This window comes from Amblyomma americanum, chromosome 10 (genome assembly GCF_052857255.1).
Source record: "Amblyomma americanum isolate KBUSLIRL-KWMA chromosome 10, ASM5285725v1, whole genome shotgun sequence".
Lineage (NCBI taxonomy): Eukaryota > Metazoa > Arthropoda > Arachnida > Ixodida > Ixodidae > Amblyomma > Amblyomma americanum.
The window spans coordinates 53,871,178-53,922,094 of NC_135506.1; the positions used below are offsets into that span (position 1 = coordinate 53,871,178).

Genomic DNA, 50,917 nt, shown 5'->3' on the forward strand with positions numbered 1-50,917 from the left:
TTCAGCATAAAACTGAGAGGGTTGTGCTATCCACCACAGAGCGTGATTAAAGTGTGGCCAGTATATGCGCCACTTTTATGGAGCATAGCATGCAATGCATACAGCCCATCATCAAAAACCTTGCTCAGGGATGTCATGCGTGAAGCTCTAAATTCATTCTAGCAAAGAAAGATTTTCTTACTACCTCATGGGCACATTTGACAGCTGTCCGCTTAAAAATCATTATTCTCTCAAATACAAAGTGTTGCAGAGGGCCATTTAAATATAAGCCCCGTGCCAGCAAGCTGGACACAGGAAGCTTCCAGGGAGAGCCATGTACTAAAAATTTTCAGTTAGCTTTAGTTTAAAGGCAGTACTTTACATTGACATTACCTGGCATTGCTCGAACATGAGATCCACTGCCTCCATGGTTTCATTTTCCTACAATCTATGATTTCACTCTTGCACAGTTCCGTAAGAAACAAACTCCACAGCGACATGTAGTACAAAAGAATTTCTTTCACTTGAGGAAAAATACAGTACTTTAAGACCTTTTATATAGATGGCTCAAAAACAGGTATTTACTTTGGAAGCACAGTGATAAAAGAGAATTGGAATGAAATAGGCTTCCACAGTGCGCATCAATTTTCACTGCCGAATGTTACGCTGGCTGTGTAGCCATTGAACAAATAGTTTATGAGAACCTCACAAACAGTATTATTTACACAGACTCCTTAAGTTTACTTACTGCTCTCCACTCTAAAAATGCAATCACTGCTATGGTTGGTGACATCATACACAACACTGTAGCAGCCACAGCTCTAGGGCAAAACATAAAACTGTGCTGGGTCCTGAGTCATATCGGAAGAAAGGGCAACGAGAGAGCAGATTTGTGCGCTGCTCAATCTCGTGGCAAGGAAATAAAAAAGGTAAATATGACCTTTAAGGATTGCATTAGATGAGTACAAAGGGAATTAAGGAAAAAATGGCAGACAGCTTGGAGCAATGAAGTAAACAACAAACTGCACTTTGTAAAGCCAGTTCTAGGTGAACGGAAGTCATGTTTGCACCGGGAGCGCTTCATTGAAGTTATTTTTTGTCGTCTCCGTATAGGCCACATGCACATCACACACAATTTTCCATTGACAAGTGAAGAGAAGCCGATTTGTGAAAAATGCGGAGATAGCCTAACAGTTAATCATATTTCATACTCATGCACAAAACATGAAAAACTTAGGAAAAAATATTTTACTCAGTTTTGCAATGAACACATATTCCTTTACACCCAATGTTTCTTTTGTTTGAAGATGCAATTGCTGATACGACATGTGTTTTTAGCTTTTTAAGAGAAGCAGGTTTCCTCAGGAAACTCTAAATTTCTAACCATTGATTCACTTCATTTTTTTGTACACCTCAGCCACCTTCTCATTTCTGAGAGGGCTGTGGTTTTGTATTACTGGTTGGGAGGCTCAACTACCTTGCCCAGCCAAGGACGCCTGCTGAATACCCAACCTTTTTTAAAGCTTTTAATATTAGCCATTCATAAAATTTCTTTTTTCATTATTAGGTAATACAGTTAATGTTTTACACCCTGTACACCACCAATAATTAATATTGATAAAAAGTCCACAGAAAACAATTTTCCTTGCCTTGAGTTTGGTGCATGATGGCCTGGGTTGCCTATGTGCCATAAAACACAACACACTGTACTTTACACTGCATTAAGGTGGGGTAGTTGGTTTGGATTAAGTACCATGAAATACACAGCACGATCCAAGACACACTGAACAAAAAAGGAATGAAAGATGATACACGGCGCAAAGTAACTTCTATTTCAATGGCGCCATAGGTAACAGTTTATATCAGAAAAAAAAGAACACAAAGAAGCATGCTCTTCAAAGTGTACTATGCTAGATTAGGTTTTCTTTTCTTCTGCTAAATTCTGGCAGCAGCTGCATATTTACACACAATTGCAATGAAATAAAATTTTGTGCCCTTCACCTAATCTGGTGAAATTAACCTTTTATCCCTGCGATTAACACGGGACTAGGATGAACCGGTTGTAAGTAAACCAGTATATATATTTCGCCAAGTGCAGCCTGCAAGCAACATCCGCCGTCGCAAAACGACGCAGGCAAAAGCGGCAAAAGACACTCGAACCATGGTGGGCCACCGTAATAAGTGAAATTTCCTAGCCGTGCTTACCGCAGTTGCGATAAGTGCCTTCGCCGAATGCTACTTGATTATGGCCAAGCAAGGCCGGACTGTTTCGTTCGAACGAGAGAGCGGGGATGGTGCGGAGACGACGCGGCAAAGAGCAATTACTGGAAGCAGCCGAATGTCTCGCACGAACGCTTCCGACGTCTCCCGTACATGAACAACGGCCAGAAACCAAGCACCACTCGCACTGGAGTCTCTTCAGGCCGGCTCCTTCACGTGGTTTGAAACGCGCGCTGGAAAACGGAGACAAGAGCGCGGATAAAAATAAACAAAAGCGCGCTCGGACGATATGGCGCCGAGCTCGTTTCCGGCTTCAAAAATGTCAAGTGACGGCCTCTCCTTCTTTCATGCTGTTAATAGTAGGAAACCACGGTGTAAGAATAAAAAGGTGTACCAACGACGCCGTTTGTCCTGTGCCCCGAACGTTGCGCGAAGAGTCTCGCAGTTTCGCTGCCAGCCGACAGATAGCGGCACACAACAACGGGCCCTAGAGTGATTTTTCCAGTGACTCTAGCGGGCCCTCCCGCCGTTCGTGTCGTTCTCGTCTGCAGAAGGGTTGAAATGCGGGCCAGTTGGTTCATAGTAACTTGGAAAAAAAAAACAGTCACAAAAGACAAGGGACAAGAGAAGGAGTGTACACGCCACAACGACTGGACTGTCAACTGAGATTTATTAGACAAAAACAGTCCCAGCAAGGCCAGCAGAGCATGCGCAACAGCCGTATCACAACTAACAGCGCATAGGGCACACAAGATACACCTCTACCGTGACCGGCCTAAAAAAGCAAATTCCTTTTCGAGTAAGCGCACCGAAGTTGTGCTAATGCAATCTTGGCCTGACAAACTGATATGGTAAGCCTCCAAGATTTCTCGCTCTTGCTTACCCCTGCCTCTACCAAGAACCGTTACGTTGCTGAACAGTGGATAACACCCACATTCGTTGCAATGGCGAGGCAAGTTGGCCCCGTCATCGGACCCCAGTGAGGAGTGGTGCTCACGCAACCGGTCATTAATACATCGACCTGTTTGGCGTATGTATACCCTTTCGCATGTGAGGGGGAACTTGTACACGACCTGAGCAACACACGAAGTGAAGCGGTTCTCGTGCTGCGTTGTAAAAACGTAGTTCCTTTCCCTGCCTCGAAAAATGCGCGAGCACAGACCCGAAAGCTTGCAAGGGGCAGAAAACACCACACTCACTCCCTGCCTGGCCGCCACTTTTTTGATGCCGTGGCTCACTTTATGCACGTACGGCATGACCTCGAACTTTTGGCGTTCAGTTGCTCCACCATCAGCCGGCTTCGTCCGTTCTTTCTTGAGCTTCTGAAGCAGCGATTCAGCCACTGCTTTCAAAAGATTATTAGGGAACCCTGTGGCTTCCAAACGTTGGAACTGCATGGTTATCGAGGCTCTTTTTGATAGCGTGGTGACAGCTCTTTTCCAGTGCATTGCGGAAACAATTCATCACAATGCCTCTCTTTACAACCTTAGAGTGCGCAGAACTGAACGGTAACAGAGCGTTCTTGCTTCTAGGTAAAAACATCCAGCATAAATGGCCATCGTCAAAGAAGGTTATTTGCAGTTCTAGGAACCTGATGGAATGATTGTTAGGGAGTTCATGGGTGAAATTAAAAGCGCGTGAAGAAGCTTTAAAAGCACTCAAAACATCGTCTACTGCTGCAGGCAGAGTGTCATTAAGTAAAAGCTCCAAGAGTACTAAAAAATCGTCCACGTACCGAAAAACTTTGCACACACGCTTGTCCTGAAGATTGTGATGAAGTGTTCTGTCAAATTTTGCTAAAAATATCTGAGAAAGCACTGGAGCGACGCTAGAGCCAATACATATTCCACTTTTCTGAAGGAACAAGGAGCCTTTGAATTCAACAACGGTTGATGACAGGTAAAAGGATAACAACTCCAAAAAGGTATCAACCGACATGCCACATGCGTTTTGAAAGTTCACCGTACTGCAAAGATCAATAAGTTCACGCACAGCAACAAAGATCGACTTCATCGTGAGGAATGCTGTAAAAAAGGTCCTCAATGTCAACTGAAAAGGCCATGTTGGCACCAGGAATACCGATATTAAGAGTGTCCACAACCGCTGCCGAGCTGGCCACGCTTAAAGGGTCCTGCACATTGAGGGCCGTCAACTGTTGCTGAAGGAATTGGCTCACTACCTTCTGCCATGAACCAGCCTCCGTGATGATGGCTCTCAGAGGGCAACCCCCCTTATGTGTTTTTGCCGAAAAAAACACTCGCAGGCGGTCTCCCTTGCATTTTTTGACACTGTTCGAAAGTTTATCCGAATTGCTTTCCTTCAGTAGGTTCATGGCTTCAGTCTTTAACCTTGAGGGCTTCCGAATGGCAGGCACAAAGTTTTTCGCTACAGCAGCCATTGCCTTCTCTCCAAAAGAACTTGTCGGAAGTACCACATACGAAGCCACCTTCTTTGTCCGCTTGGAGTAGGGTCAGGTCATTTTCGATGAAGTGGTCAACAACACGGTTAAGTGCGCGATGGCTGCATACTGACTGCTTGCAATCAACCTTCAAAAGAACGTCAACCCCTTCAGACAAACAGCGCTGTTTTTCAACCTTGTGCGCTTTGTGACTGGTTTCTTTTTCTTTTTTCAAGTTGTCGTCTGCTTGCAATAAACGCGCCGTTGAACATAAGTTTCTTTCGGCACGGACTTCCAATTCGGTCTGTATTGTTGTTCTTTGACTGAAACATGACCGTATTGTGATTCTGGTGGTGCATGGTGCTGTCGCCGGTGCTTCGGTGCTTGGACAATGGGACGAAAGTGCTTTGTTTCGCGACGCACGACAGGCTACATGTCCTCAAAAGAAAAGTTATAATTGTCCCTATTTTCGGCATCAAAGGACGGAGAACGTTTGAAGGTATGGAGAGATGCCATCCCACGTAAGGACAGTTTGCTGCAGCCTTCAGACTATTTATGTGAGAAGCATTTCGAGCCCCATCTCTTGTCGAAAACGTGGGGCCGTGTACTCGTTCGTGCACCGCGGCGAGCGTGTCTTGCGAAAGACGTAGTGCCAGCAAGGTTTCTTGACTGCCCTGCACACGTGTCGAAAGTCAGGAATGAACAGAAAAGTCCTGCTGAGAGGCACGATATTATACGCAGCCAATTGTAAACGCTGTGTTCTTCACGAGCGGCTGGAGGGTCCTCAAGAGGATGCGGCGAATCAAGACATGTCTGCAGAGGAGGGCCCGCAGGAATCATCCTCCTCGGACACCACATCGCGCGGCTTCAACTACTTGTTTGAAGTGTCGCCGAACATTTTACCTTCTATAGCCCTTGGGAGCTGCCATCGACTCGAACTAGATGGTGTCAGAAGCATATACTTTTCGAAAGCTGAGCGCATCAAAATTGACCACTTGACAGCCCCACCAATCCCGTCTACTTCAGTCGTGTCGACAAGGATCGTGAACGTCACTCAGCCGAGCTCATTTTCTTTTGTGCGGTTGGGTTTCTGCAGCGCATTGCGCAGGAGCGCTGCGGCGAAGCGGAGTTGCCGTGCGTTCGGTGTCATCTTTTTTATCCTTATTCTTTTTTACGCATATTTGCTCCTCTCTTTTTTTTTTTTCAAGTGCCTTTTGACGGCTGACTAGCGCGTTGCATTGCTTCGGAGGAGATACATCGTCGTGCGCTGACGAAAGCTACAGTTTTTCCTTCCCTTAATTGCCCTGATCACAAGGAGACAATTATATGGCTCAGATTTTACGCTACTATGCGTCAGTGACGTTGCGTCAGTACTGCAAAGCAAAGAAATGGGCAACAGGACGCAAACACTGAGGAAACTGTGAAAGCTTTCCTAAGTATATATTATTGATTGCAGTACTGAAAAAAAAAACGTGATTTTAGCGAGAGAACCGAGGTCTAATTTCCGTGCTCCTTCGTGTAGGTCGTACATGTGCTCTTTTCGATCATCAGTGACACCGGTTTTAGAGGTTCTTACTTTCTTTGACAATAAAGCTAGTCATCTAAATGCCGAATGAGGTTACGAGTGCAATATATAAGCCCGTTAGTAGCATATGCGGTCTGATTCGTCATGCCTGAACTCTTTTGGCGGGTGTGTGATATTTTCACACTATGCCAAGAATTACAAATTTCAGTTATTTAATGTCTGTAGTACAGAAAATAGCAGCTATCAGGTTAATCTGCTCAAAGCGCAGTCCGCACCACTGCTCATTCTGCACGCCGTGTGTTGGACTAAATCCCCTGAATGTTTTTCGGTTGGCGGGTTGATGAATTACGGATGGCCGACCAATGCACGCATCCACTTTTTATCAGACTGGTGGCAAGCAAATTATTGGAAGTCCCAATGTTTCGCACACGCTAAATAACCTGAAGGCCACGAGAACGACTGGTAAACACTGTGATTTATCGGAAAATATGCGCCTCATTTTTTGGTTGTTTACTCATTTTGGCTAAGCTTTGTAATGAAACTAGTTGTTTTCATTGCCTCTCAATGTATGTATTTCCACAATATTGCAACATTTCCTTGCTGACGTCTATTCCTACCCCATTTACTTCGCTGTTTCGAATTTCAAAAGGAGGCGCAGTCGCGTGGCGCCATCTGGCCAAGAGCAGAGAACTGCGAGGGGTTCTGCGTGGCCTCCGCGATCAGCTCCGGCGGCGCGCCGTTGCTCCGGCCGTCCCATTCGCACGGAGATAGCGTAATGCGGTGTGACTGCTCCTATCGCCGCACCGTGGCGCGCGCAACCCAAAGCTCGCTAGGTTATGATCTGACATACACATTAGGCGGAAAGGTTGTTGAGCAACGACTACCGGGTTTAATGTATGCGGACGATATTGTACTGTTAGCAGATAGCCAGGAAGATTTGCAAACTTTGGCGAATTGCTGTGGAGACGAAGGAGACAGTCTAGGTTTCAGTTTTAGCGCAAATAAGTCAGGTGTGATGGTTTTCAACAGCACAATTAACTGATCAGGAGCTTACAGTACAAGGCCATTAAATACCCCGAGTGGCCGAATACAAATATCTCGTGGTATGGGTAAACAACGGGCATATGTACACGGAAAAGCACGAACAGTCTCTCATAGCAAAAGGGCGAAGAGATGCCGGGATAATGAAACATAGGACATTGTGGGGGTGCAACAGGTATGAAGTCCTCAGAGGTATTTGGAAAGGAATAATGGTGCCGGGGCTTACTTTCGGGAATGCGGTTCTATTCTTAAGGGCTGAAGTTCAGTCGCGATTAGAAGTAAATCAGAGAACTGTCGGAAGATTAGCACTAGGTGCCCGCGGGAAAACCACAAACGAGGCAGTGCAGGGGGATATGGGCTGGGCGATGTTCGAAGCACGAGAAAAGATAAAAATAGATAGATAAAGAGGAAAGCTCAGAGTAAAGTACTATACGAAGAACGCCTGAGGAAATTGGATGATAACCGGTGTGCAGCTAAGGTATTTAAATACCTGTACAGAAAGAGCGTTGACACACAGTGGCGGAAACGAACTAGAAAGCTGGCCAGTAAGTTTGCCAGAGACGAGGAAGGAGAAAGAAAGAGCATTAAACGACAGGTTAAAAACGTCGAAGGTAAAAATTGGATAGATTCAATGGAAAAGAAACATAGTGTAGAACTGTATCGATGCTTGAAAAGGCAGATCAGGAAGGAAACGTTTTATAATAAACCAAGAGGCAGTGCCCTCCTCTTTGAAGCTAGGTCAGGGTGTCTTAGAACGCGCAGCTACAGAAAAAAATTTGACGAAGAAGATGACACATGTGCTGTGTGTGGTAAATCTGTAGAAACAATAGAACACCTCATCCTAGCTAAAATGCGATGGTATCCATCCTGATGTCGATGCAGGCACAGTCACTCTTCCTGAGGCCTTAGGGTTTAGAGATAACAATAGTCATGTAAATAAATCTGCGGTGGAAATTAGTAGAATGCGATTGAAGGATTGGTGGTACAAGAGCAGAGAGGTGACATAAGTTTTCAAGTGTAGGAAGACGTTTTTTCAAAGGAAATGGCGAATTGTATTAACAACTTACGGCAGAGTAAACAAAAATGAAGGGAAAAAAACTGAGCATAGTGGCAACAACCACTGCCCCGTTTCAAAGGGGATGCTCCTACCTTCCATCCATCCACCCATCGCTTTCCCTGATGTGGACGGGCGCAGAAGACGAAAACGCAGTTTTCGCAGTCTGTGTGCGACGCGCACTAGAAAATTATCGCACAGCACAAGTAGCTGACTGGTGCAATTAGGCAATTGTTTTTTTTTTTTAAATATGACGCAGACTTAGGACCGGGATGAGGCAGATCGTCATGAGAGCGTTCGTTTCACAACACGCAGGCAATTTTCTTTATTTCTGTAGCCGTGCATGGTTTCGAAACACGGAACATTTTACACTTGAGCGGAGAGGATTATTTTAATTCTGCAGTTCTTTTACATATTAGTTTAGAACCTGAAATTACTTTTGATATATAGAGATCAAGGAGTTCTGTCAGTTTTCCTCTAGAAATGGTACAAATGTGATTTGTACTTACATGCGTGTAATATATTTAGCTTTCAATGCTTGCAGATGCCACTGAATGCATTGTCCCACTCAAATGTTGGGCTTCCTTTTTGTGGATGGCTCTTTTGTGACGTGTTCAAATGTATTATATTATGCCCAAATCCTGCTACAGCCTCGAAAGATGCTAGCAGTATCCCCAAATAAATAAAAGCCTGCAATGCATAAGGTTTTTTTTACGTGGTGTATGGTTGGAACTGAGGCGAATTTAGTCTCGTTTTTTTTTTCTTTCGTGCGCGGCAAGCAAAAAAGAGGGTTTAAAGCGCCGAAGCTACAGCTTGGCAGAAGGACAGATAAAACCATTTGAGGATAAATGACATTTTATTTACAAAGACAAAATCGGAGCCATATTGTTCGGCATCCGTTTTTACATTGTGTTTATTTTAAACACGGAGCACTTCCCTGTGCAGTGGCTTGCAGGCCAGCTTTTTGCGGTAAGGAGCCCAGTCTGTCACAGTAGCGCCGACGTTGGCTAAGAGTGGCCTCATGAACTTATCAAGCACTACAGATAGTGTGCTTGCGGCGTGGTCATCCCTTGCTGGGCAAACGAAAAGGGGGATGCTCTGTAGTCGAGGCAATAACAGTTGAGCCAGCTGCTGACGCACGTTGCTCTTTTTTATGTGTGGCAGGGCAATGTCAACAGCCTTCTTAACGGTCACAAGGACCGTGACAAATTCTGACTTTGGGAATGTTAGCCCACCCCTTGATTGCAGGTCAATAAGCCCCATCAGCACGGGACTATGTCCATCCGACTGTGCAGGGGAGGGCAGAAGCTGCATGTTCTCCGCTCCTCAACTGATCTCGCCACGAACCCTGCTATATAAGCGATGCTGGCATTTGCTATGCTTGATGGGGGCCGCTGCACTGAAATAGAACATACCCATATTAGTATATGGAGCTAGACATTCTGAAATGTATTCCCATTTGTGAGAGCACAAAAAAAAAACGGCTCTTGGCACTAACCTATAAAAAAGTTCCGCGGAACAAATTTTAGACAGCACGTAGAGACAAAGCTTGTGCATAAACCAAATATGACATTTATCATGTCGCCACGTCTCAACGTGCATTCCCTCAAAATGTTCAAATTTTGGGCATTGATACCACACAGTTGTTATAGCCTTGACATAATGCGAAATGATCGCTTTTTGGTGGCACTTCACATGGGTGGAGTAGGTGAACGAGTGTGCACTCGCGAGGCATCGCTTTCAGGAATGTGAAGAGCTCGTCAATGTGCATCACAAAATCTTCAGTTCCCGTTTACCTGAAACAAAAATATGCACACTATTCATATCAGCCAAATATATGTATTAGACAAATCGCTGTTGGCTGAAAAAGAACAGCACTAGTATTCCAGCGAGCCGGCCAAGCGTAAGCTCTTGAGAAACATTCGATGCAAGATATACCTGACTAAGGCAACTTGCGCTGTCTCGGTCGAATCATGCGTGGTTGCCTGTGCTGTTGCTTCAGCCGGAACATCAAGTACGGAGGACGTCACATTCAGGGAGGCACCATGCATACTGCAATACATATTAAAGTTGCCACCACTACTAAGCAGCAGCCACTTAAAAGCAAAAACTGCTTGTAACACATTGCCCATCGGCACAGCAGGATTTGCGTGCTCGTGTGTTCTGAACTGTAAAAAATTCCAGTCAGCAGGCAGGCTACAACACTAGTAGCTGCTTGCATCGTGAAATCTTAGTTGTGCAAGGGCCTGAAATGTGATAAGCTTTCTATTTTGAAACAAGAGGCAACCAGTTCACAACTATGAGCACTCGCCCGGAGCTCAAATAACATGCACCTACCTCAAAACAGTCTGTCTGTTTTCAACGTTTGAAGCTTGGGATGGGCACAGGCTGCCAGTCCGCAAGGTCCTCTCCAGGCTAAATGTCACGGCTCTTGCATCCAGACAGTCACTGCCGCCAGCCATTAGTCGCAAAGAACTGAAGAGGGGCTCGACGGAGTCGCTCGAGAAGCTCCTTGTTAAAACATAAAAGAAGCCGCTCTCGAGAAGGTACCTAATGCATAGTACCGTAGATTTGCTTGTCAGCAATTAAGTTAGCTTCGTAGGTTTCAACACTAAGAAACTTTTTCCCGCTCCTTTTACAAGCATTGTAGAGAGTTTCGAGGTAGTCTGGGAACTCCTTCTCCTGCCATTGTAGGCGTTCGTCGGTAACGCAGAAAAAAGTGCATTTGGTCAGGCTTTCTCATATGCGCATGCGCTGTTCGGTTGGCCACATTGTGGATGGCAAACCACTTCTGCATCATCTTCATGCATAAACAATATTGTTGCGTCTGCGTTCCTGAACTGTTCTGCCGGAGGGTGGTAACTGGGGTATTCTTTCAAAAAAGAAAGCGTCGAGATATTTTCATCTGAAAACAGCTGCACTGCTCTGCCCACAGGCGTCTTCTCAAAATTAGTTCGCTCTATGTGCTTCTGTGTCAGGAATCGAACTGATTTTACAATCTCGTTTTTTTGAAGGAAGAGCTGCTTCACAAACTCTCCAGTTATTGGCTGACTGATTGGCTTTCTGCCATCTGTCATTTCCCCGTCCAGAAGAAGGCTTCGCACGTTTTTTTTTATAACATGACACTGGTCAAAGGACAAGAATAGGCTTCTTTCTGGATCACATGGATGACTGACCACCGGCTTGAGGGAGCCATTGCCCAGGTGGTGCATCATTGTGACATTAATCTTGTGGTTATCCGTGACGATCCGGACGACGTTGAGGCCACACTTTTCAACTTCAGCGATCACTTCTTTTGTCAGCTGATACAGGAGCTTGACACTTAATCGGTTAGTGAAGAAAAAGCCGCAAGGAATTTTGTACGACGTGGACAGGTTTGTTGCAACGCAACACAGCACCAATTGTTGGCAAGCACGATGTTGTTTACATTCTCTCCTGTCCCAGCGTCTTCCCTCACAGTTTGCTGACCAAAAAAGCAGTCCATTTTACGATCGTAGATGTATTTGAAGCTTATAGCCATTTCATCCTCAATAATTGAGGAAAACCGCGCTTGCTCTTTCAGCTGCCCCACCTCTTGCTTTAGGCGTCCTTTCATTAATGGTGTGATCCCACTTTCACTGTTGGATTTGCCAACATAGTGAAGTAGCGTGTTTTTTGAAGGCAATTTCAACTGCCCTCAGTTGCGTAAGTAACGTCGCTATGCCTTAGGGGACAAGTAGTAGAAAACTACACATTCCCAAAAAAAGTCTGGAGACCACATGGGCCGTTGCCTTGACGCATTGGCGATCTGTTCCGCTAGGCAGTCTTCTAAGCAGAACTGGGCTCTGCCGAACTTGTCCAAGCACTTTCTCAACGCCGAATGAGAGTGTGGTTTTCAAAACCACTGAGCTTCTTATTTAGGCGGCTGTTTTCTCGCTGCAGTCACCCGATAGCATCTGCTTTCCTGAACAATTGCACTCTCATTCGGTTTACATTCCTTGAATCCGACTGCTTGCGCGGAAGAAGGTCATCGGTAGTTTGTTTTGCGCAATCAAGTACGTGCCTCACTAGACAGCTGTAATTAATTCCCCGACTGCATCTTCTGCACTTGGTTTCTCATATCATGCGCCTTTAGGACTTGCTTCTTCATCTCCTAACAAGGGTGCATGAATCAGCTAGGCTATCTTCATGCACTACAGGAAACGAGCAGGCAGAAGTTGCCGAATGGCCTGTGCTTTTTTCGCGACCACAGGCTGAACCAGCAGCTTCATCATGGACGCTCGATAAATTTGATGCCCTTTCTTGGTTTGGAGTAGAATTCTGCGTCAATCGCTCCCACTTACGTCTTTTTTGTGGCTGTTGTGGCCGCATGTAGCTTGGGTAACCCGCGAACACGCTCGGAACAGCATCCCGTTTCAGGCGCCGCAGCTTTAATTGTGGACCCCAAAGTATAATCTGCATCTAAAAAGTGAAGGCTGCAGACGACACTGCTAGCAGACTTGTCATTTCGGACAAAATCTTTTCTTGATATGGCCTTCAGCCATGCTTGGCGGCGATCATCATTCGCGGGAAATTCATGAAAACTTATTCCAAGATTTTTTTTTCTGTCAGAGTGGCAGAAAGGTACGCAGCAGTACATTTATCTGAAAAATACAGAAGCAGATAGGATTGTGGTGCGAAGCTCATGACAGAGAACCGATGCAGTTTTTATCACACAGCAAATAATTTAATTGCGGGATCACATTAGCTACACGAAACCACTCGCACCTACCAGGAACACATGCAACATAGCAAAACAAAGCCCAGCAAAAAGTTCTCGCTTCAAGAGCAGGAAAGCAAATCTCAGAACTTCTGACTCTCGTGGTGGCGTATAAACAATCCACGAGCGCTTATCATAATTAATTACGTTGTTCGAGCCAGAGAGAGTTTCGCTGTAAAGTTGCTACCCAGTACTTTAAAAATCGAGTGACAGGCACAAAAAGCATACCTGAGTTTTGTCATAGAGCGCGGCAACTTTTGCAACACAAAAAAAAAACCATTCAGCACGATGGCATGCAATCTGGACGAAATGTTGCGCGGTAAAAGCTTCGGTTGCCCCAGTCGGCTTTTAGACGACCACTAAAGCTGCATGCAAAAGCAATCCGTAACTGTTTAACAACGTACCTCGACTTCTTTGTAGCTGCAAGAAGGAGTCAAAAGAAATTGACTTCGTATTCACTGTTCTTCTGCGCGAAAACGTGCCAACAGGGTTGATGTCGCCGCTTAAATCGCAGGCAGTGCCGGCCAGGCGAGCGCCGCTTGAGCCTTGGGCTGAGGTCACCACCTCGCGGCGTGTTAAGGTGTTAGCATAATTACACTTCTCCGCTGCGCTACGCGCCGGATGGGACGGCCGGAGAAACGACGCGCCGCCGGAGCTGATCGCGCAGGCCACGCGTTCTGCGTCACCTGCCGAGCGCTCGTTAAGACACCTTACTATTTTATACCGTGTAAGAACCTCTATGCGTTTTATCTATAAAAAAAAAACGTTCCCTGGAGCACGGTGCCCTTGAGATTCCATTTAATTGATTGATTGATTGATTGATTGATTGATTGATTGATTGATTGATTGATTGATTGATTGATTGAACTACTTTTACTTCCATCAGAAAAGACGTTTCTCCCCGGCCCCGGCATGCAGCCCTGGGAGACGGGGAGTTGTGCGTCCGCGTTGAGAGGCTGGCTGGCATTCGGTTGGGGCAGAGTTCGGAAGACCGAGTGCAATTTTATACAACTTTTGTCCGTCAAGTTTCGAGACTGATTTATTTGCATCTCACCTAGAAATGATGCCCCAAAACACATGTTGGTGCATATGCGTAGCGCCATCTTTTCGTGCTAATCTGAGCTATTTAAGTTAGTTTCTATGACAACCGCTAGACAGCACTCCATGTAGAAAAATACGCTGTCATGAGTCGTCTGCATATTTTATGTGAGTGTGTCCTCTTCTCTGTCCCGTCTGTCGCGCTGTTATGGATCAGTGTAAGCACAAAATTATGTGTGAAGTTCGCCAAGACAGCCACAGAGACATATGGGCTCTTTCGTGACGCTTAGGCAACGAGGCATTATCGCGGGCGCGAGCTTTCGAGCAGCACAAGATGTTCGTTTCGGGGAGAACGTCAGTGGAAGACGAGTCAAGCCACAGGCGCCCTTTAACCTCATGGAATGAGAACAACGTGGTTCTGATCAGGGAAATCGTACAGCAAAATCGCACCATTACAGTCCGCATGCTATCACATGGTCCCGACATTGCTAAGGCAACATGGCACCAAATTTTGCGTGAGAACTTGGGGAAACGAAAGCTGAATGCCAGACTTGTGCCGCACTCCCCCACACAGGACCAGAAGGACACGCGGACATCAGTGAGCGCTGATTTGTCCTCTGAGGCAGAGAAGGATGCTGCATTCGTCCACAGCATCATTGCTGATGACGAAACGTGGTGTTTTAAATACGATCCTCAAACAAAGAGCCAGAGCTAGGGCCGATTGACGGTCCACAAGCTCTCCGCGGCGTCGAGAAATGTGCGGCGACAGAAGACCAGAACAAAGATGGTGCTGATAGTTTTTTTCGTTGCCGGAGGTGTCATACACCACGAGTTCGTCCCAGAAGGGCAGATGGTGAATCAGGAGTTTTATATCCTAGTGGTCCAACATATGCGTGCACTGCGACGCCGTCACCCTAACTTATGGGCATCTGGACAATGGAGCCTTCTCCACACTCCAACGTTTCCAACAACGCAAGCTAGGGAGAACGCAAGGCCGCACACTGCTCTCAGCATGACAAAAGTTCTCGCCAAGCACAGAATTGCTGTACTTCCCCATTCGCCATGCTCGCCTGACCTCTCCTCATGCGATTTTTTCCTGTTTCCTCGTAAGAAGAGATCCCTAAAAAGTCTCTGGATGGGGAGCGTGGAGGCCAATCAAGACGGTACGACAAAGGAGCTGATAGCCCTGCCAAAAGAAGAGTTTTCCAACTGTTTCCAAGACCTCAGGAAGCGTTGCAAGCGGTGTATGACTGCAAGGGAGACTATTTCGAAAGGGTGCTGCACAAATGAGTTGAATGTTAATTGCATTTTTTAGTGTAATCAGTCTCGGAACTTTACGGACAAATGTTGCTGATTTGGGCTTCTATTTTCTCCTCTTCCGTCCTGGTGGCATTGCGGAAGGGCAGGCCGTATGTCCACCGTGGAATGATGAGCGTTGTAACCACGGATCATCCGGCAGGTCTGGTCTGTGGTGCAGGTGATCCCTGTGATGATATACTGGCGTGTCCCACGGGTCTTGATCCACATGCTAAGGATCCGGATAGTCTGAACCACGGCCTAAGTGGTCTGGGCCTCTCGGAGTTCGCGGTCTTGCAGGTGGAGACTGATTTGCTCCTTTTTAAAGGGGCTTTTAATGGACGCGAATGTAGATCTCATTTTTCAGGGCCGCAGCTCGTCCTGCAGCGTCGGCAAAGTCCTCGATGGTGACCATGCATGGCTTGTTCGCTTCCTTGTCGCCTGCCGAGCCAGTGGTTGTCAAGACCGTGATGTCGTCGGCGTAGAGCGCATATGACGGATACCAAGCTGATCCGCGAGCATGTGTGCGAGGAGGATCATGGTAACTTTGAACAGCAGCGGCGACATCGTAACCTGCGGGGTGCCGTTGCGCAGGTGGTATTGCTTTGCGCGGGGAGGACCGTTCGTCAGTCTTGAGTTCCCCACGCTGATGGTGGCTATTCGGTCAGTGAAGAAATTTCGCACCTAGTATAACATTTTCTGTCCGCATCGGAGGCCTCCGAGGCTGGTGAGAATAGCCTCGTGACTGATGCTATCAAAAGCTCATTTGATGTCTGCGGCCAGAATAATTCCCTCATTTTTGGATGAGATGAGGTCCAGGATATCCTCCTTGAGTTGGAGCATGAGATCGGGCCGTCGCGAAGACTTCCGCCTCATTTCTGGGAGCGTCGAGCTGTGGGTTGTCTGGCCCCGAGTAATCCGGTAGGGGTACCAGGGGTGAAGTGGGGTCGCCCGCATATCGAGCCCATGCTCGGTCTACGATATCTGTGTCTGTGGCAGGTGCAGCGTGCAGGACCCGCTTGATTGTCCCGCCGTTCTCGCCTTTAGTGCAACCGTATACTCGATGAGGTATCGGATTAGGTTCCAGTTTCGGTCATTGCCGAGTTGGCCGTTGAGGTTGTCGCAAATCTGACGCCAGTTACTAATAGTGAGCTCATTAGCGTATACGCTTGAATTTTGTTGTTTAGCTGGGCTAGGCGGAGTTTCAGGCGGAGGTTATGCTTCTGGCGTTTCCAGCGTCTAGTAAGGCTCCATCAAACTTTCCATACATTCAGGAGGTCGCGGTCTGTCTACGGAGCCTCATCACTCGCCGTGATGTATTTAGTGCACGTGGAGGTCGTATTTCTCCTTCATGCAGCGAAACCATTCCTGATCGTCCTGAGTAGTTGAAGTGGTTTCCTTTTGCCTTAATGTATGCCAATCCGTGATTTTCGATTGCTTGAGATTTTGCTTGTTGATGCCTGTTCCGGTGGCGATTTCGCAGACGTTGTGGTCACTGCCGAAGCTCAGCCCTGTGTTGTACCAAGTCGCTTCCAGACCCTACGCATAGCGTACGCCAGATCGGGGAGAGTATCTCTGTTGACGCTGTTTCCCTGAAAAGTAGGGTGGCAGCAATCTGTGAGCAGGATCAGGTGGTTGTGCGCCGCTGCCACAATAAGTGAGGTGCCGTTGGCGGTGTTGCGTGGATACCTCCACATATGATGAGGTGCATTGAAGTCCGCTGCAATGAGCAGGTCATTTTCTCCTGCCCGAGACTTCGAATTCGCTTGGGGGGTTCGGAATTTGTGTTGCGGACGCGCAGGGGACTGTACATATTTGAGATGAATAGGCTGCTATGTCGTCATCGGCCGCGCGGAATAATTTCAGTGAGAATGTGCGCGATTGCAGTGATGGAAGTGGTGTGCTTGATTGCCATTACGAAGGGTTATCCGGTCGGAGTCACAGGTAAAACTGCTTATAAGAGCGGGAGCATACAATCAGGATAGATATATTCACGTGAGAAAGAGGAGAGGGAGTTAAGAGAGTTCAGAGCCCTCATGTAGCTGCCTACACGCTGAGACCGGGGAGCCCGGAGCCGCGGGAATGCGCGGTGATGAGGTGTTGAACGAAATACGGTGCTCGAGCCAGACAGTAGGCATTATACAACACGTTACTAATTTGCTTGTGTGGCCACCTTTTTGTTGCCATCCACATAGGTGATCGCTTTGGAGGGGGTTGTTTACCTCTTGGAGAAGAATGATTTCGGGTTTACTTTGAAGGTGGGTGACATGAACGCCGAAATCATATTTGTTACTAAATCTTTGTAATTCCACTGCTGCACACAGCATCCTATGGTGTCCACCGGGCGGGCGGATGGGTTACGGCCTGCCATGTTGGGGGTCCGTACCCACGGCTCACCGCCCGTTCCTGACGTTGCCCGGGTCGTGACAGCACCGCCACGTTTGTGGCGGTTGCAGTAGTCTTCGTCAAGCGTCTTGAACGTGGCATTAAGGTGGTCGACTTGAGTGCCGATCGAGTCGGTGGATGATAGCGATGTTCTGGTTGTATTTCTCGTTTTGATCTTCCATTCAGGATGTGAAAAGTTCAAACAAGTCGCGCCTCCTGCACAGCAGGATTTTCGGCGCCGGAGTCCTGAACCCGTGGAAGTTCCTCAACCCACGTTGGATGCAAGACCAAAACGAGAAATACAACCAGAACATCGCTATCATCCACCGACTCGATCGGCACTCAATTCGACCACCTTAATGACACGTTCAAGACGCTTGACGAAGACTACTGCAACCGCCGAAAACGTGGCCGCGCAGTCGTGACCCGGGAAACGTCAAGAACGGGCGGCGAGCCATGGGTACGGACACCTAACATGGCGGGCGGACGGGTCCTCGGACGCGTGTTAGGAACGTTGCGTGGATGAAGGAAGTTGCGTGGGAGCAGGAAAGAAACTTATTCGCCAGTTCCTCGCAGCTGTGTTTACGCGCGTCCTTTACCTCGGCGGATCATTTCCTTATATTGCTTGCTAAGTTGTTCAAACCTAGCGGTGAAGCTGGAAGTAGCCGCGGATACAGCCTGTTCGATCATGGCCGGCACAGCAGTGGGAGGCGAAGGAGGCCCACTTGCCCATGCAGGCGGCTTCTGTCGCGGGGCTGCTTCCTGGCTGGCCCGGCTCCGAGAGGTAGAGCAGCTCTGGCCCCTGGGTCTGGATTCAGAACTCGATCGGGCTTGGGAATTCGAGGATTTGGAGCGGCCACGCTCCTTGATGTTGGTCGGGGGTGAGTGGTTGTTCAGCAGAGGAGGGGGGGGGGTAATTTTCAGTGGTTACTTTGGGTGGCACGTGGCTCCGTGTTGGTGGTGAAACCCGCGGTTTCGCTCGTTCTTAGGTTTCCCAGGAGGCCGTGAGTATCGACTACGACAGTCCAGTCCCCCCGTGGGGTGGTCGTCGCTACAGAAGCTACAGATTTTGGCACACTCGTGGGCTCCTCCGAGTTCGTGTTGGCCGCAGTAGACATACGTCCGTGCACTGGTTTTGCAGTTCTTCGGCCACCGGTGCCATCCATGCCATGGGCCCTTTCGGTACCTGTGCGGAGCGCAAGGAAGCCCTCATCACTGCTCAAGAACGTCGGTTGTGCCACAGCTGTACAGGCATCAGGGCACTTCAACGGCTGGGACGTCACCCCCACACAGAATATGTTTACGCACCGCTGACCAGCTACCCTTGGCCACCCGCGGATAGTATCACGTCTTCCCAATTCCAACCAATTTGGACCCCATACGCCACGGTGCACGACGGAAGGCCCCAGCCAAGAAAAACATCATAAGGTCATATGTCGCAAAGCAGATATTCTTTTAACTGACGCCAGGCGCCCTACCAAGGTCGGGCGGCTGCGGTAGCAACCGTCACAATCAACCTCGATAGGGAATGAGATAGCTAGCGCCACGGTTCAAAGCAGAAACAGCACAGCGGACGCTGAGGAAGTCGCAATTAATCGCGCTTGCCAACAAGCACGCTCACACCACTGAGCAAATGACTACGATTATGAGCGACTCGCAGCAAGCCTGCGAGGCGTACCTCAATGGGAATTCTGCTAAGCGGCCACCCACATCATGAGGAATCGCACTCCCGGTACTCGCACCCGTCACAGTATTCTGTGAGTCCCTGCCCATCGAAGGCATGGGCAATGAGGCGGCTGAGAGGATAGCTCGAGGCCATACATTCCGAGCCCCGTCGCCATCCACCTCCGAACCTACGTCTCCTCCAACATGCGCTGAAACCACAGAGTACAACCGCCTTAACCGCAGGAGATACGCAGCCCCCCACAAAGACCTCACTCGTCAGGAAGTCACTATGGCGAAACATGCAAGCCCGCACACTACCAAACTTAGCTCGACACAATAATATTTTTCCAGCGCAATACCCAACAAAGGCATATATGCCCGGCCTGCGGAGAGATTTCAGACATGCTCCACAGGGTTTGGAACTGCCCCGAGCAACGCAAAAGCGCTCAGTTTATAGGAACTCAGCCATGAGCAGAGGGAGGCGAAGCTGGTTCACACGAATTGCCCTTCAGCGACAGCTGATCGGTCCAGCCTGAAGGACCGTATTTGCCAATGGTTCCTCGGACCTGGGTGAACCACGCGGAGATTATTTTATAGTAATAAAGTTTATTTTCTCTCTCTGGCTGGCATTCCTTGCAGTCCCACGGCCGGTCTGGAGAAGATCGCGGGCGCGCCGCCGCCGCTATACTCCAGCCCGGCCGTGGCAGTCCTTGATTGGTAGTGGCCTCTTCCGCCAGATGGATGCTGTTGCGCCGGAGCTTTGACTTTTGCTGCACACATGCGAGCCCCCTCTCGGCTCCATACTCGACAATGATGTCGGTTGTGGCCTGTAAGAACTCTTCCGTGTGTGCATCACTCCCTTGGTTGACCCAGAGATTGATATCGTCCCCGTATACAGGTTGAAATTTATCACCTGTAGCTCATTTAATCTGACCGGGAGGCTTCTCATTGCCGCGTTGCAAAGAAACAGCGACAAGACCGAGCCCTGCGGCGCGCCCCTGCTTCCCAGCTCAATCGGGGATGATTCTTAGCTTTGGAATATCATACAGGCTTTCCTGCCCAATAGGAAGCCCTTGATAGATCCGTAAGTCCTTTTACGAATCAGCCTTGTTTGCGCGACGTGCTCCATCAATTTCCGTACGCACGACGTAAGGAAAGTTGGACTTGCAGGGGGTTTGCCCAGCTTCGGTATGATTATAATGTTGGCTGTCTTCCAATGCTCGGGTAGCCTCCCTTTATTCCAAACTTCTCCGATATATTCTGTTAAGAGTCTAGGATCCATCGTCTACATTCCTGAGCATCTTATTCGTGATTCAGTCAGGTTGGCTTTGTTCTTTCTTTAGGAAAGCAAATGATGCAGTAACTGTGTCATATCTCGGTGGAGACCCGAACCGCGCCGTAGGGGAAGGAATAAATTTAAGGACGGAGTGAAATAAGAAAGGAAGGAAAAATGTGCAGTAGAAAAGGTCTCCGGAATAATTTCTACCATCTGGGGATCTTTAACGTGCACTGGCATCGCATAGCACAAAAGCGCCTTTTGTGTTTCGCCTCCATCGAAGCGGGGCCGCCGCGGTCGTGTTCGAACCCGGAAAGGGCATGGAGCCAATTTCATCTTTAGTCTCACAATTCCTGCCCTTATCTCCGCCACTTTGATGGGGATGTCTAGCGCCTCATTCGACACCCCACCATAGTTCGGGAGGGAGGAACGTTGTCCATCCCCAACGCACGTTTTCACCAATTTGTCCATGAACTCCGCGTCGACTCCCTCGAACGTGCGTCGGACTTTTCCTAATCTAATTCCTGACTGTGTTTGCAAGCTTGTCGGGTCCAGCAAGTGCCGGAGAACGCTCAGTCTTGGAGAGATTTATGTCTCCCTCCATTTCGTCGCGTCTGTTGCACCAATTCTATTTGCATAATTTGAATGCCGTAAAGCCTTAATATCCTTGTTGTCTCTCACGATCATTCTTCGGAGGTTGCGATTCCACTTTTACTTTTTAGCCGACTTTCCATACATTGCTTGGCATCGCACATGGGAAGCAAACAACTGTCCGCTATAGCCGGGGCATTATCCTCTTCTGCGTCTTTTTGAGGGCCTCCGTCCATTCTCCTATAGCTTCTCGATTCGCCCCAGTTCCGCGGCTCCTCTCAGTGCCCTGAAGTGATCCTATACCGTCACCGCCGGTTGTCGCGACCTGCGTGTTTTGACGCCTCTTTGAGGGCCGAAACGATAATGGAATGATCGCTTCTAAAGTTTAGCTCCAAGTTGTATGATTGTAGACCTCCTAGGTTTGCGACACAGACGCTATATATTCCCCACCCTTGTGGGCTCTCCGGGGTCCGTATGTGGGGTGAGCCCTAGCTCGTGCGCATCCTGCCACACTTGTCTGCCCGTTGGGTTTTGTTTCGCGTAGCCCCATTCTTGGTGCTGCGCGTTAAAATCCCCTACGATTATCAGGGGGCCATTGCCCGCTACCTTGATGGCTTTGCGTATCAAGGTCCTAAATCTAATTTTCTTATGCCTAGGTGATCTGTACACATTTAGTAAAAATAAGCTAGAAGGTCCTTCCTTCTGCCCGTCATTATTTCTAGAAACATAATTCCAATACCTCGCGAGTTTAAGTTGTGCTGTATGGCTGCAACGTTGCGTTTAACGAAGGTGGTTGCGGTTGATTTCATCCCTTTACCGCTATAGAACCCTTGGTAACCCGTTAATTTCGCGCACTTTCCAGCTTGATGAAGGGCAATCGCCGGGGCGTCGCATCTATTAGTGAGACACTGTTGCGGGAGCGCCCTTTTGTGCTGGAACCCACAGCAGTTCCACTGCCAAATTTGGTTTTCATTTGTGCGCATGGCCATTTTAAAGCTGCGAAAATGCCTGTAAAGTATTTTGCTGCCACGCAATGATGAATGGCTACCATTTCGTTCCTTAGTCTTTGACACTCTTCACCTTGCTTTTGCGCTGCACCTTGGTTTGCCTGGATTTGAGTATTTATGTGAATCATGAATTCATTTTTAAGTCCAATTTCATCACATTTTATACTTTTTTTTCCAATTCCTGAATTGGATATACGTCATTAATTTTGCGTTTCGCCGCGGGGAGGGGGGGGGACTCCTCAGTTACCATTTTTCCTTCCCTTCGCGTTATAGCGGCATCTATGGCCACGGTATGTTGCGATCGAGGGGGGGGGCTGCTATTGATGTTTCCGGTTGTTCAAATTTTGATTCTCGGATCTCAATGATTCGACAATCCCTTTTAACTTCTCAACTGTTTTCTTTAGATTATCAATTTCCTCGTCTTTCTTATCTTTGCTCTTAGCCCGGGAGACCCCGCCCTTGAAGCTTGCTCCTTTGCGGTCTTGGCTAGCAGGGATGGATGGATGGATGGATGGATGAATGGATGGATGGATGGATGGATGGATGGATGGATGGATGGATGGATGGACGGACGGACGGACGGACGGACGGACGGATGGATGGATGGACGGACGGACGGACGGACGGACGGACGGATGGATGGATGGATGGATGGATGGATGGATGGATGGACGGACGGACGGACGGACGGACGGACGGACGGACGGACGGACGGACGGACGGACGGACGGAAGGGAGGAAGGAAGGAGCGTCCCCTTTGAAACGGGGTGGCGGCAGTTGCCACCGGGCTCGGCTTTCTTTATTTCTGTTTAACGATGTTGTAAAATTATTAATATTCGCCATTTTCTTTAAATACCTTTTGCTACTTTTCTAACCTTATGTAACCTCTCTGCTTTGGAGCCACCAATCTTCTATTCTCTTTTTGTAACTTCTACCGCAAATTTACTTGCGTGAGCATTGTTATTCCTAAACCCTAGAGCTTCAAGAGGATTGACTGTGCTTGCAGCGACATCAAGATTGATACCGTCACACTCGAGTATGACGTATTGAACTGTTTCTACACAGTTACCACACACAGCACATGTGTCATCTTCCTTGTCAAATTTCTCTTTGCAGCTGCACCCTTATTAGACACCCTGACCTAGCTTCAAAGAGTGGAGCACTGCCTCTTGAGCTATCATAGATTGCTCCATTTCTGATCTGCATTTTCCAGTATTGATATAGTCCTACTCTATGTCTCTTTTCCATTCAATAAATCCAATTATTACCTTCGGAATCTTGAACCTGTCGTTTAATGCTCTTCTTTCTCCGTCCTCGTGTCCGGCATACTTACTGGTTAGTTTCCTGGTTCTTTTCCGCCATTGCGAGTCAACTCTCTGTATAAGTATTTAAATACCTTAGCTGCCCACCTCTTATTGTCCAATTTCCTCAGGCGTTCTTCGTATAGTATTCTACTCTCAGCTTCCCAAGCTTCTTAAGATGCCACTGCAGCCCATAACCCCTGTACAGCCTCATTTGTGGTTTTCCCGTGGGTACCTAGTGCTAATCTTCCAACAGCTCACTGATTTACTTCTAATCTCCACTGAACTCTTGCGTTTAAGCACAGAACCACATTCACGAAAGTAGGCCCCGACACCATTATTCCTTTCCAAATACCTCTCAGTACATCATATTTGTTGTACCGCCATAATGCTCTATTTCATTATACCGGCATCTTTTCGCCCTTTTGCCATAATAGACTGCTCGAGCTTCTCCACGTATATATGCCCTTTCTTTACCGATACTCCAAGATATTTGTATTCGGCCACTCGGGGTATTTCATGGCCCTTATTGTAAGCATCTGATCAGTTGTATCGTTGAAAATCACCACACCTGTCTTAGTTACGCTAAAACTGAAGCCTATAGCGTCTCCATCTCCACAGCAATTAACCAGAGTTTGCAAATCATCCTGGCTATCTGCTCACAGTAGAATATCGTCCATATAATTTAAAACTGGTAGTCGTTGCTCAACGACCTTTCTGCCTAATCTGTATGACAAATTATAACCTAGATTGCTTCCTTGTAGCCTTCGTTCCATATTTATCGTATAAAGCATCCACAGCAACGATGAAAGAAGGTAACCTTGTCTTAATCTAATGGTATGTTGACAGTTTTCGTACTTTTTATTCCTTCCCATGTAATTTTAGCTTTATTTTACCAATATGTTTCCTGTAGAAAATCAGTTACCTCATGAACGATACCTTCATCTTTTAATATATGTTCCACAGGAGTTCCCTGTTCACGGTGTCGTATGCAACGCTTATGTCCAGGAAGGCTAAATACAGAGATCTATTTTCTGCCTTAGCTATTCCTATACATTGGGTAAGCACGAACAGGCTATCTAAGCTCCTACCCCTTCTGAAACCGTTCTGAAGTTCTCCGAGTATCCGTTTACTTTCTACCAAAGACTGCATTTTTTTAATTTCACGGCCTGCATTGCTAGCATGTATATAACAGATGCTTTCCTAATCGCTCGGCAGGATTTTATGTTCATCTTATCTCCTTTCCCTTTGTAAATCAAATATTTTTTGTTCTGTCCCCAGCTGTTCGGAATTTGCTTATTTGTTATGACTGTCTCCAATGCTTTTATCATCACGTTTCTTTGCTTCCTGGGCCAAATTCATGAATCAGCTTGATTGGAATTTCTTCTATTCCTTGCGGATGTGCATTTAGGAATGTTTGCTTTTGCCTTTTTCCAGCTAAGATTAGTCAGTTCTAAGCTGTTTTCTATTGCGCTGTCCTCTGTTGCTTCCTTATTCGGGAAGACTACCTTATCGTCACACCTAAAAGACAGCAGCTATAACTGCTCTAATGTACTTCGCAGCATCGTCGCCCTCTAAAACTTTTCCCTCAGCATCTTGAATCTGCTCCTGTTTTCTTTGATTCATTTTACCCAGCCAGCTTATATGATTCCAGGATGTTCTTGGCCCCGCTTTTGTTGCATCGCGACCTTCAGCCACCCAGCTATCAGATGGCTGCTTTATTTTAGCCTGGACGAGGACCTGCACTTGCTGCTTCTTTTGTGGATAAGATTCCCATTTTTGGCCAATTTCCTTTTCAGATATGACTCCGCCCCCTTTGCTTCTCTGTGTTCCCTTGAAGCCAACCGTGTTTGTTCAGTGAACTTCCTAATTTTTTATTCCACCAGCTTCATAGTTTCCTCTTTCCTCTAGCGGGTTACTCCTTTTACTTGTTTGTTTTATTCTAATGAGCAGTTCTAATTGATTATATATCCCTTTTTCTAAGGGGCGTTTCTCCATTGCTTCCTCTATGCCGGCTGCTATTAGCACTATTTGTTCGTCGTTTAATTTTGCGTTCTCTTTTTGGCTTCTCTGCGTTTCTCTTTTGATCAGGGCTCCAAACTGTAGACTAATACGCTTATGATCACTTCCCAGGCAGTACTTCCCCTCTTCACCTATTTGCATTATTGCGAGCCTGCTATAGATCCCCTGCAAAATTAGGCACTGGTCAATGGTCATATACCTGTTACAGGGTTCTCACGTGACCTGACCCTCATATTTACTTTCTCTATTTACAATAACTAGGTTTTGTCACTCACAGAAGTCTGGCATTAACTTCCCGTTACAGTCTGTAAATCCATCCAGATCCTCTATGTGGCCATTCATGTCACCCAGGAGAATAATATCGGCATCGTCTCCAAACTGCTTTATATCGTCATTGAGACACTTAACTAGATCCTTGTTTTCTTGCATCCATATATATGTCCCCTGTCCCTACATTTATAAACTACCCCTAGCCATGTCCTTTTTCCGGCAATTGTGCCCGATACCAAGACATGTTCTTTGCAAGTTGATATTTTTCTTTGCCAATTTGCTCCTAGATGTATCAGCATACCTACCCCTTCTAGCTCCCTTCCTCTCAGTTGTTCTGTAGCTCTCCAGCCCAGACGTAGGGATCAATAAATGGTGGATCTTCTTGATCCTTGAGATGTGTCTCGCATAGCGCGTATACACCTACTACTTTTTCATTTAACTAATGTTCTATTTCTAACCATTTCACTTTCTACCCTCGGGTCCCTCGAGTTCGAGCACCCGATGGTCTGTAAACTTGAGCACCCCCTCGGCGGCGGCACAGTCTTCCCCCTCGCGGCGGATTCAAGCTTGGGAAAGGAGTCTTCTCTAACGCGGAAGTACTCCCGTTTATTCCTCTGGCGCCCCGTCCCTTGTGGCTTGCAGCTGTTGCCTCTTGCTGCGCAATCTTGCTCCCATTGCTGCTTCTTCACTTCGCATGGAGTCCTGCACATCTCTTGACATTTTCGCTCGCCCACTACATGCCCTTTGCCACATAGCTAGCATTTCACCACGCATTGGTGGTCTCGCGGTGGCTTCTCCATTCCGCGGTCTTTGCATATTAGTCGCTCGGGTCCGAGCAGATGGCTTCCCTGAAGCCGAGTCTGTCACAGGCATTGCAAACATCGTACTTTTTATGGTATACATGACATCTTGATTAGACACACCCGGTTCAGAACAATGTACCTTCGAACATCTGTCTCTTCTCCGAAGAGAATAAGCATGCTTCTCGATTACTTCCCGAGCCTGCGAACGCCCAAAATATTCGGGTTGCCGCGCCATTCCAGTCTGTACATAATTTTTCGATGGAATATACTCTAGTGGCATGTCCTCGATCACGCCCTTGCCGAAGTCTTCCGGAGTCGCCACGTAGGCTGTCGTTGCCATCTTCTCGTCGCCGAAAATGATGGCATAAGACTCGCATAATACAGCTTTCTCTCTGCGCTCGTAGTGACTGCAAGAATCGAGAGTTGCTTCATATTTGAGGAGACCACGTCATCCTCCTCCACATGTGGGCTGACACCCGCAACCCTCTTGATTGCGTCAATCAAATAGGCGGTGCCACATTAGACTAGGTGCAGCGGGCCGCCGCATGGCAGCAAAACGATCTTTTCGGCTCCATTCGGGATCCGCGTTATCTCCTTTATCGAATTTGCAGCCATCTTTCTGCCCGCTTGCTCTTCAGCAGCGCGTTGCTACGCAAAAAGCTGCGCGCTCTTCTCGAGTGGCACGTATTTCTTTCTTGCTAGCCTACCACTCGCCGGGCACTTCAAATTCCTCTGGTCCGCCCGGCGTCCCGTCTACCAGTTACATATTTCGAGCTTTGGTCGACATCTCAAGCTGAGTGTGGTCCCCTGAAGTGGTCGCCGCGACCCCTTGTCCGTTGCGGAATGCAGGACCACTTTTGGCCTAGCTTTGCCACGGGGTGCGCTGAACACCAAAACTGCAAAGAAATCAGAAAAAAAAGTCTCACATCGGACATTTTAATATCCCTGAGCTCTTTCGATGAGATCCGTGGTAATAAGCTAAGTGGTACTGGTAGCTAACAAGAAAACAAAAATTTCCTTTTCCAAAGACAAATGTCATCTCAGGTTAGTTTATTTCTTCCATTAAAAAAAAACTGAGGCACAGTTTACAGTTTTTGAATTGATGAAGGTGGCTACATCGAGACAATAAAGTTTTACAGGACACCACAGTTCCGGTTGCAGCAGGCACAAGCAAAGAGGACTTGAACGTGTTTGAAGGCCACAAAATTCCACTTTAGCCATATCACTAGCAAAATAGAAACACGGGATCCTGGCAGGATCAGAAGACAGGCCACATAACTGTGGAAGTGTCCGGTCACCACTCAGTGCCGGTAGAAACCACCGCGGCTTAGAAATGTCATCAGTACTCTTTCTCCAAAGGTGCTGGGGGAAAAGCATCACACAGACTGTTTTTTGTGGGTTCTTTGCACATGGCGCCTCAGGTTTATACTGGTTGCAAAAGCCATGGGGCATAGGTTGCATTGGTATGGCCTCTCGCCTGTGTGGATATGAACATGCTGTTTTAGGTGACTAATCTGAATGAAGGCCTTGTTGCAATGTTTACATCGGTATGGCCTCTCTCCTGTATGGATATGAACATGCTCTTTTAGGTGACTAGTCTGAATGAAGGCCTTGCTGCAATGTTTACATCGGTATGGCCTCTCGCCTGTGTGGATACGAAGATGCTGTTTCAGATTATGCTTGGCGGCAAAGCTCTTGTTGCAATGGGTGCACTGGAATGGGCGCTCTCCGGTGTGTGTCCTCTGGTGACCTTTGAAGTGAGAATTAATATCTGTAGTGTAGCCACACTCAATGCACAAGTAACGGGATCTTCCTGCTTCTGGCGTTTGTTGAGGCAGTAAGTTGCTCCTGCTCCAATTTCTGGTTGAGCCTGCACAATAGAAGAAAGCATACCTTACGTAAAAAGGAAGGGATATGTTTCAGGGCATGGGTGACTGCTGACCCACGTCTCAAGAGGATTAACATATTGTGACGACGCTTTCACAAAGATTGAGTTATGGTGTCAGAATATCTGCTGTCAAATTGAGTAAATAAGTAACACTTGAAGAAGACTTGATACACATATAGAAAACTTCATCTAATAACGTAGCATGCATCATTCTTCAGCATGAAAAGCCACCCCCATTTCATCACACAAAAACACAGTGAAATTCTAGGTAACTAAAAGCCTACAGACATTATAAGATACTAGCATGGGTTCCGACCACTGTTAGTAATAGAAGAAATGACAAAAAGCCACAAAACCAGCACTCTCTTTCACACCTTCATCTTGCCCACCAGTTTCACCTCATAAAAAAAGTCAGAACAGGATCAAGCACATCTCGAAAGAAATAGCTTTAAGGTGCAAAGTACCCATTCCAAATTAGCAGCCAATCTATGGGCTCTCAAGAAATCTAATTTATGATTCCTACGTTTGAGCCATCCATACATAAAACCATAGTCTCACATCATAGAAAGCTGCAACCACACACACAAAAAAACAATTCCCCTCACAACATGGCCTCAAGAATTAATTTTCATCTACAGTGAAGCCATGCATGGACAACTGTGCGATACACAATCTACCCAACCAATCTCAAGGAATAACAACAATATACGTCCCTCGTTAAAACACTCAGTGGTGGGGCCCAGTAAAAGCTGACTGGGAGCTCTCTGACTACACAACACAGGTTTAATCCCAGAAGCATGTACAAACATTTTTGATCGGAAACAATAATGTGTGCTAACGATTATAATTATTACATGCCATACCACATCAAGAAGCCTGCTTCGAGCTTACTCAAAAACAGCAACCCACAGTTCAAGAAGCCACTAGGAAAGAATGTTGGATACACCTTCTAGTCAACAATCCTTGTTACTCCTTAAATTGTGCATATGCACAATTTCAGAAGACATCAAACAAACACAAATACATCAAGGAAGGGATGGACACTCAAAACAAACACGTAACACAGTATTTGTAAATACAAAGTTCAGGGGATCTCCATCCCGCAGTTCGATTATTTTAGAATTGTCAATTAAAGTTTGTGATAATCAGTGTTGCCTGTAGCACCCATTACTAATTAGGTGGGCCTGATCTTTTAACAGGATTTTCAAGCAACTACAACTAATGTCATGGCAATGTCCACAGCTTCACTTCAGCAGTGCACCAAGGTGCACCTTCAATGTCACAAGGGAGATGAAGCATGAAAAGGCCACAAATTAATTGCCCATGAGAACAGAAAAGTGAAAATGTGCAAAGCAAATGTGTGTAAATATAGGAAAGTAGTAAAACATCCAAAACACACAATGTAGTAGGCATAGGATTCTTGCAATTGTCCTTGAACGTGAAGAGCATGCATGATCACAAACGCCACGACACTCCTGAGCAGACTGCACTGCGCCAAGAACAGAAGCCAAGGATCATATCTTGCCACAGAGTTATAACACGGATAGCTAAAGTGGAGACTTGGACTTCATCAACATTGTGAGATGGGCTTTCAACCTAAAAAATAAAGAAAAACAGAAGATAAATGTCCAGCCAGAAATTCCCGTCTGAACTTATACATTTTTTTCCAAGCATTTTTCTACACAAACTCATAATGAAAATTGGTGAAGGTGATCAGTGAAATTGCAAAATACCACAGCAAAGAAGGTGGGATAACTAAAATGTCAGCTGAAGAGATTAGACACCAGTGATTGACTTGGACACCAAGAAAAATAGCTCAGAGCAGAGCTTGTTCAAGTGTTCAGATACCTGTGCCATGCCTACAAGATTCCAGAGGCTTGTCCATTCTGGCTTAACAATTGCCTTGCTGATCCCCACACACAAGATGGACACATTGAAGTAAATGTCAACCCTCTTTTGAAGAGAAGAAAAGGAATGCACACAGTCAATAAAAAAAGGGTTAGTCTTATCTGCCACACCCAAACACAGAACATGCAGAAGAAAAAAAAAGCATTTGCTCTGCATCACATGTGCTCACTACTAGCAAGACGTGAAGTGAACATTGGGAAGAAGTGAAAAACATACTTAAGCATGGCATCAGAAGAAGGCTGCAAAAGGATTACTGCAATAGTACCGCATGAAGTGTGCCAATGCACAGAGAAGTGGCTTTCATGTTGCATTCTTAAGAGATCCGCTCTACCCACTGTATTTTTCTTGAAAATTAGGCAAATCATTGAATTTCACTCAAAAACTAGTGTGCCATGAAATGACAGGGCAAGAAATTCTACAATGACTTTAATGTAGAAATGTGTCATCAATACCTCATCCCAAGAACAAGCATCAAGCACAATCAGGATCATTCAACTAAGTTTCCTGTGGACAACAACGCATCAACAGAGCAGGCAATTATATGAACCAGCAAGGATCAACGTTATAATTTCGATTGCAATGCCTAACCGTAAAAGCAACGCATTATATTGGAACTGGCATCTCTAACCTTCGAATACTGTGCAATCCACTTATAGCAATAGTGACAAAAACGAAAAATATCACTATAAGCGATTATCATTATATCTGGACCAGAGCCAGAGAACATGTAGAAAAGGAACATTCTTAACAAAACACAATTTTCTTCGGCAAAAAACAAATATGTCAAATGTCAATACAGACAGTTTCCTTCAACCTACAGTTCTTGAGCATTAAGCTCACAATGTCGCGGACTAGAATACGAAAAAGTGGGAGTGGCGTGGCACGGAGCGTTTTGTGCTAGGCCCACCCCCATGAAATCATGTCATCACCATTTGTTATGTAGCCGTCTTCATCGGCTTGCCATCACGTAATATTTGGTGTGAGATGCGGGGTAATCATCACCCTACCAGTCCTGGAGCTTCAGCATACTGAGTCTGCCATGGCTGTCAGCCTGGTGCTGCTGGTCCACACCACCATGCTGCAACCCAGCCCGCCTGACCAGAGCCAACCTAGCCATTCGCCCAAGCCCCTTCCCCTGACCAAACCACAAAACATGACAAACTGATCGTACTAGCCAGACCCCAAGCGACCCAACTGATCCAAGACATGTGAACGCAGAGCCTTCCTGAAAATACCATTTGGTGCAGCAATGGACCTCAGCCGGTGGCTCAAGCTGGCCTGTGTCCCGGGAGCTCTGTGGACCAGCACTTGTGCGATCATCTGGTGATCTCTTTCATTGTGACTGCTTTTTATCTGCTGTGTTTACCCCTCTTAAAACATCCTGCATTTCGTCTTCACTGCCATTCTTCTAGTTTGCTCGATCGGGACGATCGCTGGGTGAACACGGGCTGTACCAGACTAGAACGTGACAACGTGAGCAGTGGCGCAGCACACAGCGCTCGCGCTAGCCCCGCCGCCATTAAATCATGCCATCACCATCTGTCATGTAGTCCTGCCTTCATCAGCTTGCCGTCGGGTAACAATGTTGACTACACTGACACCTCTCACTTTTCCTTACCAGATGCAATACATTAAATATGGTCATTGTAAAACTTTCTTCCAGGGTACACATAACAATAGAGCTGGACAAAGACAGCATAGCCAAAGTGGCACATCCAAACACTTGCCCACTCTTGAAAAGAAAGTTGATGAGATTCTCAATGAAGGAGAGCTGGAGACACAGCCATCAGCTACGAATGCACCACTTGTGGTTGCACGGAAAGGAGGCGGTTTTAACAGGCTATGAGTGCATATGTCGCCTGGCGAATGTACCGCTTTGAGACTCAGACCCAATGCCAAGAGTGAACATCTTTCAACAGCATTTGCTCGTAAGTTCTACAAGTCTGGCATTCCTAAGTGGTACTGGTAGCTAACAAGAAAACAGAATTTTCTCTTCCAAACACAAATGCCTTCACCGGTTAATTTGCTTTACGGTCTGTCAAATTCGCTCAACCTAACGAACATGGATTACTAAAAAACGTTTCCTGTTCAACTGTTCAACTCAGGTAGGTCTAAATGGTAATGATATTAGTTCAAGTATGGATATTAATATGCCTGCAGATGCACTTCTATTATACATCTAAATAAAATTCTATAAAGCAGCCCACAAAAGTCCCTTACACAAACTGTCATGCTTGAACTTAAACACCTTTGTATTCAATTGGGTAAAAAAATTTTTGACTAGCCGCCAGCAATTCGTATTCGGTAACAACTGCAAGTCTTCAATGTCGCCTGTAACTTCTGGTGTGCCACAAGGCACTTTTCTAGGCCCTCTACTATTTTTGATCTACATTAACAATCTTCTGCATAATCTCGCATCGAATGTTTGGTTGTTTGCTGACGACAGCGGCATCTACCGGAGCATTACTAACAGTAGTGACTCATTCCTTCTGCAAAATAACTTAGCACTCTTTGAAAATTGGTGTTAAAACAGGTTAATATCTTTAAATGCTAATACGACAACTCTTGTCACATTTCATCGTTGTCATTCCTATCATCCATCAAATTACAGCATATGCAGTGGTGAAATAGCACATGCACAATCATACATATACCTAGGAATCAGCTCTACACACCACCTGACTTGGTCTTTCCCCATTATGAATATAACAAATGATGCTAACAGTGTTCTTGGCGACCTAGAATGCAACACAGTTTACTTCGCCCACAGTAAAACTGACCGTCTATTTAACTTTGGTCAGGCCGAAACTTGAATATGCATTTGGCAATTCAGACCCCCATCAAGTCAACCTTACCAAGGCCCAGGAATCCATCCAGAATCACGCAGTGTGTCTCATATATTCAGATTATTCTTACCACACCAGCATTACATCACTCAAATCTCAAGCTAGCCTCCACTGCCTTGAATCGCACTGAAATATAACTAAACTGCCTTCATCATAAATTCTACCATTCACCCCTGAGCACTTCTGTCATCACCTAAGCTCACCATCACTCATGTCGAATTAACCACATGAAAGAGTGCGTTCTCGCGCGTCCACCTACGCCCATCTTAACTCGTTCTTCAGCTCGACTGCCAGAAAATGGAACTAGCCCATGGAAACTGTTCTACATAACATACCTGACCGCTTCAAGGCATCAATCAAAAAGCTATAATTACTTATACATATCTGAGCCCACCTCTCATGTAATGCCACGTTCTGGGCCTTTCAAGTACAATTAAATAAATGTGTTTTTTAGGAAAAAAAAAGCTAAGGTATAGTTAACAAAATTTGTGAACTGGTGAAGGTGGTTACATGGAGAGAACAAAGTTGAACAGTGCTCCACCAATCTGGTTGCAGAAGACACATGCAAAGAATACTTTATCATGTTCAATGGGTACAACATGCCACTTTGACAATAACACTAGCAAAACAGAAACATGTATTTCAAGCAGTCTACTAGGAGTGTCAGAAGAGAGGTGACATAACTGCTAAAGTGTCCTGTCACCACTGAATGGTGGTAGAAAACATAGTGGCATGACAGTACTGTTTCTTCAAAGGTGCTGGAGCACAAGCATCACACAGATGGTTTTTTGTGGGAGTGGGTTCGCATATGACGCCTCAGCTGTGCACTCCTAGCAAAACCCATGGGACATAAGTTGCATCGGCATGGCCTCTCGCCTGTGTGGATATGAAGATGTCGTATCAGGTGGCTGTTCACAGTGAAGTCCTTGCTGCAATGTGTGCATCGGAAGGGGCGCTCTCCGGTGTGTGTCCTCTGGTGATCTTTGAAGTGAGTACTAAAATTTGTGGTGTAGCCACACTCAATACACAGGAACCGCCTCCTTCTTGCTTCTGGCATTTGTTGCGGCAGTAAGTTGCTCCTGCTGCAAGTTCTTGTTGAGCCTGGGCAATAGAAAAAAAGCAAGTCTTTTGTAAAATCGAAGGTATATGTTTCAGGGCATGGATGACTGCTGGCCCATCTCCCAAAAGGATTAAAATAAGGTGAGGACACTTTCACTAAGACCTATTTATCCCGATAAAATATGCACTGTAATATTAAGAAAGCAAGACTTGAAGAAAACTTGATCCTGACATACAAAATTTAACCTAGTAAGGTAGATTGCATTTGTCAGCATGAAATGCCTTCACGAGCCCATCACAAAAAAGTAAAGCACAGAAACTCTTAGCGACTAAAATTCTTCAGCTTCTATGACACTAACATGGGTTCTGACCACTTTTATTAATAAAAGAAATTGCAAAAAGTAGCAAAACCAGAACTCTCAGTCACACCTTTATCGTGCCACCAGTTTCATCTCATAAAAAAAGTCCGAATGCCATCAAGCGCGTCTGAGAAAAGTTTTGAGGTGCAAAGTTCCCATTGCAAATTAGCAGCCAACCTATGACCTGCAAAGAAATATAATTTATGATGCAATGTTTCAGTTACTTATACATAAAACCATTGTTTCACATGATGGAGAGCTGCAACAACACACGCAAAAAAAAATTCCCATTAAAACAAGATCTCAAAAAGTAATTTTCAGCCACAGTGCCCGAAAGCAAACAAAAAGTTTGATTGCGAACACGAAGTTGTGGTAACGATTTTAACTATTACATGCCATACCACATCTAGAAGCCTGCTTCGAGCTTATTTAAAAACAGCACAGCACATGGAAGCACATAGCTGAAATCTAGAAGCTGAGAAAAATAGGATAAGAACTGCTTCCCACAGTTCAAGAAGCCATTGGGAAAGAATGTTGGTTACACCATCTAGTCAACATTTCGTGTTACTCCTTAAATTGTGCATATGCACAATTTCAGAAGACATGTAGCCAACACAAATACATCAAGGAATGGATGGAAACTCAGAACAAACACATAACATAGTACTTGTAAATACAAAGTTCAGGGGATCTCCATCCCACAATTCGATTATTTTAGAATTGTCAATTAAAGTTTGTGATGATCAGTGTTGCCTGTAGCACCCATTACTAATTAGGTGGGCCTGATCTTTTAACAGGATTTTCAAGCAACTACAACTAATGTCATGGCAATGTCCACAGCTTCACTTCAGCAGTGCACCAAGGTGCACCTTCAATGTCACAAGGGAGATGAAGCATGAAAAGGCCACAAATTAATTGCCCATGAGAACAGAAAAGTGAAAATGTGCAAAGCCAATGTGTGTAAATATAGGAAAGTAGTAAAACATCCAAAACACACAATGTAGTAGGCATAGGATTCTTGCAATTGTCCTTGAGCGTGAAGAGCATGCATGATCACAAACGCCACGACACTCCTGAGCAGACTGCACTGCGCCAAGAACAGAAGCCAAGGATCATATCTTGCCACAGAGTTATAACACGGATAGCTAAAGTGGAGACTTGGACTTCATCAACATTGTGAGATGGGCTTTCAACCTAAAAAATAAAGAAAAACAGAAGATAAATGTCCAGCCAGAAATTCCCGTCTGAACTTATACATTTTTTTCCAAGCATTTTTCTACACAAACTCATAATGAAAATTGGTGAAGGTGATCAGTGAAATTGCAAAATACAACACCAAAGAAGGCAGAATAACAATGCCAGCTGAAGAGTTTAACTACAAGCAATGGGCTCGGACACCAACAAAAAAAGCTTTGAGCAGAGCTTGTTCAAGGGTTAAGATACCTGTGACATACCTACAAGCTTCTAGAGACTTGTCCATCCTGGCTAAACAATTACTTTGCTGATCCCCACACACAACATGGACACATTGAAGTAAATGTCCACACTATTTTGAAGAGAAGAAAAGGAATCCACACAGTCAATAAAAAAAAGGATGTCTTATCTGCCACACCCGAACACGGAACATCCAGAAGGGAAAAAACATTTCCTCTGCATCACATGTGCTCGCTACTAGCAAGACATGAATTGAACATTGGCAAGAAGTGAAAAACATACATAAACATGCCGTCAAAAGAAGGCTGCGAAAGGATGACTGCAATAATTTCGCATTATGTCTGCCAATGCACAGAGAAGTGGCTTTCATGTTGCATTTTTAAGAGAGTCGCTCAACCCACTCTATTTTTCTTCAAAAATGAAAATCATTAAATGTCACTCAAAAACCAGTGTGTCATGAAATAACAGGGCAAGAAATCCTACAATGACTTTAATGTAGAAATGCGTCATCAATACCTCCAGCCAAGAACAATCATCAAGCACAATCAGGATAATTCAACTAAGTTTCCTGTGTACAACAAAGCATCAAACAGAGCAGGCAATTAATGTGGACCAGCAAGGATAAACTTTATAATTTCCATTGCAATGAATAACCGTAAAGACAACGCATTATATTGGAACAGGCATCTCTAATCTTCGAATACAATGCAATCCACTTATAACAATATTGAGGAAAATGGAAAATCGTTATCACTATAAGTGATTATCATTATATCTAGATCAGAACCAGAGAACATGTAAAAAAGTACACTGAACAAAAACGCAATTTTCTTCGGCAGGAAACAGATATGTCAAACGTCAGTACAGTCAGTTTCTTTCAACCTACTGTTCTTGAGCATAAAACTAACATAACGTTGCAGACTAGAATACGACAATGTGGGAGTGGCGCGGCACGGAGCATTTGTGCTAGGCCCACCGCCATTAAATCATGCCATCACCATTTGTCATGTAACCCTGTCTTCATCAGCTTGCCATCACATAATATTTGGTGTGAGATGCGGGGTAATCGTCGCCATGCTGGCCCTGGAGCTTCAGCAGACTGAGTCTGCCATGGCTGTCAGCTTTGTAGTGCTAGGCCACACCACCATGCTGCAACCCAGCCCACCTGACCAGAGCCAAACTAGCCGTTCGCCCAAGCCCCTTCCCCTGCCCAAACCACAAGGCATGACAAACGGATCGTACTGGCCAGACCCTAAGCAACCCAACCGATCCAAGACACGTGAACACACAGCCCTCCTGGAAATACCGTTTGGTGCAGCAATAGACCTCAGCCCTTGCCTCAAGCTGACCTGTGTTCCGATAGCTCTGTGGACCAGCCCTTGTGCGATCATGTGGTGATCTCTCCCGTTGTGACTGCTTTTTATCTCTGGTGCTTGTCCCTCTTCTCACACCCACCATCCCATGCTGCGTTTCGTCTTCACTGCCATTCTTCTAGTTGCTTGATCGGGACGATCACTGGGTGGCCACGGGCTGTATCACGGACTAGAATTTGACAAAGTGAGCAGTGGCGCAGCACGGAGCGTTCACGCTAGGCTCGCCGGCATTAAATCATGCCATCACCACCTGTCATGCAGTCGTTTTCATCAGCTTGCTGTGAGGTAACAATGTTGTTCACACTGACATCTCTTACTTTTTTTTGCCTGATACTATACATTAAACGTTATCATTGTAAAGCTTTCTTCCGGGGTACACATAATAATAGGGCCAGACAGACCTCATAGCCAAACTGGTACATGCAAACAGCTACCTACTCTTGAGAAGAAAGCTGCTGAGATTTTCAATTAAGGAGTGCTGGAGAGACAGCCATGAGCTTCCAATGCACCACTTGTGGTTGCAAAGAAAGCAGGTGGCTTTAACAGGCTATGAGTGCATATGTCGCCTCAAGAACGCACCCATTTCAGACTCAGACCCAATGCCAAGAGTGAACATCTATCTTTTAGCAGCTATTGCTCGTAAGCTGTCCAATTTCGGCATGGCTACATGGCACTGGCATCTAACAAGAAAACAGAATTTTCTCGTCCGAACAAAACGTCATCTTCAGTTATGCATTCCATTCCAAAAACAAAAAAAGCTGACCAACAGTTTACAAAATTTTTCAACCGATGAAGGTGGTTACATGGAGACAAAGTTGAAATTCCACCACCAATCTCATTGCATTGGACACATGCAAAGAGAACTTGAACATTTTCAAAGGGCACAAGATGCCACTTTGACAATAACACTACCAAAACAGAAACATGGATTTCAAACCATCTACTCACAGGATCAGAAAAGATGTAACATAACTATAAACGTGTCCTGTCACGACCCAATGCTGGTAGAATACACTGCAGCTTAGAAGTACTGTCAGTATTGTTTTCTGCAAAGATGCTGGAGCAAAAGCGTCACTCAGACAGTTTTTGCAGGTGTGGTTTAGCACATCACGATCCAGCTCCGAACTCATGGGAAATCGGTTGCATCGGTATGGCCTCTCGCCTGTATGGATACGAAGATGCCGTTTCAGATGGCAACTCAGAGTGAAGCTCTTGCTGCAATTAGTGCATAGGTATGGCCTCTCGACTGTGTGGATGCGAACATGCTCCACTAGGCTGTACCTGCGAGCGAAGCTCTTGTTGCATTGGGTGCACCGGAAGAACGCTCTCCGGTGTGTGTCCTCTGGTGGTCTTTCAAGTGAGTGCTAACATCTGTGGTGTAGCCACGCTCAGTGCACAGGAAATGGGATCTTCCTGCTACTGGCCTTTGTTCAAGTGGTAAGTGGCTCCTGCTCCATGTTCTGAATGAGCCTGGGCAATAAAGAAAGCATACCTTTGGTAAAATGGAAGGGATATCTTTCAGGGCATGGATGACTGCTGGCCCATCTCCCAAGAGGATTAACATAAGGTGAGGGCTCTTTCACTAAGATTTAATTATGCTGACACAAACTGCGCTGTCAAATTGAGTAAGCAAGACTTGAAGAAAACATGATCCTCAGAAAATTTCAACTAGCAAGATAGCATGCATTTGTTAGCATGAAAAGCTGCCACCAGCCCATCACAAAAAAAATGCTGGACCTGTAGGTAACTATAAGCCTACAGATATTCTAAGTTATTTTAATTAATTTTTTAGTCATAATGCTAGAAAGCAGGCGATGAAGCCACGGAAGGAGCATTGTGGCATACACAACCTTCCCCAGCCAGACTCACGGAATAACAACAATATACACTTCACTCTATAGAGCAGTCAGAGGTGGGGCCCCAAGAAGAGATGACTGGGAGCTCTCGGATTGCACATAACAGGCTTAAAGTCAGAAGTATGCACAAACAAAAATTTTGGTTGCAAACACTAATGCGGTGCTAATGATTATAATTATTACATGCCATACTACATCTAGGAGCTTGCTTTCGAGCTTACTCAAAAAGAGCACAGCACATGAAAGCATATGGGTGAAATCTAGAAGCTGAGAAAGAAGAAGGAACAAGAACTGTTACAGTTCAAGAAGCCATTACGAACAAACGTTTGTTACACCTTCTAATGAATCTTGCTACTCCTTAAATAGTGCATGTGCACAATTGAAGAAGACATCAAGCAAATGCAAATACATCAAAGAAGCGATGGAAACTCAAAACAAACACGTGACACAGTATTGGTAAAGCTCATTCAATTTTAATCCTGCAGTTCGATTGTAAGAATCATCAATTAAGATTTGTACTGATCAGTGTCACCTACAACACCTATTACAAATTAGTCAGGCCTGATCTTTAAACAGGATTTTTAAGCGACTAAAACTAATTTCATGTAAATGTCCCCAGCTTCACCTCAGCAGTACATCAAGGTGCACCTTCGAGGCATGAAAAGGCCAGAAGTGCCCATGAGAACAGAAAGACAAAATGCGCAAAGCAAATCTGTGTAAATATAGGAAAGCAGTAAAACATCTAATATACATAAGGGATAATCTAAAATCATAATGAAGCAGGCCTAGGATTCCTGCAATAGTCCTTGAACGTGAAGAGCATGTGATCACAAATGCTGGAACACTCCTGAACACAGTCCTCTGCACTAAGAACAGAAAGCATATGTAACATGTCTTGGCGGAGAGTTAAAACATGGACAGCTAAAGAGGAGACTTGGACTTGATAAAAAAAGTGAGAAAACGGGCTTTCAACATGAAAAACGAAGAAAAAGATAAAATAAATTTCGATCCAGCATTTCCCTTCTCAACTAATTCCTTTTTTTTTCAAGCATTTTAGTACACAAAAACATGAGAACTTTACAAGGCAAAGGTTCTCAGTGAAATTGCAAAATGCTACAACAAAGAAGGGGTGATAACTGCAATGACAGCAGAAAAGAAAAATGTCTTTTGGCAGCACTTGTTGAAGGGTTCAGATACCTGTGCCATGCCTACAAGCTTCTACGAGGGAGTACTTGTCCAGTCTAGCTAAACAATTATTTAGCTAATCCCCACTCACAAGATGGACTCATAAAAGTAATAAGTCTACCCTCTTTTGAACAGAACAAAAGGAATGCACACGGTCAGATACAAAAGAAAAAAGCTTACCTGCCGCCCCAAAACACAGAACATGCAGAAGAAAAAAAAAATTCGCTCTACATCCGTCACATGTGCTAGCCACTGACAAGAAGTGGCTTGGACATTGGGCACAGGTGACAAACATGAGAGTGGCACCAGAAGACGGCAGGAGTGTTGTAGAAAAGCCAGAACAAGAGGATTACTGCAACAGTTTGGCATTAAGTGTGCCAATGTACAGACAATTAAGTGGCTTTCATGTTGCATCCTACAGACAGTCGCTCAACCCATAGTATTTCTCTCATACACCAGTCACACAGCCAATCTCAATGCCATTTAGCCAATGGCCATCGAAAATTTCCATGGCCACCAAAAGACCCAAGACGCACCGCTGCTACAGCTGCCACACAGGCGACGCTACGGGTAGCAACATTAGAAAAAAAAATAGGTACGAATTTCAACTGAGTAAAACAACCCGAAAGATGAAGTAAGTGCTACATTAGTTGCAGTTTTTTAGTGAAAAACTATTCAAATACTTCCCAGTTCGATACAATCCAGAGCCAGCGATGGCGCGGTAATCGTGGACAGCGATGCGCACTTTGTTTCCGAAGCATTCACTTCACGCCGGCGAAGCTGCCACAGATCAGTGCTTGTCGTGTTCATAGCTACTATCGTTGCAGCATTTGTGGGGTACTTCTTGGCCTCGGTAGTCACAAAGCGCGCTATGATGCGGAAAAAACGAAAACCAAAGTGGAACACCGCGGCGCCGCACCGGAAAACGCGGCCGGATACCAGTGTTGCCAGATGCCGCGGAGCGGCATACCCAAAATATACAAAAATTGTAGCCCAAAAACAGCCAACCATGCAACTAGGCTAAGACAGTTACGAGCCAAAAAATAGCCAACGTTGTGGTTAAAAAAATTTCGTCACATGAGCCATTGGAAAGTGATAGGAACATTTTTTTTTCCAATTTAAACTGCAAACCCGATAAACCAAACAGATCACGTGACACAGCAGAAAGTGAAGCATATCACATATGCGCCAGTTGATATCCTTCAATAACATCACTAGACTTACGTGACTGCGCTTTTCAATCTTTCCAAGAAGAACGTGCTTGCCTTAAAATTTCTGCAGCTCCCATCATACTGCTTTAAGCCGCATCGTTCGTGGTTCTAAAGTACGCGCGCTTAATTTCTTGCGGTTATCTGCCCAGCGTTTGACACTGGCACCGACGACCAAGTGACCGACAGGTGAAGAAAGAGCGTTGGTGCAGCGTTTATGGGGGTGCAGCCTCGTCAGGTACCCAGAAATGTAGGACATTTGGCGCTTCGCACCTCACGGTTTCCCCTCGTGTGCTCAGAGCAAGGCTGCGAACGCGACGAGCAAGCCGAGGCAAGCACTGGTGAAGGGAAGGCACCAATGTCTCCTTTCGACAACTGCGCTCTGAGCGCGATCTCGAAAGCTGGTGGCAACTGCCCCGGGTTTATGTTCACGCACATTATGCGGAATCCCCCCTCCCCTTCCCGGAAAAGAATACTTTGGTGGGCCAATCTTCTACTAAAATACGTTTTGTGGGCAGAGCAGGAGGGAAAACGCACTCTGTGAACAAGGGCTTTTTACTCAGACACCTGCAGTTTTTATTGCGAAGCAATACTACTCTAGGTCGCACTTCAGCCCGTTCCGTGGCGAGGCGGTGGTAGGCACCATTGACCTTTAGCATGACCTCGCTGCGTGACGTCACACCACGTGACCTAGAGTGACGTCACACCAGCTGTGTAAAAACGGGGCCTCATCTCACGCCGTCGCGAGGCGGTAGCAATCAACGGCGGCCTAACTCCCGCTCCTCTCACCAGGGGCGCTACGGTCGGTGTGACGTCACACCAGCTGTGTAAAAACGGGGCCCCATCTCACGCCGTCGCGAGGCGAGGCGGTAGCCACCAACGGCGGCCTAACTCCCGCTCCTCTCACCAGGGGCGCTACGGTCAGTGTGACGTCACACCAGCTGTATAAAACAGCTCCGCTCCTCTCGCCAAGGCAGTCATACAGCCAGATGTTACGATGGTGCCTACGAACAAGGCAGCTTCGCAATCACCAGGCTTAACCAAGCTAAGCCACGGCCGTTTTTTATAGTTGTCATGTACGGAAGTAAAGAGAGCAAGCAAAACAAAAAATTAGGTGTGGTTTAAACTTTGGCTAACCTTGATGGGAGGCGAAAGCTTCCTTTGCATGGCTATATTCTCAAACGCCACACACACTTCCGAACGGATTATCTGTAAAATGTCGATGAAATGCCCGATGGGGCAGCTGCCACCTGCCAAGGCGGGCAGATTGTGATGACGTGAAGGTCACATGACCTGCCACGTGACACCTGTCACGAGACTGCAAGGTCCGTTCGATTCGCCTGCACTCCCAGCACCAATTCTGTAAAGTTCCGCAGCGGTGCCGTGGCGGTGCCGCCAGCGTGCAGCGCCAGTTCCAGCAGTTCAAGTGCTGCCTACTTCCAAAACGAATGGTCGAATGCAGGCCTGGTCGTCTGCTAGCCTTGGCGTCGCCGCCAAATTGCAGCCCGCAGCGCGGCGCCGTAATCAACGGCCGCCAACATCCCGAATCACGTGAAGAATTTTGAAACAGCACATCGCAGCGAAGTGTTGCCATGAATCAGCCTCGACGCAACCTCGCGGCAGCTAAGCGAAACGCATGTGTGTTCTTTTACTGAACACAACTGACGTGTGCGCGCGCAGACTTGCATGCTAAGCGGTTGTGGCAGCAACGTGCATCATGCGCTGCATGCACGTGTTTTCTTTTTAGTTAACATAACCAGCTTCGAGTACTAATATAACTTTGTCAGTAGAAAGAAAAGACGCCGGTTACGGGTCCGTCGAGAGCACGATGGTCGAGAGATGCAAGGTGCCAGCGAGGGCCGCCGTCCCCACCTCCGTCGCCGCCTTATCGGGTGGCCGCTCACGTTCCATGAGAGTCTGACTGAAAAACTTTATTTTCAAAATATATACAGGGAGCTAGTGGTCAGCGGGCCCGTGTGAGGAACTGTTATCATCGACGAGTGGAATAATTTGAGTATATCCGTCGTTTATCGCAAAGCGCAAGCCATCGTCGCGCAAGCCGTCGTCTGCTTCCATGGCGGCTGCAGCTGCACCATTTCGGCACCGACCACTGAGGAAGTGCTTTTGCCTGCAACTTTCCTGAACTAGACCTATCTGCACTTTTTTGAAACAAATAGCGTCGTGCAGACGGAGCCATCTTGCACCGCTGAAACGAATATAGCGAAGTGCAGCACCGCGAGAACCAGTTCACGTAGTGCAGGCGAATCGAACGGACCTTAAGAATCTAGCCACCTTAACTACCTTAACTGCGCTGACGCTGCCCTCTTGAAAACGTAGCGTAGTGAAGCTTTCGCTTTAAAAAAAAAACTGCATCAACAGCTAAGCAAACTTAGAGCACTCCTTGAAACACGTTTCGTTTACCAATCAGATATTCTGGGAGCGTATAGCCCAATAATAGTCACAACGCCAAACCGTTTAAAAAACAGTCAGGAAAAAATTTAAGTAACCCAATCTGGCAACACTGCGCTGTCGTTGCGACTATTTAATACGAAATAGTTTATGAACTGTCAAACGTAGTCTGAAATTTTGCAATTAAATCAAAAAGAATGTTATTTATTTAGAGATTTTTGTGTTGTTTTTGAACGTATGTTGATGCGAGGTAGTTTTTAATAATAATAATAATAATTGGTTTTTGGGGGGAAAGGAAATGACGCAGTATCTGTCTCATATATCGTTGGACACCTGAACCGCGCCGTAAGGGAAGGGATAAAGGAGGGAGTGAAAGAAGAAAAGAAGAGGTGCCGTAGTGGAGGGCTCCGGAATAATTTCGACCACCTGGGGATCTTTAACGTGCACTGACATCGCACAGCACACGGGCGCCTTAGCGTTTTTCCTCCATAAAAACGCAGCAGCCGCGGTCGGGTTCGAACCCGGGAACTCCGGATCAGTAGTCGAGCGCCCTAACCACTGAGCCACCGCGGCGGGGCAGGTAGTTTTTAATGGCCCTTTCTTACTGTTAATCATGGTTTTCCTTCCTCCATGCTGTTAATAGTAGGAAATCACGGTGTAAGAATAAAGAGGTGTACCAACGGCGCCGTTTGTCCTGTGCTTCGAACGTTGCGCGAAGAGTCTCGCAGTTTGCTGCCAGCCGACAAATCGCGGCACACAACAGCGGGCCGTCCCTCCGTTCGTGTCGTTGTCGTCTGCTTGCAATAAACGCGCCGTTGAACGTAAGTTTCTATCGGCGCGGACTTCCAAATCGGTCTGTATTGTTCTTTGACTGAAACATGACCGTATTGTGATTCTGGTGGTGCATGGTGCTGTCGCCGGCGCTTCGGTGCTTGGACAATGGGACGAAAGTGCTTTGTTTCGCGACGCACGACCGCGGCTAGAAGTCCTGCAAAGGAAAGTTATAATTGTCCCTGTTTTCGGCATCAAAGGACGAAGAACGTTTGAAGGTATGGAGAGATGCCATCCCACGTAAGGACAGTTTGCTGCAGCCTTCAGACTATTTATGTGAGAAGTATTTCGAGCCCCATCTCTTGTTGAAAACGTGGGGCCGTGTACTCGTTCGTGCACCGCGGCGAGCGTGTCTTGCGAAAGACTTGGTGCCAGCAATTAAGGTTTCCTGACTGCCCTACACACCTGTCGAAAGTCAGGAAGGAACAGAAAAGTCCTGCTGAGAGGCACGATATTATACGCTGCCAATTGTAAACGCTGTGTTCTTCACGAGCGGCTGGAGGGTCCTCAAGAGGATGCGGCGAATCAAGACACGTCTACAGAGGAGGGCCCGCAGGAATCATCCTCCTCGGACACCACATCGCGCGGCTTCAACTACTTGTTTGAAGTGTCTCCGAACATTTTACCTTCTATATAGCTCTTGGGAGCTGCCATCGACTCGAACTAGATGGGGTCAGAAGCGTATACTTTTCGAAAACTGAGCGCATCAAAATTGACCACTTGACAGCCCCACCAATCCCGTCTACTTCAGTCGTGTCGACAAGGATCGTGAACGTCACTCAGCCGAGCTCATATTCTTTTGTGCGGTTGGGTTTCTGCTGCGCATTGCGCAGGAGCGCTGCGGCGAAGCGGAGTTGCCGTGCGGTCGGTGTCATCTTTTTTATCCTTTTTCTTTTTTTTACGCATATTTGCGCCTCTTTTTTTTTTCGAGTGCCTTTTGACGGTTGACTAGCGAGTTGCATTGCTTCGGAGGAGATGCATCGTCGTGCGCTGACGTAAGCTACAGTTTTAACTTCCCTTAATTGCCGATGATCACAAGGAGACAATTATATAGCTCAGCTTTTACGCTACTATGCGTCAGTGACGTTGCGTCAGTACTGCAAAGTAAAGAAATGGGCAACAGGACGCAAACACTGAGGAAACTGTGAAAGCTTTCCTAAGTATATATTATTGATTGCAGTACTGAAAAAAAATCGTGATTTTAGTGAGAAAACCGAGGTCTAATTTCCGTGCTCCTTCGTGTAGGTCGTACATGTGCTCTTTCGATCATCAGTGACACCGGTTTTAGAGTGTCTTACTTTCTTTGACAATAAAGCTAGTCATCTAAATGCCGAATGAGGTTACGAGTGTAATATATAAGCCCGTTAATATGCGGTCTGATTCGTCACGCCTGAACTCTTTTGGCGGGTGTGTGATATTTTCACACTATGCCAAGAATTACAAGTTTCATTTATTTAATGTCTGTAGTACAGAAAATAGCAGCTATCACGTTAATCTGCTCATAGCGCAGTCCGCACCACTGCTCATTCTGCACGCCGTGTGTTGGACTAAATCCCCTGAATGTTTTTCGGTTGGCGGGTTGATGAATTACGGATGACCGACCAATGCACGCATCCACATTTTATCGGACTGTTGGCAAGCAAATTATTGGAAGCCCCAATGTTTCGCACACGCTAAATAACCTGAAGGCCACGAGAACGACTGGTAAACACTGTGAATTATCGGAAAATATGCGCCTCATTTTTTGGTTGTTTACTCATTTTGGCTAAGCTTTGTATTTAAACTAGTTTTCATTGCCTCTCAATGTATGTATTTCCACAATAGTGCAACATTTCCTTGCTGACGTCTATTCCTACCCCATTTACTTCGCTGTTTCGAATTTCAAAAGTGGCCGCAGTCGTGTGGCGCCATGTGGCCAAGAGCAGAGAACTGCGAGGGGTTCTGCGTGGCCTCCGCGATCAGCTCCAGCCGTCCCATTCGCACGGAGAGAGCGTAATACGGTGTGACTGCTCCTCTCTCCGCACCGTGGCGCGCGCAACCCAAAGCTCGTGGTACATAGTTTATCGAAGGAGGATAGACCGGTTACAGCAATAGCTTCACTTGAGCAAGGAGAGTGGGAAAGGGCAGAGAAGAAGGTTCCTAGTGGCACATCAACAGGACCAGATGGGATCCCGATTATGTTGATAAAGAAGTTAGGACCAAAATCCAAGCAAACATTAATACAGGTAGTGAACAAAATGATAGTGGATGAGAAAGTCCCCGATGAATGGCGATTAAGTAGAATGAACATGATATATAAGGGAAAGGGGGACAAAGCAGACGTAAGTAACTATCGCCCCATAACAGTGACATCTGTGGTTTACAGGGTGGTGATGCAAATTATAAAGGATAGACTGCAGGCTTGGGTGGAGAACGAGGGGGTGTTAGGGGAACTACAGAATGGGTTCCGGAAACAAAGGAGGTTGGAGGACAATCTATTTTCATTGACACAGTGTATAGAAATTGCGGAAAAGGAACATAGGCCCTTATTGCTAGCATTTCTGGATATTAGGGGAGCCTATGACAACGTTACTCAGGAGCATTTGTGGGACATATTGGGCACATTGGATGTGGAAAATGGAGTAATTAATCTTTTAAAAGATATATATAGAGGTAACAGAGTGCTCATAAAATGGGAAAAAAAATGTATCAGGGCCTGTAGAGATACAGCGGGGGCTTAGACAAGGATGTCCTCTGTCCCCTTTGTTGTTCATGTTGTACCTGCAAGGTTTGGAAGCCAAGCTTGAGGGGAGTGGACTAGGCTTCAACCTATCTTTTTTCAAGCAAGGGGAATTGATTAAACAGACATTACCGGGACTAATATACGCGGACGATATAGTGATAATGGCTGACAACAAGGAAGACCTGCAGAAGTTGTTAGACATATGCAGTACAGAGGGAGATAGATTAGGCTTCAAGTATAGTAAGGAAAAATCTGCAGTCATGATATTTAATGAAGAGGGCGGCGAGCATAGAATACAGGAGTTCGTGCTAAAAGTAGTGAATGAGTACAAGTATCTTGGGATGTGGATAAATAACAGTGCTGAGTATCTGACAGAGCATGAAAAATATGTAATGAATAAAGCTAGTAGGAATGCAGCTGTCATGAAAAATAGGGCACTGTGGAATTACAATAGGTATGAGGTGGTAAGAGGGATCTGGAAAGGGGTGATGGTCCCTAGCCTGACCTTCGGGAATGCGGTCCTGTGTATGAGGCCAGATGTTCAAGCAAGGCTGGAAATTAGGCAACGGGGAGTAGGGAGGTTAGCTTTGGGAGCACATGGCAATACACCAAATCAGGGGGTACAGGGGGATATGGGATGGGCGTCTTTCGAGAGCAGAGAGGCTAGCAGTAAGATAGCATTTGAGGATCGATTGAGAAGGATGGATGAAAAGCGGTGGGCTAGGAAAGTTTTCAGATACCTGTATATAAAGAATGTTGACACGAAATGGAGAAAGCGAACTAGAAAATTGACAAGCAAATATCTGGACAGCAGTAAGGGGGCAAATCAGCAATTATCGGTTAAGAAAAAGGTTAAAGGAACAGAGAGAGCGTTGTGGAAAACAGGGATGCTGACGAAATCGGCACTGGAAACATACCGGACCTTTAAACAGGAAATTGTCAAGGAAAATATCTATGATAATTGTAGGGGAAGTTCTTTGCTGTTTGAGGCCAGGACTGGAGTTTTGCGGACTAAGACGTATAGAGTCAGGTACCAGGAGATAGACACTTTGTGCATTGCGTGCGGAGAGGAGGAGGAAACGGCTGAACACTTGATACTTTTCTGTAAAGGGCTTCACCCTACAGTGGAAGGCAGCGGGGCTGACTTACCCAAGGCATTGGGGTTTAGGGATAGTGAGGGGAAAGTGGATTTTAAGAGGTTAGAAGTAACCAAGCGAAGGTTATCTGATTGGTGGCTAAAAGCAAGACAGGAGTAAAATTTCACAAGACATGGCTAGGTGGCTTGAGCCACCGCCCGATGTAAAGGGTTCAGCCGTATCCATCCATCCATCCATCCATCGCTAGGTTATGATCTGACATACACATTAGGCGGAAAGGTTGTTGAGCAACGACTACCGGGTTTAATGTATGCGGACGATATTGTACTGTTCGCAGATAGTCAGGAAGATTTGCAAACTTTGGTGAATTGCTGTGGAGACGAAGGAGACAGTCTAGGTTTCAGTTTTAGCGCAACTAAGTCAGGTGTGATGGTTTTCAACAGCACAACTGATCAGGAGCTTACAGTACAAGGCCATGAAATACCCCGAGTGGCCGAATACAAATATCTCGGGGTATGGGTAAACAACGGGCATATGTACACGGAAAAGCACGAACAGTCTCTCATAGCAAAAGGGCGAAGAGATGCCGGGATAATGAAACATAGCGGCAGGGTGGGCGCACTGCCTATCCGTGTGCGGAACGCACTCGGCCAAGCCGCGTCTAGTTGCTTGGCATACACCAAAGCTTAGCTGTCTAACCAGATTTAGCAGAAGTTTTAATTACCGCAGCTAATTTTTAAAGCGAAAGCCTTTCCCAGCAAGCAGAGTACCTCCCCATGTGAGCTCAAGAAGGATTGAATGGCCCAGTACAACATTTATCAAACATTTCCAGACCGTAGAGGCAGGACAGAGAAACACAAGCAATAGGGCAGTGCTACTACAAAAGGTCTAGAAACGTTTCGAGAAGCAGGACTAAAAACGAATAGTAGCATTTTGGTCTCAGAAAGGTAACTGCGTAGAATGTTTCGGGACCAATGTTTTTCAGCAAGAGTTGGCGCAACTTTTCAGAAAATATAAAAATCGACTCCTCGCTCTTTTATCTCTCCCCCGCGCCACAAGCTGCGGGGAGAGAAGGTTTTCCTCTTGCACTCCCTGTTTTGAGAGATTCGCTCGAACAGCCGAAGGAAGCAGTTAACATCGCATCTCTCACGGCGCATGCGTTTCTCGTGCACGTGGGCCGTCGGCTCCATGCTGCAGACAGGCAGGCGACGGCTGTATTCCTTTTCATCGCGCCGCCGGAAGTGGTGGTCGCCAACGTGCCCGTCTTCTGTAGTGTTTCCAACTCCTACAGGGTGCGGCGGTTCCTGCAGACATCTCCCACTACCAGCAGTCCTCGTTGCCCCGCTGTATAGCGGAGATGCAGTAATGGCCTCTCGTAGCTCGCCCGGCTTCCTCGCTGGACTGAAGCCATCTTGCGCACACGTATTCGCGCAGCCCCTAGCCGCTCGCGCGCAAGCCCCAGCGCGCGGCAGCTCTTGCGCTCAGCACCGGGCTGTCGTGGACTCGACTAGCGACGAATTCATGGCAGCTTTCCCGCGCACCTCGTCGTGCCCACATAGTTCCTTTGGGAGATGTTAGTTTCAAGTCACAAGACTCAGAAAAACTTTCCGTCGAACCTGGCGTTCCCCAGGGATCGGTTCTTGGACCTCTTCTTTTCCTCCTCCATATAAATGATGTTCTTAAGGATTTTCCCGTAAAAATAAGATTATATGCAGACGACTGTGTCCTATATTCAGAAATAGAAATTCAAGGGTTGTCAAATAATGCACTTCAGATTATTGCCTGGTGTGAGGATTGGCAGATGTCGGTAAATTTTGAGAAAACTGGTATATGTGCAATACTCACAAAAAGAATGAGCTTAATTTCAGTTACTAAGCTAACAATATTTTTCTTTGAAAAGTAACAGAATACAAATACCTTGGCTTGTGGATAACTAACAACCTCATATGGAATCTGCACATTGATAAACTAACAACTAACGCCTGCCGTAAATTTTTTTTTTCTCAGAAGAGCCTTAAAACTGTCCACAATCAATGTCCGCTTACTTGCATATAACACAATTATACTTCCGGTACTCGATTACGCGGCAATTATCCGGAATTAAACAAACTAACATAAAAAAGCTTGAACAAG

General features: G+C 46.2%; 1 protein-coding gene and 1 pseudogene across 1 annotated transcript; both read right to left on the reverse strand.

Moving 5' to 3' along the window:
* Nucleotides 1-9,135: 9,135 nt before the first annotated feature.
* Nucleotides 9,136-10,960, reverse strand: LOC144107818 (uncharacterized; annotated as a pseudogene).
* A 16,735-nt stretch (nucleotides 10,961-27,695) lies between these two features.
* Nucleotides 27,696-39,906, reverse strand: LOC144108309 (uncharacterized). The gene is made up of 3 exons (XM_077641573.1): nucleotides 38,758-39,906; nucleotides 34,030-34,352; nucleotides 27,696-28,525 (listed from the first exon to the last, which is right to left on the reverse strand). Exons 1-3 carry the CDS (start codon nucleotides 39,038-39,040, stop codon nucleotides 27,986-27,988), a joined length of 1,146 nt encoding a protein of 381 aa, XP_077497699.1. The 5' UTR covers nucleotides 39,041-39,906; the 3' UTR covers nucleotides 27,696-27,985.
* Nucleotides 39,907-50,917: the final 11,011 nt, after the last annotated feature.

Bases quoted from the DNA above. Each gene is read 5' to 3' on its own strand.
- LOC144108309 (XM_077641573.1), bottom strand. From the start codon at position 39,040: ATGTTAATCCTCTTGGGAGATGGGCCAGCAGTCATCCATGCCCTGAAA. The intron at 34,353-38,757 runs GTACAGCCTAGT...TCTATTGCCCAG, and splicing joins AACAAGAGCTTCGCTCGCAG to GCTCAACAAGAACTTGCAGC. The intron at 28,526-34,029 runs GTGTGATGCTTG...ATGCCCTGAAAC, and splicing joins ACTCCCACAAAAAACCATCT to ATATCCCTTCCTTTTTACGT.